Genomic DNA, 72,089 nt, shown 5'->3' on the forward strand with positions numbered 1-72,089 from the left:
CCATATTAGTCGTTGCAGTTGACTCTGTGTCGGTAACTTCACTTTGCAGTTCGAAATAGAAAAAAGATAGTCACAAAATTTAAGCGATGACGGTCCTTATCATTAAATTATGCTATTAAAAAGAATAATTATGTTTCGAATATTTGTAAAGCAAAAAACACGCAAAAATAAAACGGTAATAATGCATTTTAAATATTAAATTAAGATTTCAAAAGCAACTTTAAAAACAAAAAAAAAATGAAAATAAATATTGCTTGTTGCATATGAGCCCGCCCACGGTGGATGCTTGCTTTAGAGGACGATGAATTTCATGCTAACCAAATACTGAGCATAGTCTCAAGAGATATCTGTCTCAGGACCTATTATCTTAAGGGGCCTCAAAAAACATGATCTGTTATATATACATATATTTTATCTTAAGCTTTTGTGTTAAATGACATAGGAAAAAAGTATTCAGTCCTTCTATATATTTTCTTAATCAACCCACATATGTAATATTCTGTCAATGTAATTAACAAATTAAAATATGAAATTCTTTTCAGCTAGTCTTAAATTAAACGTTTCAACTTTCAACCATCTCGTCTCTCGCCTCTCAGTCTTCGAACATTGCAAATTTACAATCAGTGAATGCGATTATATTTTGCAAATTGTGGATGACCGTCGGACTCGGACAGCGAAGAACAGAACTCAAAAGGTCATAATAATTTGCAATCAATTAATATTTTGCTTTGTATTTTATAGGTATTAATGAAGAAGACTTTTGATTAAGAAAAATTAATCGCACAATATGAGGGAGCCCAATTTTGGAACTTCGACTCAGGCCTACGAAAACTCAGGTACGACCCTTGCCAAATATGGTCACTAGCATCAAGAGAGTAAGGTTCTACTCGATCCATGAGCCTTTTGGAACATGTTATATCCGAACGTTACAAATAGTATTGTTAGACGGTCGGCTAATTAAAACCTCATTGATACGATATGTTATGGATGATCCTGAAGGTAGTATGAGATCGATAATCAAAATAATATGATAGTCATAGTAAAAAAAGGGTGGCAATCAAATTTAAGATAAAGTGATAGTCAAATTCAATGAGACAATCAAGGTATATATAGTCAAATAGACCACTCACCTTTGGGGCTTAACTCCTTACTCTCTTGTGCAAATCTTTCAGCATACATCCACCCGACCGTAGAGTCGGTCGGACATACGGGAGTCAGATTCTCACTTCTCATGGATAAATATATCTCTCAACATACAACCGGTCGAACACATAGCCGGCCGAACATTTGGGACTTAGCTCCCCACTTTCATGGGCAAGTCTCTCAGCATACAATTGATCAGGCACATAGCCAGCCGGATATACGGGGCTCAACTCCCCACTCTCCTGTGCAAGTCTCTTAGAATACAGCCAGTCGAACACATAGTCGATCGGATATTCGGAACTTAGCTCCCCACTCTCATGGGCAAGTCTCTCAGCATACAGTCGGCCGGATATTCGAGACTTAGCTCAAGTCTCTCAGCATACATCCGTCCGGCCCTAGAGCCAACCGAACATATGGGCCTCAGCTCCCCACTTCTTATGGGCAGATCACTGAACGTATAGCCTGTCGGACACATAGTCGGCTGGAGATACTACGCTTAGCTCATCACTCTCATGAGTAAGTCTCTCAGCATATAGTCGATCGGATACATCTGACCAGATATACGGGGCTCAGCTCCCCACTCTCCTGTGCAAGTCTCTCAGCATATAACCGGTCGGACCCAAATCCAGTCGAACCTTTTGGACTTAGCACGACTCCTAGTTACATTTGCCCAGTCCTAGAGCCGGTCGGATCTCCTCTAAGAGATAGCATTGTCAGGGAATTGTAACAATTTGTCAGAGAATAATAGCTACTCATCAGAGAATATTCTCTTATGCTAGCATATATACGCAATGGAACCTTCCTTTGCCTAGAGGGAGACTGTTGTACATACTCCATCACCCGACATATTCTAACACCAAACATTCTCTGATGTCTCATTATTGCAGAGGTTATGAAGGTTAGTATAAAAAGGGGGATCTTCTCCGTTGGCCAAGTACATTTACATACGCATACTCACGCGTATACGTACATACACATTCAAATTTACTATTCTACTATTCATCTTCTCCTACATTTCACTCGGCTACTATTCTGAATTGAGCATCAGAGTGCATGCGCTAAGGACCCCCCTCCTTGAGCTAGTAACTAACGCTTTCTCCTCTCAATTCTAGTTTTTGCTGTGCAGGTTAGTCCGCACCACCGAGGTCTTCATCTTCTGGCGGTCAACATCGGAGCCACTTAGTTAACGCACCATCTTCCTCACTTTTAGACAGGATCAAATTTGGCGTTGTCTGTAGAACATTCACCTGAATCTGAAACACGAAGATGGATGAGGTTGGACGATTCACGACAATCACTTTTTCACAAGAAGATTTGGAGTTACTCGTAGCTACTTGAGCGACTAAATTGGTACAACAACAACAAGCAGCAACAGAGCGTCCTTAGTCAAACAACCTGACCTTATCAGTGATAAGCCCATGTTCTGAGCAAAGGACCCAGATGGAAGGGTCGACTGGGTTTCCACCGACTCCTCCTCCTCCTCCAGTCGACTTTATCCAAGCGTTTGCACAGTCGATTAGCTTGTTGCGCATGCCTCGTCTCCACTTGCATATCATCAGGCCTTGTTCCGTAAGTCGTTTGAGGGTGTGGGTCGAGCTGAGAGGCCCCAAGTATTATACTCTAGAGACGCATCTGCTCGGGATCTTAGAAAGGGGAAAGACCTGATGACCAGTGGCTCCCCTAAGCAGAATAATATGTCGTTCTCCTAAGAAATTTTAGAGGACAAACTGTCCAGCCACTTTCGACCTTTAATGATCGAAGAGTATAGAGAAGCAACTGATCCGAAGGATCATCTACTAAATTTGAAAATACAGCCATCCATCATCAATACACGGATGACGTCAAGTGCCGAGTATTCCTCACTACTCTCTCTCTGGCTAGGTACAAAGATGGTTCAATCGGCTCCCAGATGAGTTTATTTGTTGCTTTCAGGATTTCTACAAGGCATTCCTTCACCACTTTGCTAGTAGTCGTTGCTACTACAAGACCACATTGTGTCTATCTTTTCTCAAACAAAGACCCAAGGAGACACTTAGAGTGTACATCAAAAGGTTCAACCAAGTGGCCATGGATGCCCCTTTGGCCACCCCAGAAATTTTAGCGAGTGCCTTCTCCCAAGGGCTCACTGATAGGGACTTTTTGTAGTCCCTGATCAAGAATCCCCTTAGAGACTTTGACCATTTGCAAAGGAGGGAAACCAATTACATCAATGTAGAAGTGGCACAATCCGCTCGGAAGAAGGATGTTGCTATGTCGGTTCTTATCTCTGCCCCCAAGCATCAAGCCCCTCCACCTCCTCTCCTGCACAAAGGATCTCGAGTGGGACAACAGTCATACCATCTTAAGCCAAGGTTCCACGCAGTGTAGGATGTGAAAACCGATCGAATACAATTCCTTGAGCCCCGTCGATTGACCCCACCATTTTGTACATACCATCAGTCGAGGACCAACAATACCAAGGATTATTATTAGTATAACCAAGAGAAACACCGGGTGGCTAATCAAATGTTTCGCCAATGTTCACTATCTCCCATCACCAGCGTAATCATCGACCAAACAGTCCCCCAAGAAGAAGCCCCGAGGAAGTCGATCAGAATCAGTAGTGACCTCACCAATGAAATAACTAAGCCCCGATTCAAGCTCTTGTGGAGCCACCACAACTGGAAATCCATGATAATGTTACCCGAGGAGATATTGGTATGCTACCCAGCGAGCCAACTAATGGAAATGCTAATTGGGCTCGAAAGTCACATGTTCGCCGATTGGAAATCTATGATATCGGATGTAGTCAAGAGTAAGCACAAGGGCATGAAATCAACTTTGGTCTTAAAAACTCAGAGGGGGTAGAAGTACCCCATGACTATGCTCTAATCATTAAAGTTGTTATAGCTAATTATAACATACATTATAATTTTGTTGACACAGACAGCTCCGTCAATATTATTTTCAAGAAAGTGTTCGAACATTTACAAATAGAGAAGAATGAACTTCAGCCCATGATAATGCCCTTGTACAGATTCATGGACAATGAAGTTTAGCCACTCGGACAGATTAAGCTAGTCATATCCTTGGGGGAGAAGTCCCTAATGAGGATGCATCGATCGACCTTCATGATGGTTGACGCACCCTCAGCTTACAATGTAATCTTAGGTCAACCAACCTTAAATGTGTTCTGAGCAATCGTCTCGACTTTTGCTAGAAAATCAAATTTCTTGTAGACGATCAGGTAGGTGAAGTAAAAGGAAACTAGCTAGTAGCACATAAGTGCTATGTGGATGTCATCAAGACTAAGGCCTAAGCGGCGCTGAAGGTCCAGCGGACATGGGTAAATGCCATACAAGAAGCACCCTCGACTCTAGTTTACGAAGAAAAAGAGGAGATTTAGATCTACCCCGACATACCAGAGGCCACCATTCAGATAATGGCCGACTTGACGCCGAAGTTCAAAACAAGGCTAGTTGCGTGCCTAACACGTAACAATGATGTCTTCGCCTGAACACCTCGAGAAATCACTAGCATCTCTCCAACAATTATGGATCAAGTGTTTCATTTCCGTCAGGACGCTCGACTAGTGAAACAAAGGAAAAGAGACTTCGGAGCCAAACAGGATAATATCATCCAAGAGGAGGTGGATAAGCTACTGGAGGCTGGATACATTTGAGAGGTACAATTCTTGAGTTGATTAGCCAATATGGTCCTAGTATCCAAGCTTGAGAACAAATGACATATTTACATGGACTTCAGGGATCTGAACAAGGCATGTCCCGAGGACTCTTATCCCTTTCCATACATCGATCAAGTGGTAGACTCAACCTCTGTCTATAAGTTAATCTGCATAATAGATGCATACCAAGATTACCATCAAGTCCATTGGCCAAAGAAGACTAAGAAAAGAAGACTAAGAAAAGGTTAGTTTTGTCACCACTGAAAGAACTTAATGCTATAATGTTCTGTCATTCGAACTAAATAATGCAAGGGAAACTTACCAACTGCTCATGAACAAAGTGTTCCGGAAGCAGATCGAAAAGAACATGGAGGTGTATATAGACGATATTCTGATTAAGTCCCTTCGAGCGGCTGATCTGATTGTAGGCATCGATGAAACTTGCCCAACATTGAGATAATAAGGACTCAAGCTTAACTCCAACAAGTGCCTATTTGGGCCTAAAAGTGGGCGCTTCCTCAATTATATAGTAACAGAGCAGGGGATTGAGGATAATCCAAGCAAGGTGCAGGCTCTCCAGGATATAGCTCCTCCACGCAACCTAAGAGAGGCTTAGCATCTTAGCAGGTGAATCATAGCTCTGTCTCGCTCCATTTTAATATTAGCCAACCAAAGCTTACTATTCTTCAAGATACTCCGCCGAGTGAACAAATTCCAATGGGATGACGAGTGCAACAAAACTCTAGAAGAACTAAAGAATTACCTATCCACTTTGCATGTATTTGCTAAACCAATAGTGGGTGAGCCCTTACGGGTGTACTTGTCTCCTAATGAGAGTGTCGTCGGGTCTGTGTTAGTATGTCATGAGGGGAGGAAATAATAACCTGTGTATTTCTTGAGTTATTTATTGAAGGATGTTGAGTGTCGCTACACTACACTTGAGAGGTGAAGCGGAATACGAAGTGTTGATAGTTGGTCTACAAGCCGTGAAGCATGTGGGAGCCACCCGAGTACTAATCTATTCAGATTTTTAGTTGGCTGCTCAACAACTTTCAGACAATTTTGAGATTAACATTGAATGACTAAGGTTGTATGCGAGGGTATTTGAAGAGTTGAAGGTAGGGTTTCATTAATTTATCATACAAAAAATCATCCGAGTGGAAAACCACAAGGAAGATGAGTTAGCAAAGCTGGCCGGTTCTATAATCTCATGGACGCTAGATAGGCTAGCGGAACAAATATTGTTGGTTACTAACATTGAAAGGAGGGCCAAGTTAGAACTATAGAATGACTGTAGAGCACCGTTAATTTTGTTCTTCCAGCAAGGAGTTTTATCCTCAAATCGAGAACAAGCACGTGTGATTAAGGAAAGGGTCGGTTGATTTACAATAATTGGAGACCACTTGTATAAGAGGACTTCCATACTTAGTTCCTCATCTTTCCTGAGCACGACTCCCAATTACATCTACTCAGTCCTAGAGCTGGTTGGATCTCCTATAGGAGACAGCATTTATAGGGGCTCGTTACAACTTGTCGGAAAATGACAACTACTCACCAGAAAATATTCTCTTATTCTGGTATATACACATAATAGAACTTTTCTCTACCTAGAGGGAGACGGTTGAATATACTCTATTACTCGACATTTTCTGACACGAGACATTCTCTGATAACTCATTATTGCGGAGGTTATGAGGGTCAGTATAAAAAGCGGTTTTCTCCGTTGGTCATGTACGCTTACATATGTATATACTCATGCGTATATGTACATACACATCCATATTTACTGTTCTACTGTTCATCTTCTCCAACATTTCGCTCGACTACTATTCTGATTTGAGCGTTGGAGTATCTATGCTAGGGACCCCCTCCTTGGCCTAATAACTAACACTTTCTCCTCCCAGTTCCTGCTTTTGTTGTACAGGTTAGTTCGCGCCACCGAGGTCTTTGTCTTCTCACGGTCAATATCAGAGTCATGTAGCTAGTGCACAATCTTTCTCATTTTCAGATAGGATCACCCATCATCTGATGAGGTTGGTTGACTAATCTGTCATTTTAACAGGCTGAGAAATTTACAACCTATTCATACTTAAAATGGATTACAAATTAAAAAATAATAATAAATAATAAATAATCAAAACAATTCATTCAATTTGATAATTTGATGATAAACATTTCTTAAAAAAATCTACAATAAAATTATTAATGTTTGATTTCACACTTATCTAAAGAAATTGACATAAAAATTTACAACTTTCTAAAAAATACATATATCACTATAAATATGTACTCCATAATTTAATTTTGCTTTTTTTTTTCGTTCTCAACCGACAAGCCAACTCAAATTCATCACAGATCGACCCACTTGGATCCGCAACCTGTGTGAGCTGGTTCGTTTATATTAGGAATAACAATGAGTTGAGTTCGGATTAGATTCTATATCCTTCTTCTCTATACCCATTAGGGATAGAATATCCATCTTCATACATATTCAGTAAAGGATCAAATATCTTATATACTAATAATTTTTTCTTTTTATTTAACTATCATCGTTATTCAATAAAAGTATATTAGAATTAACCTCATATTTAAAAATATATATATATATATATATAATTTAAAAAATTGATTAAATATTTATATAACCGGCTCCTAATATTAAAAAAAATATAGTTAGTATGGTTTGAAAAAAAATCTATATAAATATATATATGAGAGCTTTGGGAAAAATGATCATCCCTAATTTATACCTACTTTTAAATAGTTGATAAAATTATTTGACTCCACATTGAAAAAATTCTATATAACTCATTTAAATTATTTGATAGGATGAATTAATCTATCAAATTCCATCTAAATAAATAGCTCCAGCTACAACATGTCCTTTTCTCTTCCTCTAAGGAATATATGGATCATAGAGTGGCTCGTTAAAGCAATTAAAGCTCACCATTGGGCATGCTAAAAAGGACAATATTATCAATTTCCTTTTCCCTTGGGACCACTCTAGACTGCAATTAAAAAAATATAGTAATTTGACTCCACTTTTTTTTTAGCCCACCACAAAAATATATATAAAATAAGATTAAAAAAAAATACCTGCGTTTCTACAAATTTAACGATACAGATTATTACAACTAGATCTCTTTCTTTCACTTTGCTTTTTCTTCACCTATTTATCTCTACTTTCCTCATCTCATCCTCCTTCCTCAACTTAATCTCTCTCTCTCTCTCTCTCTCTGCGCTACTGTTCTATTTATCACATGCAGATGGTTTAGTTTGTGCACCATGAGAGGCTGAAGCTGCCAGCATGATCTGATCTTCTGATCTCCTTGATCTCTGCTTGGATCATGTTCAAGCAGCTGGTCAGGTCATCTGGCAGTTTCAACTGCTGATGGGAGCACAGGAGAAAACCTAACCCTAACTCTGTATTGGTTTCTGAAGCACACCGCGAAGTGTATTGATCTCTACCAAATGCTGTTTTTTGTTTTTCTTTTGTTTGTTTGTCTGTTTCTTGTCTTCTTTTCAAGGTTATTATTGATGAGCAAGTTGAAGGATAGAACTGGAGGTTTTAGTTCGAGCTAAATTATATAATTTGGTGAGTGCTCTTTAATTAAATCTGAATTTGTGTTCTATATGCAACTTCAAGAAACTTTGATGAACTTCTGATTAACTTCTTTTCTTCCTTTTTATGTAATTTTTTTTTTTCAAGAATCGATTTTCCTTTCAAAATTCTTCAGAAACTGGATGATTGACTATGTTTTTTTTTAAAATAATAATAATAATAATAATTGTTGCTAAAAATTGTTAATTTGAACCTTCTTCCATCTCTTTCTATCTATATATTCATGTATATTTCTTTCCATGTTTTTCTAGCAATTAGCATGAAGATCTACATGCAATGATGCAGTAATAATTAATTAGATGGAAAGGAAAAAGAACTTCTGACCAAAGAACAGGGGGGAAATGAATGAACAGGTGAGTTTGATTGTTCTTCACTGAGGATGTATTGAAGCTTGCTTCTGTAGTATTACTAAGGAGTTAGTTTAGTGAACACAATAAATAGTCATCTGCAAGTTTACAAATGATTACTTTTGTAATTAAGCTCCAAAGAGTTAATTATAACAATGTTAATATATATATGTATAGATAGATCGATTTAATCATCTCGACCAGCTAAATGGAGTTGTTTAACTGCATCGTGATAGACTCAACTCAACCAATTAGATTAGACTGACTCGATTAGGTTGATCGATTTCTATCGTCTAGTTTGACTAAGGAACCAAGTTGATTTCACTTCTTAACTCCTATAGTGTGCAAGTTGATCAAGTTCTGATTGATTTAGCCATTAACACCAGTAGTATAATCGAATTACTTTTGCCTTGACAGATTAGATTGGCCAAATTAGCTAGGTTGATGATCGACTAAGTCTAAGCTAGTTGGATCAAGTTAACCTAGCTAGTTGTTGATCTACCAGACTAGACTAACTCAATTGCACCCTATTGGTTGAACAATTAACTTGTTAAACCCAACCGATGTATCAAATTGAACTAACTCGAACTTAATCAAACCGAGTGATAATTTGAGACACCCATGAAGTGGTTAGATCATGGCAACTTGTTCGTCCCTATCAGTCAGTAATCTGACCTTTGTAAACTATTGTCAGCCCAATCGTCTTGAATGGTGAGGTCAATCGATTCAATCAACCGAAACAATCAGAATGCTGCAATATATTCACAGGCTTGTCTTCTAAAATACTTTGCTACATTGCTACATTATTCACAGGTTTGACTTCAAAAATGCTTCGTCGTGAAGCTTCAGGAATGAAATGAATGAGTTGTGTCAACAAAAACTCAGATTCATATTGTTGAAGTCTATCAAAATCTTGTTTATATATGTATGCATACATATGCTAGTGCATATTGAAACACAACTAGGTACCCATGATTCGAATGAAGTGGGACAAGCAAAAACACAACTGGGCATCAATTTATGCAACTACCGGAGCAATCGAATCACTGTGCATCGACAAGTGGTTGGCAAACTGCCCGGAGTTGCACAGAGTTCTCCCAGCAGTGCTCAAAGCCATAATGGGGGTGTCTCTCGTACCATGTCTCCTGCTGCACATGTGTGTCCCAGTGCTCGCCGCTGCTGCTCTTGCCATACTTGTGCACCCATCCTGAGCCATTGTGCCCCTCGCCCCATGTGCGATTCCACCGCTCACCGTGCTGCCCTTCCCACCATGTTTCGCCCTGCTTTACGCCATGCCCATTTGCATCAAAGTGTTCATCCCATTTATCTCCCCATTTTGACCACCTACCATCGCCTTCTGATCTGTCGGCCCACTTGTCGGTGTATTTCACGCTGCCACCTTTACCATCAAACTTCTCCCCCCACCTGTAACAAAACAATTAATCATAAGAACATTAGTTTGGTAGTATCCATGCAGTGGAGTGGAGGTTTCAGTTCAAACTGTTATATTACTAGATAGACAAATACATGCGCCATGTGAAACTAAATACAGGACAAAATTTTAGATATTTTATATGCATAAAAGTTAATCACACTGGATTTTTTTTCTCATTTCTTCTTGTTTGATCCATCAAAGCACATCCCTACCTCATATTTGAACTTTGAAAGCATGCTAGAAACTGTAAATGCTTTAGTTTGGTAAAGGTCGTCAACGCTTATGATTAAATGTTCAATGATGCAAAATTTCTCAAACACATCAATCCTTATGGGTTTTACAATTGATCAATATGCCCAGCAGCCATATGAATTTACACATTATATCTCTTTTTTGGATGGCAATTGAGGGTACTTCATTTAATTTACCGACTCTCCTGCACAAAATTTGATAAATCATCTTTGTGCCCAAGTTATTATCTCAGAAGAAAAGCACAACCTACTGTTCCTCTATATTATTTGATTACTTAAAAACATATAATATAATCCTCCAACATTGTTGGTTTGAACAAGAAATATAGAGAGATCAAATAATAAAGCAACAGAAAGTCATAATAGAAGTTAATTAATACTACCAAGTTGCTCGCCTTGTAGCTGATTCATATAACAAATTGGTACATAAAAATGTAACATTTGTATGATAAGTTACTAACTCTCGGTTGTTTGCCTTTGTTATATATATATATATATATATATCAAATTATTTGTCCTATAAATCTGACTTCTAAAAACTTCATGATTGGAAGAAGTCAATGGTTTGCTGTTGAAGATGAATAGAATGAGTTGCTGCATTTCATAACTTTATGCTCATCTTTATGGTCCACTACTTAATTGGAAAAAAGAGAAACTCCATCCATGGAAATGAATTCGAATAAGCTCATAAAGGCAAAGACAAAAAAGTTAGGCCAGCACAATATACATCCTCAATATTTTAACACCAAAATTAGATAAAAACAAATTAAATGGGCTTAGCTAAGAAGTTTCAATGAATACTACTGTCACTTCTGGTTGCATCAGAAAACAATTTTTTTTAAAAAAAGAATAAACAGAATAGCATTTGAACCATACCTTTCATGCCAAACATGAGCATGGCCAGCATCTAATGGTGTTGTTGGATCTATACTGCACCATTTATGAGCCCATTTCTCTGTTTGCCCAGAAGTGTCATAGTGCTCCCACCACTTCTCATGCCATTCATCACCCTTCCCATTCTTTCCCCACTTGTCAGCAGTCTTCTCCATATGGATAAGCCCGCTCATCATGTCCTAGGACAATCAAAAACATTTATAGTACGACGTTTGCACCCAGTCATTCCAATATTGAAAAGACAATTAAGACACACCTGGCACATTGATTCCTTCCAATACTCGCGCCAAACATTACCAAATGCATCACGACCAGACTTCTCGGAGCCTAGCTCTTTATAATCGTATCGATCAGCTGCCTCCCAGAACTTATCTTCCCACTCGATTGTTTCATCAGCACTTACACCACGAGTCAGTGTCCATTTACAAACCACTCCATCAGGTCTTTGTTCTATGCCAGTTTCTCTCCACCATTTAGAGCCATCTGGATTGACACCAAATTCTGATGCTGCATTACTATTACTAAGAGCTTCAGCAGCCTCAGCAGCATGATTTGAGAATAAATTATCAAGCTTTTTCTCCTCTTCTGAAATTGTTATGCCTTCTGTGGTATCTGTTACCACTTTATCATCCATAACAAGGGATTGAAGAGGTGGAAGAGGAGGATTATGCAGGCCCTCTAGTAATGTGCTCTCTAGGGGGATTGCAAGAAAATCCATAGGCTTTTCTTTCTCAATCACTATGTTGGATGCATATGGTTTTGAGATTGCTTTCTTCGCATATTTCAAGTCTCTTATACTGTCTGGAGGTGACCATGACCAAAAATCTGGGCCAGGAGTTGCATTTTGTTTAATATCTGATTTGTTGAGAGATGAATATCCAGCCTGCAGCCCTGCCATACCAATGGGTTCCAGTAAAAACAACAAAATGGTTGTTATTGGATACAGATTAAGTGAAACACTTCAACAACTAACAAAGGGTAATTTGCTTGCATACTAAGATACTTCAACAACAACAACAACAACAAATTCTAAATACAAAAGTTTGGCTAAATGACTGAGGAATATGAAATGGATAGCCTAATGTACTGGGAAAGCATGGAGATTGTCCGAGGCTATGCTCTATGGTGAGTGGACTGTGTTTCAAGGAACCTGAAGTGTGTGCTATCAAAAATTACCAACCCAACAAATTTGAACTGCTCATTAATTTAGCAATGATTTGTGGCTTCAATATAAGCTATTCTGATATTTCAAGGTAACTACATGAGCCCAACAGGAACTGAACCCTTCAAAAGGATCACTTCAAATTGAAATTATATACATCTATGATACTGTAGAGATGCATCACCTAGATAAAATTAAGAAGACCCAAATGAAGAAAAAGCTTTGCACTCATCCATCATCCATTGAATCTAATGGACTTCCAAACAATTCCCACGCAACACAAATAAACGCCTGCAGCGCTCAAACCACTCATGATGTTGGGCCCTCCCCCGTGGCCCATTTGCGCTTCCCAGATTTACCTGATGGTGGGTGGGAAACTTCCATGGGGCCGGGCCGACCACCTCCAGGTAAATGAAGGATAGAAATACTTTTTTAATGGACTTCCAAACAATTGATCCACACTAAACCAATCAACAAATAACATCATTTGTCCTATGAATCACAACCACAGCCAATGGTACCACAATCAAATTTAATGTTCTGTTTTCTTTCATCAAATGAACAAAAATATTTTTTAAAAAAAAAAATTGAATTTTTCAAGTGTCATCTCATAAGAAAAAAGAGAAAGTATAACAGTGTCAATTAATTGCTACAAAATATTCATCTTTTAGGAGATAGTTCTGATTGATGAAATTGTAAGACCGATAGGTTCGATAAAGGGGAGGGTGAATATCGATTCGAAAATTTCGAGTATAAGCGCAGCGGAAAAGAAAAGTAGACACAGTTGTTTTTACTTCGTTCGGAGCCTGTGACGACTCCTACTCGAAGGCCCGTGGTCCTTGACCACTTTCGTTGGGCAATCACTAGCAATTAGAATATAATTACAAAATGAGTACAAGGAATGCTAATGAAACAAAGTAATACCGACAAGGAAATTAACCAAAAAGACGAAGAAGCACTTTGTCGGAGCTTTGTTAGCGTCGCAGGAACGTGGAGCAACAGGACCAGCAGTCGAAGAGTTCTCAGTAATGATTGGTTCTGAAGCTTCTGCCTGGGGCTTCTTTTATATGCTGTCCCGGGCGCCTGGATCCCTTCCGGGCGCCTGGAACGTGACGTAGCTGATGCCTTCCGGGCGCCCGGATCCCTTCCGGGCGCCCGGACCTCCGGGCGCCCGGATCCCCTCCGGGCGCCCGGACCACTCTTCTCCAGAAAGTCCTTCTCCTGCAAGAAAAGGTTAGTCTGAGGCAAATGTACCCTGCAGCAAAGAATGTTAGCACAGTTTTATAGATGAGCAAAGTATGACTTAGATTCCGTCTTTCCGAGACCGGAATCTAGTCACGATCTCGACTCAGATATCCGAAATGGATCTAAGCCGGATCGACGCCTAATGTTCCCTACCCGGAACGCGTCCTCTGATCACTCCCCACAGTGACTTACCTCACTTACCGCCAGAGGCGAGCCCGTCGACCCGTCTGACTTCTCGCCAAGCGTCCGGTCAGCCGTCGCCTTGACTTCTCGCCACTATCCGGTCGACCGTCGACCTAGTTGGACTTCTCGCCAACGTCAGCCCGTCGACCTAGTGGACTTCTCGCCAAGCGTCCGGCCCGCCCGTCGACCCGCCCAGTCAGCCGGTCGACCTAGCTGGACTTTTCCTGCACACTTGATAAAAGTGTCAGACAACAACAAACCTAACTTAACCTGATTTGTCATTCATCAAAACCTGAGTTAGACCGTTAGTGCTAACCGCACCAACAATCTCCCCCTTTTTGATGGAATGACAACCTGGTTAAGTTAGTGATAAAAAATATGCAAGAATCAAGCATGATTTTTAAGGTTTAAGTTAGTTTTTCAAGTTTGCATTAAGTTGCTCTAACTTAACCAACCTAACCCTCCCCCTTTGGCATTCATCAAAAAACAAGGGTAAAGATACACAGTGAGAAATACCGAAAACAATAATACCTTGAACAATAACTGTGTTTTTAAATCCAAGAGAAGATCAAATTGACTTGGGGGAGTATAAAGTTTTGAAATTTTGTTTAAAGCATTAGCTTTTAGTTTTTAAAAAAATGCTAAGTTTAGATAGGTTAATTTTCAAACATACGTCTATAAGGTCCAAAACAAGTTTCAACTTTGAAATGCTACTTAAACATAAGTTTTCAAAACCAAAATTCCAAAACTAAGTTTGAAAAGTCTAGTTTTCAAAACTAATTGAAATTTATTTTTCAACACTAAGTGTACAAGATTCAATTTTCAAAATCAAGGAAAATAATTTTGAGAAGCTTAGTTTGTAAACTAAACTTTGTAAAATTTATCTTTCAAATTAAATTGTCAAAATTAAGTAAAATCAAATTTTTAAGAAATAGACTCAGGACAATTTTTTAAGTAAGATTAAGTTTAAATCTTTACTTGAAAAGTTCAGTTTTCAAAGAATAGGTAAAAAGTTTGTGAGATTAAAAATTTCACAATTTTAAACAAATTATTTTTAAACTTTGATTTTAAAAATTAACTTGAAAATTCATTTTGGAAAACTAAAGTAGTTTATTTCTCCCCCTGAATTTGATATCTAACCAGTTGTCTAACCAATTAGGTACTAACTAACTATTAGAAAATAGTAGCTTTCACTTGGTTAGTCAGATTAAGTTAATTATAATCAGTCAGTGTTTGATTTGACTGATGAATTTTAATCTGATTAATATTTGAATTGTATTTAACGTCCAGACTGATACTGATGCACTGAAATAAGCATCTTAGGTCCAGACAGATGGCCTATGCATCTCACCCCTTCTATGTTTATCAACCACAAGCAAGGTAAACCTACGGTGTTGGTGAGATGCTCAAGAACTAAACCTATGGGTACATGCTTTCTAAGGATGTAAGACTAGTCTAAGGCCAAAACTGTTTTTGAAAGTCTAAAAATGGAAATTTGAAATCAAACAAGTTTAGCCTACAAGTTGATAAAATCATTTTTTGAAAGTTTTTTTTTTTTTTGTTTTTGTTTTTTTGTTTTTTTTTGTTTTTTTGTTTTTTTTTAAATTTCCTAGTCTATTGAGTAAGAACATATTCAATGTAAGTTTGAAATATCACTAGATAACTCCAAAAATATTTTACAAATAGTGTAGCTACAGAAGTAGGTCATCACTAAAGTAACTCGGCAACCTCTCACCGCATGTCCCGATGAAAATCGGAGTTCTCCTGCTGGAGACTCGCCATGGCTCTCTCTAGTCCGGTCATACGGTCGGCTAGAGTGCGGGAAGCGTGTCGTGGTGCTCGAGCTGGGGGTGGTGGTGGAGCCGGTGCGGCTTCCTCCGGAAATAGTGCAAGCATGAACTCGTCCATCTGTGCGTCTGGATCGGGCTGGTGCTGTGCCCCCCTCCGCCAAGTCATAGTCCCGTCATCTCTATCTACGTGAATGCCGGCTAAGGAGAAGTTCCGAGAGGATATAACATCGAACTCGGTCATATGGGCAACGCCTCCTCTAGTGACATCAATGTGCAGTGAGGACATATAGGCTGTCAGAATGTGACCAAATGGCATATGGACTCACGTATCCGACTGCGTAAGTGATGGTGGAGAAGATATGTAGGCTAATGTCAATCTCCAACCTATGAATCAGGGCGTAAAGTAGGAATGAATGGAATGGGCGATCACAGCGATGTCCCGAGTGGTCAGTGGTAAAATACAAAGAACTACAACCCTATAAAGAGCGTAGTCATGGACTCTAAGTTCTACTGACCAAACTGTGTTACATGGGATCTCTCTCTCCCCAAAAATACGAATACATCGTATCGAGAGTAATATGTGAGTAGGGATCGTCGAACGGTAGATCTCTCGGAGGATAGCACAAAAAGGGGCAAGTAGAAGGACGCAACTCTAAAAACTCTCTAATAGTCGTAGGGGAAAATACGATATCAGTGCCTGCTTCCCTAGTGGTATAGGTGAAGTCATCTATTTTTACTAAGTTATTGCAAAATTCGGCACATAGACTTATGTTTATTGGACTGGTACATTCTACAAGGTTCCTTAAATTGTAGTGGCCTATAACCTCTAAGGCAGAGGGACATGACCTTAGGAAGAAGGCTCTATCTATGCAGGTAGTCCTAATGGCCTTATAGATGGTGGACTCAAATTTAATCCTATGTTCGTCTGTGGGAAACCTAGGGTCTGTACTAGCATTGGAGGGTCCAGCACCAGTATTTGGTCGTTTCTTACTGTATATAAATAATAAAAAAAATTTAGAAGACAACAACAAAAAAGGGATTATTTTAGAGAGGGGAAGAATATGTTACCGAGGAGCCATCAAAAAACATAGATTTGACGACCTCGGTTGAATCGCAACAGCGCTGCCCCTTATTTATAGGGCACTCCGAGCGCCCGGACTCTTTCCGGGCGCCCGGGGTCGCTGGGGCGTGGCGCCCGGGACCCCTTCCGGGCGCCCCCGACGAGAATACCAGGGGCGCCCGCCCCTGGTTTTTGACCTCCTTTTTTTTTTTAAGTAAGATTTTGAAAACTTTAAGTTTCAAATTAAATTTTGAGATTAATTTAAGTTTCTTTTAAAATTAATTTTTAAGTTTAAAACTAAAATTTTTGAAATTAATTTTTAAGTTTAAAATTAAAATTTTTGAAATTAATTTTTAAGTTTAAAATTAAAATTTTTGAAATTAATTTTTAAGTTTAAAATTAAAATTTTTGAAATTAATTTTTAAGTTTAAAATTAAAATTAATTTTTAAGTTTAAAATTAAAATTTTTGAAATTAATTTTTAAGTTTAAAATTAAAATTTTTGAAATTAATTTTTAAGTTTAAAATTAAAATTTTTGAAATTAATTTTTAAAGTTTAAAATTAAGATAAGCCTAATTCATCTCACCCGATCTATGTTATCAATCAGGGAATCCTATGATTTTGTGAGATGAAATTGGTTTGATTACAGACTTTTGGTTTAACTTGTGTTAGATTCAGATTTAGTTTTGGTTTCATACATTATCTTCTGATAAACTTAAGCTTGAGGTGACATCATTAGAGTAACCAGACTTTCAAGTTTTCCGAATAGTCCTATCCACTGAACTTAGTACTAAATCTTGGTCTAACTGTTAGGATTCGTTTAAGGGTAGCTTGGTCGGTTCCACTTGGCCAAATGCACCGGATCGAAGCCGTATCTTTCTAGACACGCGATGCCCAAGCTTCCCTAACGTACTATCATCCAAAACTTCACCGATATGAGTCAAGTTAACCTCGGTCTCTTTTTAACTAATCCTAATTACCATGCCGGGTTTGTGGGTTACCCTGCCGGGTATGTTAGTTTTGGAGGTGCCATGATTCTGGAGCCTCCCCTGAATTATTAGCCATTAATTTAGATTTTGGGTTTGTGTCGATTCTTTTATAGTTATAATCAACTTGGTGATAGTCTAAATTTTGTTGAGTTTTGAATTTTGATTTCAAGTTAAATTTATTTTTTAGTTTTTGATCTGATTTATTCAAGTTTATATAATGTATTTTATCTTTAGGTATATAGAGTTGATTAGGTCCTACTTGCGTGGTTAAGCACGCTTTCGGGACCCAAGCTTGTTTAGTTACTTTGTGTTGGGTTAATAATGATTTAAAGGTTTTGTTTGATTTTGACTTATATCCAAGTCCGGTTTTATTATAGCATGCCTTTTGGTTATTTAGAATTAAATCTAAATTTTTAGATCTTGTTGTGAATTTTTCCAACAATTCTTTTAACTTATTAATTTCACTTTTTAATGATAAATTCTCCTCCTCAAGTGTTCGGTCTTGAGTTGGATTCGAATTTTTTAATTGTTCCTTGAGGTTTTGATTTTCTTCAAGAAGCGATTTATTTTCATTTTCCAATTTAACTAATTTTTTATTTAAACACGAGATAATTCTAAAGAATTTACGATTTAAGTTTAGGTATACCTCTTCGGAACCTTCGGAAACGAGTGCGGACTCGTGGCTTGATTCGGGTTCGGACCCGTCTTCCGATTCCTCTGATTCGTCTTCGCGAGCCATCAGCGCGAGGTGACTTTGGTGCTTTTGCCTTTCTCCCTCCGATTCGTCTGAGGAGGAATCGTCCCATGTTGCTTTGAGGGCTTTCTTCTTTGTTGACTTTGGTTTGTCAAGTTTCAATCTTGGGCATTCGTTCTTGTAGTGCCCCTTTTTGTTGCATCCGAAACATGTGACATTTCTTGAGTCGGTTGGCGAACTGATCTTCTGAAGATCTTCTGAAGTTTCTCTTTTCCTGGTGAACATTTTCCTTACCAGTTTCACTGGTGTTCTTCGTCTTGAGTCTTGATCGGAATCTTCTTGATTCGGGTTTGTTCTTCTTTTCTTTAGAGGAACTGCGAATAAAGCTACACCTTTCTCGACCCCGGTTAGTTTGGAAGTTCTAATTCACGGAAGAGTTCATCCAATTTTAATTTAGATAAATTTTTGAAATTTTGAGGCATCTTACATGCTACAAATTATGCGGAAAAGCATTTAACGCGTACCTTATTAAGTCTCGGTTCTCCATTGGTGTCCTATCGCGTGGAGACCGTTGAGGATATCTTTGACCTCGCGTGAGGCGACTTGCCGTTTCTCCTTCCCGCATTTTTATATTAAAATTTTATTTAACAAAGAATCTCTTTGTTACCTTCGTCGCTTGTTCCTTCGCACTCGATCGGTTTATCCCGAGCTCCTTAAGCGTTTCACGCGGTCCACCAGTTCGTTCTTCTCGTGTTAGTCCGCATGTAGAGTGTTGATGGCTTTGTTTTCAATTGATGCCTTTTCTTTAAATCATTTGTCCATTCTTTAGGTCTATTATTTTCCGGAGTTGTCTATTGGAATTTTATAAGCCTTTGTGACGCTCATCCATTGGTCGTACTGTCTTCATGTAGACCTCCATTCTTCTCTTCCAATACGAAAAGTCCGTTGAATAGGGAGGACGAACTGTGTTGAAGCCTTCTTGTTGAGACATCTTATCCTGCATACACTAAATTAACTGGAAAAAGAAATCCCAAGACTTCGTCTTGGATTAGCAGTGCGGAAAAAAAAAAAGAACTCTAAGTGTAACGAAAAAAATCTTCCAAAAAGATAATAATATCAGTTTGGAATTGAAAAATATTTCACCCCCTGTCTGATTGGTGGTTGCACCAAATCAGAGCGGAACTCGCTCCGATACCGATAGGTTCGATAGAGGGGTGAATATCGATTCGAAAATTTCGAGTATAAGCGCAGCGGAAAAGAAAAGTAGACACAGTTGTTTTACTTCGTTCGGAGCCTGTGACGACTCCTACTCGAAGGCCCGTGGTCCTTGACCACTTTCGTTGGGCAATCACTAGCAATTCGAATATAATTACAAAATGAGTACAAGGAATGCTAATGAAACAAAGTAATACCGACAAGGAAATTAACCAAAAAGACGAAGAAGCACTTTGTCGGAACTTTGTTAGCGTCGCAGAACGTGGAGCAGCAGGACCGGCAATCAAGAGTTCTGAGTTAATGATGAAGCTCCACCCCTGGGGCTTCTTTTATATCTTGTCCGGGCGCCTGGATCCCTTCCGAGCGCCCTGGAGCGACGTGGCAACCAACCATGATGCTCCACGTGGTGAGGCGACGCAGTGGATAAACTTGCCTCCGGGCGCCCGATCCACCTTTTCTCCAGAGAGTCCTTCTCCTGCAAGAAAAGGTTAGTCCGAGGTCAAATGTACCCTGCAAGAAAGAATGTTAGCACGATTTATAAAGTATGATTTAACAGTGAAAGTATGACTTAGATTCCGTCTTTCCGAGACCGGAATCTAGTCACGATCTCGACTTAGATATCCAAAATGGATCTAAGCCGGATCGACGCCTAATGTTCCCTTCCCAGGAACGCGTCCTCGCAGTCACTCCCCTCCAGTGACTTACCTCACTTACCTGCCAGACGTCCGGTCAGCCCGTTGACCCGTCTGGACTTCTCGCCAAGCGTCCGGTCAGCCCGTCGACCCGCTTGGACTTCTCGCCAACTATCCGGTCAGCCCGTCGACCTAGCTGGACTTCTCGCCAGCTATCCGGTCAGCCCGTCGACCTAGCTGGACTTCTCGCCAAGCGTCCGGTCAGCCCGTCGACCCGCTTGGACTTCTCGCCAGCTATCCGGTCAGCCCGTCGACCTAGCTGGACTTTTCCTGCACACTTGATAAAAGTGTCAGACAACAACAAACCTAACTTAACCTGATTTGTCATTCATCAAAACCTGAGTTAGACCGTTAGTGCTAACCGCACCAACAGAAATAAGAGCTGAGATCTATACGCCTGACAAATAAAATATTCTTGCACCTAGTATCCATTAGTCTCAAATCTATAATATATCCAAACAATGCAAGAGTAGATTAACTAATATATATATATTGGAGGATATTCCAGATATTCCTTGCTTGGGTAACACTTCTTAGTACAATAAATGAAAAACATGGAAAAACAAAGAAATGTATAGCATGTAAAGTAATGCAAGTGTTATTCAAAAGATGCTGAAATACGTTAGAATATATGCTGTCGCAAGGTTCTGAAAGGTCAAGCGGTAACAATGATAAAGGAACTAAGAATTTTGTATGCCATTGCTATGGAGAATGAATTCATGATAATTAAGACTAGCACAAACCGTAAAAGCTCAAAATAATGGATTTCCCTGGCATATGCCTGTGCATATACCTGCATCAACAGGCACATCCTGTTCACAGCATGTCAAAAACAGAAAGCTACAACAATGAGATGCTGGCAGGAAGCAAAATGATTATCAGAAAGCCAGAGATGAGTAGAAACAGAAATTACCATTTGGAATTCCTGGGTTCTTATTTTCATTTGCAGTACTAAAGATGCCTAGTTCCTAGCTAGATCAGAATAAATATTCTCCACGCTATGTATTCTTCATTTAGCCGACCCCACTTAGTGAGATAAACGTTTGGTTGTTATTGTTGTTGTATGTATTCTTCATTTAACTATGAGTGTGATGCTACTGTCTTGGATTACTAATACAACAATGTATAATAAAACGTCCACGGCTAAGATTATGTAAAAATAGGAAGTAAGCTATTCCACCTTATTTGACTAGAATAAATATTGCAATCAACAAAGCTGCATAACCAACAATGAAAGCGATTCCTATTAAGGGGCTACAAAAACTGCCAATGCTATTTCCAAGACTAAATGGAAAAAGTTGAGATTTGTGTTTGACCTCAGCAACTAGAATCAAAATTGTCTTAACCCCATGATCATAAATTTAAATCCTATTTTTTGAATGGCTAGGTGATCTCAATGATATAGCCTTGTAAATAGCTCGACAAATGGATAAAATTCATATATATGACACCAAACGATTGAGACACACATGGCTTGATTGTGAAAGTATTAAAATAGAACAAGGTTTGATGAATAACACATGTTTGGTGTTATAGAGATCCAGAAATACAGTGGATTGAAAAGTTTGGAGTGAAGAAAACTACCACCAAGCATTTTTACATGGACAGTATATAACTCCCTATCTAATCTTAAAACTAGTTCATCAATGCCATTTTATCATGACAGAATGGTAAAGGATAATGTAAAAGATGTCCAGTAATTCAATAATCAACACACGCTCCTTGATAACTCTGTAGCTCACACAAGTACTTGCATCAGAAAAAGTTATTTGATGCCAAGAACTAATGGCCATTATCAATATTGTGAGAGATCAGTTCATTATGGAGAAAATTATTCTTGGAACATCTTGGTGTTAAATTATTAAAGTTAATTTTTGGCAAACATTTAATTTTTAATTTTTTTTAGTCGTTAGCTATGTCAAAGGTTATGCCTCTTGATAGAGAGTCATCTCCATGTTTATTCTACAATCATGCCTTAGAGTCAAGGATCACCTTTTATCCATAAAATGGATGGTTAGGCCTGAAAATTTCTTCATGCGAGGTTAGAGAAATTTTTGTTTACAGTTATTCTTTTGATTATTATTCTTTTACAAAGGTTAGAGATCTTGGGCCATCCATATATTATTTACCACTGTTTAAGAAAAGATTGTATGTTAAGATGGCACTGTTTTTCTTCACAATCATATAAGCAAATTAAAAGAGCAGGGGTTCGAATCACCTTCTTGAGTCGACAGATCAGAAACGTCCGGTGTAGACCTTACTTCAGAAGCGCTTGGGGGAGGGACTTCCTTGATGAGTGCACGAGTAGCGGCAATGGCCGCGGCGGCGCGGTCGATGACCTGGAGGCGCTGGACCCGGTCCCGCTCCTCGGCGGGCACCTGGAGGAGCTCGTTAAAGAGTTTCGTCTTGTCCTCCAGAGAAGGAACCGGCTCCACTCTCTCGATTCCGTCGCGGCGGAGAACTTCAAGAGAATGCTCGACCTGGCGCTCGCGCTCCCGATCCATGGCCTTCTTCCACATGTCGAGGTAGGAGTCGCCGCCCACCTGGGCGAGGCACCGGAGCCTCCGGCATCGCCGCAGAGGATGGAGGAGTAGGGCGCCAAGGCTGGCCTGGGCGCGGGAGATGCTAAAGTGCACCGACATCTGCAAGATTGGGGACGATGAAGCGTCGAGAGAGAGGGAAGAAGTGGAGGTTCTTATGCTGCGAATAAAAAGCCATTTCTATTCTCTCTTTCTTTTTCTTTATTTTTAAGTAATTATCAAATTGCTCCTAAAGTTTAATAGTTCTTTCAAAACCCCCTCTCAAATTTCATGACTGCCAAAATACCTCATTAAAATATTCTTTATTATATTTTTAAATTATTTCTTATTTTTTTCATATTTAATATTCAAAAAATAATTTTAAAAAAATATTTTGATACTGAGAAGATTTTGAAAATTTGAAATTAATAGTAAATCTTGGGCTATGTTGGAAGTTACCCTTATTTTTGTAAAAGAGAGTTATTGCTTTATTTTACTTTTTTATTTCTTTTTTTTTTTTTAATAAAAAAAGGCGTTTGCTTCATATGGAATGCGTGGGCGATGCTTACTTCGTCGTCATTCACGCAAAGGATTTTTTTTTTTATTTTTTTTGGAAAATATAATTTTTTTTTCGAAAATAAATAAATATTATTCCCTTTTTCATTAGATAAATTTTTAAAATTACCAAACTAAGTATCTTAGTTTCAAAATCACCCAATGGCGTATCCATACTTTTTTTTTTTTTTTTTTGGCCCCTGTTAGTATTCCGAGTGTCTTTTTTTAAGTAGTCGGATCAATTTTTTTAATTAGTTTTGATCGATTCATATTAAAAAAACTATTTTCTTAATATATTAGATAAAATTAATATTTAAAAATATTTTTATAATTAAAAAAACTAAATGAATACATGAGAATTGATTTCGTCATTATAAAATATCTAAGTATATCATCCAATTTAGAGTCTAGTTTTTTTATTATAAAATATTCTTAAATATCATTTTTTTTTCAATATATTGATAGCACTTATTTTTTTTAATATGAATTATCAAAATAAAAAATCGGTTGATGGACCTATAGAGCTACATGAAACCAAGTCTTATGAATTCGTCTAATTCTTATGATTGTATACATGCCTTCATCCATCAATTTTATCTAATATAGTGAGAACAATGATTTTTTTAAATAAGAATTATTTTTTTAATACGTTATTTAAAAAATTACTACTCTCAATATATTGAGTAAAATTGATATTGAGAGCATTTTTATAAGAACTAGAAGAATATATAGAAACTAATTTCATATTATTCCGAAGTCCCTAGGTCCATTTGAAATCGACTGATTAAATTAAAGATCTCGAATCACACAACCAATTTTTATATGTTCGTCCAATTTTTATAATTATTAAAATATTCTTAAATATTAATTTGATATTAAGAGTAATAATTATTTTAATCGACTAACAAAATTCATGACTTTTTTTTGGGAAAAAAAATGGAACAAGATGAAAATGAAAATGAAAATAAATAAATAATTTAATTATTTTGAAATTAGTATACATAATTTTGAAAACTTATCTAGTTCAATAAAAAACAAAGTTGAATACATAATTTCGATTCTTCCAGGCCGGACGGCCGGGCCCGGCTTAGTTTGTTCCGGTCTGGTTGCGTCGGTTACGTTGTCCATTTTCCCGTCACACAAATTAAAATCCTGAAATAATTTCAACTCCGCTCCTCTGCAAGCCGACCAACAAGCAGCAACTTGTCCGCCAATGGCCGCTCCCGCGTCCGCCACTTCCTCACTCGCTCTCATCAACAATTTCTCCTCCTCCTCCTCCTCCTCCACCGCTTCCTCCTCTAAGCTGCCCTCCCTCTCTCCCAGAATCATCAGAGCTTTTGCCCCCAATTCCTCCTCCGTGCCCGCTCCTTCAAGGTTCGTCCTAAAGCGATCTCACAGGTTGATCGCTTCCCCCTCCCGAATCTTTCTCCTCCTGCGGAGGTTTCCCTCGGCCGCCTCCAGTGGGGGTGTCGTCTTGTCCTCCGCCTTTGACTGCCTCTTCGCCTTTCTCACCTCCGTCGCCCTCTCGGCCTCGCTTATCCTTACCGACGTAGCTCCCGCTTCCGCCTTTGTCATCACTTCCCCGAGGAAGCTCCAGTCCGACGAGCTCGCCACTGTCCGGCTCTTCCAGGAGAACACCCCCTCCGTCGTCTACATCACCAACCTCGCCGCGCGGTAGACACTCTCGTCTGTTCTTTTTCTTTCTCAAGATAAGTTGGGCATGGCGGTGGTTGATAAAAATCGATTCTTTTTTATTTAAGGCAAGATGCTTTCACGTTGGACGTGCTGGAGGTGCCTCAGGGCTCGGGCTCGGGGTTCGTATGGGACACCAAAGGCCACATCGTGACAAATTACCATGTCATCCGTGGCGCCTCCGACCTCAGGTTGGCGAGGAGAGCAGATTAGTCCTCTATTCATGTTCCTGCTACTAGGAAATACTTAATATGCAGTTCAGCTGTTAGTTCAACTCGAGCTTTCTCTTCAGAACATCTTTTGAATCATCTCTCGTGACCCGTATATGCTTTTCTTTTCTGATACTTTTTCTTCCTTCTTTTGCTCTGAATATTCTGTTTGGAAATTCAAGATTATGCTACACCTGTTTGGTATATACAGGGTGACACTGGCTGATCAGGCGACATATGAAGCACAAGTAGTGGGATTTGACCAAGACAAGGATGTTGCTGTTTTGAGCATTGATGCACCGAAGGAAAAGTTGAGACCGATACCAGTTGGCATATCGTCAGACCTGCTGGTGGGTCAGAAAGTTTATGCTATTGGAAATCCTGTAAGTGAGTCAACAATTTTATTGTTTCAAGTGTCTTCTTTTGCCATAGGCTTCTGTCATCATACTAGGCATTCAAATCAGTATGAACATATAAGTTTTTTGAGAAATGTTTCATTCTGCAGCAGAGGAGAACTATTCAACCTAAACTGTCATGTTATTGGAGGATCACCAGAACACTAAACGTCCATTCATTTTGTTCCATTCAAATTTTAAAAAACATATGCAAGCGGTGTGCAGTCTGTCCATTGCGTAGCGTGTATAGATTATGTAAGGGCATGCAAAAATATTGAAAATGCTAAAAAATACCTGCATTGATAGAAACGATTCCTGCATATATAATAAATATTGATCAAAGCATCTAATTGATACTTTCAATAGAAAAGAGTGTCAATCTTAAGATGCAAAACCCATGAAATTTAACAAATCCATACTAATTAACAATGTAGAATAGATGTGTGTGACTCTCTCTCTCTCTCTCTCTCTCTCTTTATATAACTAATACTGTTAGAATACATAACTAATATTTAGAATGTTCATTACTTGTAAGATAAATGTTACACGATATGAGATAGGGTACATTAGGGTTGTAAGTCTATTTGGTTAGCCTAACTCAGTTCAAATTTACCAAACACACTCACACTCACACTCACACTCACACTCACATTCACACACACACACAAGCACATATATTGAATGCATAGGGAGGTCATATATTTAATATGAAACCGGGCTGTGGTCCCTTCCAAATCCACCTAGGAAGCAAATATGCAGCCTTGGCAGCCTCTGTTCAAAATGATGGTTCCATGAACCAGGAAAGTCTATCATGTCTAACATGGAGGTTGTTGAATCTGAAGTTAATGAAACTAGTGTATTTTTGAGGAAAAGAGAGAAGTCAACCTATTTTTTTTTTTTTTAATAGAAAGAAGGATGATATTAGACAGCAAAAATCCCTATTATGCAGGTTTAATATTGTTATGTTGCTGAAGATTACAAGACTGAAGATGATGTGGATTTTCAAATTATTTTAAAAAAAATGCAGAAGCCTCATTTTCCTTTCATGTTAGAAGTCTCAAAACTCCATTAGTTAAAATATCATTTTCTCTAAATATTCATTTATCAGGAATGCTAGCTTACACTATGTCCTATTAGTAGAGATACGAACAATCATGATTTATTATAATTATAATAGCTAGGGTTCAATAACTTACCTTAGTGTTTATTATGTTTTTGTTTTTCATTGCAGTTTGGCCTCGATCACACACTTACTACGGGAGTTATCAGGTTAGTGATCTCTTTGCTGTTATAGATATTATGACCCTTGGCTACTGGAAACATTGAACTGCTTAATGCAGTAAAACAGTTGAATATCATGATAAATTAAAAGTCTCATTTTTTTAGCTATCAAGTGACTAATGTATGGTCTATGTGACACTCTTTTTTCTGTTTTGTTTTACTTTTTTGTTCCCATCCCTATTATATCTCTTCAGTGGACTGAGGAGAGAAATAAGCTCAGCAGCAACAGGACGTCCTATACAGGATGTAATACAGACTGATGCTGCTATAAACCCTGGTAACAGTGGTGGTCCACTGCTTGATAGCTCTGGAAGCTTGATAGGTATAAACACAGCTATATACTCCCCTTCTGGAGCATCCTCTGGTGTTGGATTTTCCATTCCAGTTGATACAGTAAGTTGATCATAGTTGTCTATTGCAAAATCAATTAATTATTGAAGCTCTTAACTTTTAGTGTTATTATAGGTTAGTGGTATAGTAGAGCAGATTGTAAAATTTGGTAGAGTGACAAGACCAATATTGGGCATAAAATTTGCACCAGATCAGTCAGTTGAACAGCTTGGAGTCAGTGGAGTGCTTGTCTTGGATGCTCCACCCAATGGCCCAGCTGGAAAAGCGGTATAGCATTGATACTTTTAGAATAATTTTTCTCTTAGCCTAACTTTTGTAATACTATTTCTTAGATGCACTTTATGAATCTTTGCTTTAATGCTCAATTTTATGTTGATATTGCATAAGCACACTGTGAATTCCAGGAGTCTAGTGATGAAGCTGAAATATTTAACATTAGCATTTGATGATCGAAAGAAAGACTATTAAGTGTCACCATTCATGCTGTCATTTTCCTGTTAATAACTAGTTGAGGCTTTTTGGGAATTGGCTTCTTTAAGTCACACTTGAAAAGCTGAACCATAAATACAGTCTTTGTTTCAGAAATTTGAATAGTAGCAGTCTTGAAATATTTGTCAAGGTTTGCATAAACTATCACTTAATGATAAGGTGTTTTTGTGTTCTTCTATTTCTGTAAAATCATATAACCATGAGCATGATAAATATACTCTTTAGAAGAATCTCAAGTTGGTTAAGTTCCCAAATATGGGCCTTGAGACGAGTTGAAAGAGTTTAAAGGTCAATCAAGATATCCAAGTGATGCTTCAATGGATAAGTTGCATAAATGCTTGTCTATGTTGCACCAGAATGTGCATGCTATATAAACTTTATGTTTTTCCCTAAATTTAAGCCACCTTTTTATATGATTACTAAAAAATATTTCTCATTGTTATGGACTATAGTATTCCTAAAAGAGTAAAGAAGTGTATCAGGCAAAGAAGTTTCTACGATTTGTTTTTTTTTTTGCTCATGTATGTCTAGATGGAGTATTTTATTGTGATTTTAGATGTTGGAATATGGTGTAATCCTGCATATGCTTCTAAATTTGCAGGGTCTGCAATCAACCAAGAGGGATGCATATGGTAGGCTTGTTTTGGGAGATATTATCACGTCAGTGAACGGGAAAAAAGTCACAAATGGAAGTGACTTGTATCGGATCTTGGATCAATGTAAAGTTGGTGAAACGGTAATTTTTATACCACATAGAGAATTGATGCTTTTTATTGGCTATTACACAGTTGCAAATTTCTCTATGATTTTGATGATGATTTTTTGCAAATCTATTGTTTTGTTGTCTGAAGTGCATACTCACTAAATTTAAAAAAAAATGGTCATGAAGCAGCTAACATGTGGAATTGACAATGCTGTGTTTCTTTAACATCTATGTTGATCAATCTCAAGGTTTAGGAAGAGCAGTCAAACATAATTTTATGCTTGCTTAAATAAATTTGGATGATTTCCTAGTCCTAATATGATCATGAGATGATTATTCACTGTACCCTCATTGTGCGACACAAATACTTTTTGTAGAGAGGTCATGATACAAAAATCCCCCAGCTTTATACAACATGATGCATCTGAAATATATAAATTTATGATACAAAGTGGAGTGGAGTGGAGTGGGATGTTAAATCCTCACCCAATGGTCGTGCCCTCAGCAGTTTTTTTGCAAATTCTAGTTGTCAGAACTACACTAGAGCAACATGTTGCACAATATTGAATGCTATTGCAGCAAGGGCGAAAACCCAAGGCATAAACTAGATCAATTGTGTCATTTTTTTTCAATCTAACTTTTGGAACAGCAATTACAAATCATCCTAAACCTTATATATCTGCCGACTTTTTCTGTTATTTCTGCATTGAATCTTAGTTCCCTTAGATCATTGTTGAGAGTTGCCCTTTTCCTATAACATCAATATATAATTAGATTATAGCCGAGTTCTCTGGAACTCAGAACCATTGAAATATTACCTTCTAACTATTTACTGTTTTGTTTGTCATCTTTTATCCCCCTTTTTGTTTCTTCTTTGGCAATATGTTTCCTTCAGTTGCGCTAATTTCTGCTGCCCTGATAATTTTATAGGTGACAGTGGAAGTTTTGCGAGGCGACCACAAAGAGAAACTTCCTGTAGTGCTTGAGCCAAAGCCTGATGAATCATAGGGGTCATCACCATAAACCTCATTTGGATTTTCATTCACGTCACTGCTTTGTATATGAAGTCTATTGGTTGCCATTGTATCATGTACTGTTAGGTTCATATCAAGGAAATTGCCCTTTTAAGCAGATAGTGATTATCCTATGGAAGAGAAGGAGGAATTCAAGCGAAGGCAAAAAGAGTAATCCGATAGGTATTATATAGACTCTAGATCCTAAAACTTAAAAAAAGAAAAGAAATTTTAAATTTTAGATTTCAATTCTAATCTGGTAAAGAATGAAAGAAATTTTACCAGAAAAAAAAGAAAATAGGATGCATAATCCATAATCCATAAATATTAAAAATACTAAAAAATACTTGAAATATTATAGAATAGAGATTACTAAAAATATTAAAAGGATTCTAAAAAGGGTTGTGAAATTTAAGTTCACAGTTATGAATTTCTATGTAATAAATATAGATTTTTAAATTCTATAATAAAATCTGATTCTGAATTCTGATTTAAAAATTATGGCAGACTGAATTCTCCTATTTTGATCCTGCATACAATACCAATATTTTTGTACTCATTTACCAATTGCTTGAAGTTTAGCCATACATAACCAAAGATCCATTGATCGAACAATACATTACAATTCTGCAGAATACTTAATTACAGCAAATCACTTAATTGCTACTAGGAGATCAGTTCCATTCGATCTCTGCCATTCCCACAAATTTTATTGGTAAATACACTTGTAAACTCCTAATTGGATAAGTCGTACAGCACGTCTAACAAGGTGCAGCAGCTCCTTTCTACTGGAACTTCAAGAACTTGCACCTGCAAGATTTTGCAATTTGATTAATTAACGAATATACAATTCAAGAGAGTAGAGACTGTGATCTCCTCTCCTCCTCTAAAGCTAAAAAGTTCCTTTTCGCACGTAATTTTTAAAATATAGAAATAATTCACTTTAAATTATATATATATATATTTTATTTTATTGCTTTAAAATTTTTGTATATGTATGTGAAGTATATATTGTACCGCTGATCCTGGCCGCCGGTGTCGTTGCGGCGGCGGCCGCCAGAGGCTGGCGGGTAGTTGTAGAAAGGCTCCTCGGCGGTATCGATGAGGTTGATGTCGCTGACGAGATGCTCGTAGTGGCGCTTGACATCGTCGACGGTCTTGCCGCCGCCGACGGCGCGGGCCACATTCTGCCACCGTTGGGGGTGGCTCTCCTCGTAGCGCGCCAGCGCCATCTCAAACCGCTCGTTCTCCTCTTCCGTCCACGCCTGCTCCGCCTTCCTCAACGAGATGATCTTGGAGCTGGACGCCATCCCTCCACCAGCAATCGCAGCTCAACGAGTGTTAATTGCATGGTGGCAGAGACGCATGAGGCAGCTCCTTATAAGGAGCGAGGTGGACGGAGAAGACTTGGGGAATAGCATATGCTAAAGGAGGAGGAGGAGGAGGAGGAGGAGGAGGAGGAAACGGTGGGTGGTGATGGGAATCAGCATCCGCCATTAATTCCTTCATGGTAACTTGTATACGTACCTCCTCCAGTACTCTCCTTGACAGTCTTTGACCTTACGCCTGCAGATTCATTAAATTTTGTCACTTAGCTCTGTTTTCCAAGTCTTTGACCTTACTGTTGCAAATAAATAAAGCTTTCGTGAATAGATTTTGTGTTCGGCTTGATAAGAATTTAACTTTTAAATTAAACAAATAAGTTTGAACACATATATTTAATTCGTTAATGTTCGTTAACAATATTCATGAATAATGTTCACGAATCATATTCGTTAATAAAACTATTTTCAATATGCTAAATAAATAATAAAATAAAATAAATAAATAAATTTAAATTATCAAACTCAATAATCAATTAAACAATTAAAGTTTTCAAATAAGTCAAGCTCAAGTTAAGTTTCAAACAATTTCAAACTCATAAAACATAAATCAAGTAAAACTTGAATAATTATTTCAAAATTTAGTTCATTTTAAGCTCAACTCGATTTGATTTAATTACTTTATCAAACAAGCTTGAATACATGAAGCTTTACTTAGCTCGGCTCGTTTACCACTCTAATCGTTTGGACGGAGTGGCACGCAAGACTCTTATCTGAAAAGGCATAATCTTTAATTTTTCATGTTCACGGATGGGATAGAGACGCCGGGGAACAGTAGATCCTTCTTAAAGGGAATCAAGGTTTAAGAGTTAAAAGAATGAGTTTATAGTGAAAGATGTAAAGGTGATCGTCTTTATGTAAAGCTGCGGTGGATGAAGGACGGAATTCATCCATCTCGGAATCTTGGTATCATCGACAAGTTGGGCGATCGAGAAGGCTGAGCTCTTTGGAATCTGCTGTTTTTCACGATCTTCACTGCACTGCTGAAAAATATTCCAAGAGCATGGGGAAAGTTAATTGCAGAGGGGGTGGGTGGTTTTGCAAGGAGAGGGACGACAACGGGAGCCAGCCCGTCGCCGGCCGGCGGAGGACAACTTGATCGATCACCTCCGGTCATGATCTAAAAGAGCGAAGAGTATTCGGTCCCTCGTTGTTTTCCAGTCATCCGGAAAGATGAATTCAGCTTTTGCTGATTCCTCCCCTCACCTTTTCCTTTACAGTAACAAGTTGGCGGGGGGATTCAACAATCGGCATCTAGCTTTTGCTGCATGAGACATGCAAATAAAGGGGAGAAAAGGAGAGAAATCTTTGATCTTCCTTTGACTCTGGAGCTGATTGATCAAAGCCTTCCGAATATGGTTCTTCGTCTGGAGGCGCACGTTTGGCTGAAGGTGTGGGGGGTTAAGCGCCATGGCCAACTTGCTCGAATGCTATTGGGGAATTTGTTAGTGGAATTAAAAGGCGCAGATTCTTGTTTTCTTAGCTGATACTATGTATCCATCCCTCAGATCGTCTAATCTATGATTGATTCGATCTTATAAAAATTTTCAAAAATACTTATAGTATGTCTAGATGGAGTATTTTCAAAAAAAAGGTCATGAAGCAGCTAACATGTGGAATTGACAATGCTGTGTTTCTTTAACATCTATGTTGATCAGTCTCAAGGTTTAGGAAGAGCAGTCAAACAGAATTTTATGCTTGCTTAAATAAATTTGGATGATTTCCTAGTCCTAATATGATCATGAGATGATTATTCACTGTACCCTCATTGTGCGACACAAATACTTTGTGTAGGGAGGTCATGATACAAAAATCCCCTAGCTTTATACAACATGATGCATCTGAAATATTTAAATTTATGATACAAAGTGGAGTGGAGTGGGTCGTTAAATCTTCACCCAATGGTCGTGCCCTCAGCCCTTTTTTAGCAAATTCCATAAGGAACATGGCAAATTGCCATTCTGGATACTCTTTTCAGAGAAGTTATTTGAATTCTATGCCTGAAACGGGCCTAGCATCATGTGAATTTACTGACTTAGTATGCAACATTGATCTAGTTGTCAGAACTACACTAGAGCAACATGTTGCACAATATTGAATGCTATTGCAGCAAGGGCGAAAACCCAAGGCATAAACTAGATCAATTCTGTCATTTTTTTTTTCAATCTAACTTTTGTAACAGCAATTACAAATCATCCTAAAGCTTATATATCTGCCAACTTTTTCTGTTAAAAATACTAATAGTGGATAATCCATGATATAGTATGTTATGAGTAGATCTAGTAGTGAGGTAAAAGTTAAAGTCAAGGTGAGATGGTGGTCAATATCAGGATAACGTGACAATTAGGTCAAGGCTAGAGTATAAACAGACGATCAAGTCACTCTCACTGAGACTTAGCTCCTCACTCCTTAATGTTAAGACATTCAGTATGGAGTCGGTTGGCCTTAGGTCGGACTTAAGGGCATCAACGCTCCACGCCTCAGTGATACACGGAATAAACCTGGTCAACTCCTGCAACAATCAGGTATACGGGGCACATCTCTCTGCTTCTATGATACAACTTTCAGCATATGGCTAGTCAGCCCAAAGGTCGGTCGGGTATACAGGACATAGTTCCCTCGCAGTAGTACGCCAACTCCCCACATATGTCCAGTCAGCCCAAGGGTCAGTCGGGCTTACAAGGCATAGCTCATATGTCTCAACATTAATACAACTCTTAGTATAGTCCAATCGGCCCAAGGGCCAATTGGGAATACAAGGTATAGTTCCCTCGCAGCAGTATGCCAACCCTCCGCATATGTCTGGTCGGCCCAAGGGTCGGTCGGGCTTATAGGGCATAGCTCCGTATCTCTCAGCATTAAGGCAACTCTTAGGATACAGTCGGTCGGATTTAAGAGACTTAGTTCTCCATTTCTATTCCTAGCCTCCCATCATACAACCGGTCGGCTATTAGGTCGGTTGGACTACCTTTAGAGGATAATATTGTTAGAGAATCGTAACAACCTAGTAAAGAATAACAACTATTTGTCAAGGAATATTCCACTATACCTACAATGGAACCTTCCTATGAACGTGGCTATACATCTTTTAGTACATGATAGCAAACATTCTCAACCACTTCATGTACCGCGGAGGTTATAAAAGACTGTTCATATACATATTACGGAAGATTCCTCGGAGGATGGCTACACATCCTCCAAATTGTACATCTTCCATTGCTCAACATATTATGATAATCAATATTCTATGTTACCTTATTATTGCGGATGTTATGGGAGACAACATAAAAGAGGTTCTCTCAATTAGCCAAGTACGCAAAAAACGTCCTCACGCCTTACATTACGTGCACACATCTACTGTTCACTTTCTTCTCCACTTTTCGCTCGGCCACCGTATTGACTTGAACATCGGAGTACCTTTGCCAGCGGCCCCCTCCCTAGTTCTCGTTCTAACGCTTAGCTTTGCTCTCTTTGCGGTGTGCATAGAAAGGAGTGCTTTGGTGTACATGGATTCCATCTCGGATCTCATGGCCTCTAGCCATTTCTCGGGATCTGGTCTCATCACAGCTTCCTGATAGGTGGTAGGCTCATCCTCTATGAGCATAACGTCATCATGGTCAGACAAGAGAAATGAGTATCTCTCAGGCTGACGGCGTACCCTATCAGACCTGCGAAGAGGTATGTCTACTTGAACTGGTTGTTGTTCCTCAACTCCTTGTGGAACAACATCATCCACAACACTTTGTGGTTCCAGTTCAACTTCCACCGAGGCTTCAGTGCTAGGATCCGCATCTTGAACTTCTTCAAGATCGAATGTACTCCCACTAGTCTTTCTAGAAACAAAGTCCCTTTCTAGAAAGACCCCAGTCTTTGCCACAACTACCTTGTGCTGACTGGGAATGTAGAAGTAATATCCCTTAGTTTCCTTGGGATATCCTATAAAATAGCACTTATCAGATTTGGGTCCTAACTTGTCTGAGACTTGACGTCGAACGTAAGCCTCACAACCCCAAATCCTCATGAAAGACACCTGGGCATCTCTCCCAGTCCATATCCTATATGGTGTCTTTATCACGGCCTTGGATGGAACTCGGTTGAGTATAAAAGTTGTCGTGTCTTTATCCCAGTCATTCTTGAATTCTTTGAACTTTTCAAAGGATTCAGACTTATGTGTCATCAAGTACACATAACCATATCTACTGAAGTCATCAGTAAATGTGATGAAGTACCTATAACCGCCTCTAGCAGCGACATTGAAAGGGCCACATACATCACTATGTATGAGTCCTAACAAATCAGTCGCTCTTTCGCTGTGCCCACTAAAGGGAGTCTTGGTCATCTTGCCTCGTAGGCATGACTCGCATATCTCATATGATTCAAAATCAAATGAGTCCAACAAGCCATCCTTATGGAGCTGGGATAAGCGCTTGTCATTTATATGACCTAAGCGACAGTGCCAGAGGTAGGTTTGGTTCATGTCATTTGACTTGAACCTCTTGGTATTTACGTTATAGATAGGGCTCTCAAGGTCTAGAATATAGAGTCCGTTTATCAGAGGTGCACTACAATAGAACATATCATTTAAATAGACGGAACAACATTTGTTCTTTATAGTAAACGAGAAACCTTTCTTGTCCAAACAAGAAACTGATATAATGTTCTTAGTTAATGCAGGCACATAACAACAATCGACTAACTCTAGTATAAGCCCAGAGGGCAGAGATAGAAAGTAAGTCCCTATAGCAACAGCAGCAACCCGTGCTCCATTGCCTACTCGTAGGTCCACCTCGCCCTTTGTCAATGCCCTGCTATTTCTCAGCGCCTGCAAATGTGAGAAGCACATCCAGTATCTAATACCCATGATGTAGAAATAGATAGATTGACTTCTATAACATATATACCTGAAGTGGAAGTCTCACTCCGCTTCTTCTTAAGATCCTCCAAGTATACCTTGCAGTTCCTCTTCCAGTGCCCGGTGGAAGCAGGTAGCATCCTTGGCGACCCCTCCTTTAGGCTTCAGTGTCTTGCCTTTGCCCTTGGCTTGGGACTTTCCCTTGCCTTTGGGCTTGCTCTTGCCCTTATGTTTCTGAACCATCAGAACAGTGTTGGGCTTAGCCTTCTTAAGGTTTAGCTCAGCAGTTCTCAACATGCTAAGCAGCTCAGGCAGTGGCTTGTCAATCTCGTTCATATTGTAGTTTAGAATGAATTGACTGTAGCTATCCGGCAAGGATTGCAAGATTAGGTCAGTAGCCAGCTCTTGGCCAAGTGGGAACCCCAACCTTTGTAGGTTCTCTATGTACCCAATCATTTTGAGTACATATGGGCCTACAGGAGCCCCGTCTGACATCTTGCACTGAAACAGTGCCCTTGAGATCTCAAATCTCTCATGCCTCGCTTGACCTTGATACAGTTGACGAAGATGTTCAACCATATCGTAAGCGTCCATTAACTCATGTTGCTTCTGAAGCTCAGAGTTCATGGTCGCGAGCATTAGACAAGACACATCTAATGCGTCATCTTGATACTTCTTGAAAGCATCTCGGTCAGCTCGCGGGGCAGTGGCAGGAGGAGCCTCCGGAATGGGTCTTGGGTGAGAACTATTCTCAGGTTCCTGTACCAGTCCAGGAAGTTTGCTCCGTTGAGCTTGTCCTTCTCGAGGACAGATCGTAGGGAGAAGGTGTTCGTATTCGACGTCATGGTAATCTACAACAGAAATAAAAGCAGAAATAAATACCATATTCTTAATCATTTAATTAGGCCTTTAACTAAATGATGCTCCCACTAAATTCTATAATTCATGTGGGACAAGATCCACATCATACTAACCCTTGAGTTAGCTTTGGCTAATACGCCCAAGACTTAGTATGATCGGTAGGTAACGATTACCAATTACATCTCTATGCAACTCTTGTTTATAGAATTAAAATCCGCATTTATATTAAAACTCGAGTAAGCTTTGGCTAATACGCCCGAGAGTTAATATATATGTGATTTTGACCTAACTTTCCAACCGTTGGAAGAATGCCTATAGTTATACTCGATCCAACCGAGTTAACTAGGAATACTCAATCTAATTGAGTTGTACTCACCCATGCGTTGATAGGCGGGACCAAGATTGTCCCTCCGTACCCTACCAAGATAGTATATGTTGCTCTGCTTTGGCAGATTCAACAACTACATGCGATCGAGGTAGTGGTAGGTATCACGACATGGCAGGCATTACGAGTTAACGTGATTTAGATCTAATCTAAACGATGATGCGTATCATATACTCGATAGATCTAATCTAATCGAAGGGTGCATCATGTGCACGACTTAGATCTAATCTAATCGTTAGGCACTAATTAATTACTTAATTAACTAGCATGCATCACATACACACAAAAGCAATTAATTAAATTAATTTGTGATTTAGTCATGGTCCTACTACGATCTTCTCAAGCCAATGAGAAGATCGGATGGTCAACCTAAGGTCAACAGCTTCTCAAGCTCCTTCCGTTGACCACCACATGTTGCTCGTGTCCTCCTCGTAACTCCGTCTCGTGTGGACCTTCCACCGCTTCAAAATTTACATTACAATTTTGAAACTCGAGTTACATTCGAGTATAAATCTAATTTACAACCAGAATATAAGAGAAAGGCACGACGCGCAGGTCGTGAAAATAAAAATAAAAACAAATACAGCACGCACATCACAAATAATGGCGCGCAGGCCGTAATATGAATTACAACACAATTCCAATCTTATTGGGTCTTTTTGGGCCATGACTATCACAAAATTGATATATAATTCAAAATTATATATTTCTATGATTTTCTATAATTTTTTTTAATAATTTTACAGATTTTATGAGTAAATTTTTTCCGGCGGTCCCGATTAGCAATTTCGGGCGCAATCGCGGAGCAAATCCCCTTGCGGGGTTAGGGCCAGTACCCCTACCCGCGATCTAACCATTGCGAGTTGTTCCTAAGCGATCCAAGAGCGCCTTAGCCCGCTGCCCCAAAAAATTTTGGGGCGAAACTTTGCTGTTTTGGAAAATTCTTCTCGGTAGTCGAAGTATACAAGTGCCGAAACACTTGTGTTTCGCTTCTACGAGAAAAATACCCATAAAAACTCTAAAAATCATAAAATTACAGAATATCACAGAACTGAATTTTTGTCATAAAAACAAAAATGAAACTCGTACAAGCTTCGCACGTGGCTCTGATACCACTGTTGGGTTTTTCGGGCTGCGAAAATCGCGTTTTCGCGTCGCGAAAACACCGAATCACCCATGCTATTGAATCTCGTGCGAAGAATAGATTACAAAATAATTTCTTGTACGAGTTTCTACTTAGATCTACTCCTAGATCTTCATGGATAAAGGGTTATACTTTTGAAGCGTGCCTTTCGCGTATCCCGCTCGTCCAAAATGCCGGATCTCGAGAGTATCAAGATAGATACTCCTCTAGAAGTATCAACACGGACACGTAGGTGGAGAAAAACACACAAAGAGGTGTGCTAGCACCTATGTGTGGTTCGACCAAGTTGAGGAGGAGAGGGAGAGCTAGAGGAAGAAGAAGGAATAATGAGGCTTGAATGAAAAAATCAAATTCTCTACCACACTAAAGTGGCCGGCCACATTAGAATGTGTAACCCCCATTCTCATTAAATGTAGCCATTAAAGAGAATGACTTTGTAACCCCCATGAGGTGGAACACTTTGATGATGTGGAGCATTATCATTGGTCCACATCTTGCCATCTCACTAATGATGTGGCAATTAGTCAAGTCAAACTTGACTCTTCCTCTTCCTCTCAAGTCAAGTCAAACTTGACCAAATCTCTTCCATGGTTGATCTAATCTAACCATTTGATTCAAGCCAACTTAATATAATGAATCTAATTCATTAAATTAAGTTGATTTAATGAGTCATAATCTAAATTAGACTCATTGAATACTTGAGTCCAACTCAATTAGCCCAATTTGGATTACTCTTAATTCAATTTGATTCATCAAATGAATCTAATCCTCTTGGTTCATCATATGAACCTAATCTCCATCTAATTGTCCTTAGTGTGTGACCCTATAGGTTCTTGTAACATTGGCAATGCCCCTAAACTCATTTAGGAGCATAAGTAATGAGCGGTATCTAGCAACACATCATTACTACCCAATGTTACAAGAATGTTGAGATCCAACATCACCTTGTGACTACTAATTGTGACTCCTCACAATATATGACAAGTGTCCTTCTATCCTAGACATCTAGATTGATCAATGTGAGGCATAGACCGTGTCATCCTCTGACCAATCTAAATCTTGAACTCCAAGTAGACTCACTCAATTAAATGAGCTCAATATCCTATATTGACTCATTTGGGCATGGCCATGCACTTCGTGGTCTCACTCTATCAAGAATATCGATGTCTCTCCCGTCATATAGGAGGGATAGATCACATCTACATCACTCACATTCTTCTGCATAATTCGTTACATACCCAATAATCACCTTTATAGTCCACCCAGTTACGGGTGACGTTTGACGAAACCAAAGTACATAACTCCTTATGTAGGGATCCATGGTGACTTTAGGTCTAAGGACTAGTAGTCATACTAATAGCCACATGAGAAAGTATATGACACTCATATAACGATCCATGATACTTTTGTTAGTGTGTGCACTTATGTGCCAAGACACTCCTTATGTATTTTGTGGATAATTATTTAATAAATGCAAGAATTTATCATTAATTATTTACTTTTCTGTACGTATATGATTAATGATAAAGTCCCACGGATTAATGGGTATATTAATCTGAAAACAGTCCTTGATTGGATAGATATCTAGAGGGGACATTGATATCTAGATCAACGCTGAGTATGACTAGGTCGAGATAGACCGGAGGGATGGATATCCAAGTTGTACTTGGGGGTGCCTTGAGTTTAGAGGTACACTGGACACGACCCGCTTAAAAGGAGACCACATATTAAGCATCATTGGTCTTTCCTCTTATGAACGAGTGTAACTAATCTTTTGACTTGAGACCTTCATTTATTCTATGCGTGGAGTTATGTGCTTTGACGCCGTTAAAAGCAGTCTTTAATCGGATTGTGATTAATACAGTAGTTGGGTGTATGACAAAACGTAGAGAGAATAGTGTCGAGTCAATAGAGGATTCATCGCTCTCTTGGATTAGGAGTTAACATCCTGGCCGCTTGATAGAGATATTAGTGACACAAAATCCATGGCCATGGGAGGAATGATTTATCATTCAAGAGGAGTCTATTATATCTTGGAAATCAAGTAAAACAATTAATTTGGTAATGATGCATAATGTATCGAATTAATTGGGATGTAGGCTTTAGATGAAGAGATTGAATTACACAGTAATCGGTTCATAGTGGTTTACAGTTTATGACTGATATTAATTTTATCGCGTTGGGTGGCTAAAAACTGTTGCTAGACGGTTACCTTAGTCTGTGTATGGATTTACACTGCCTTCGTGTATAAAACATAGAGGGTCGCACGCATAGCACGTAGACATGAACAAGAGTATCGGAAGCTAGTCGAGATCAAGATCAAATATGGATTTATTTGATACAAAGAAGAGAGAATTCGAATAGCCATAATCATGATGATTAATGGAGAATTCGAATAGTCATCATAATGATAATTAATGAAGAATTTGAAGAGTTATCATAATGAAGGTCATAAATGAAGAATTTATGGAGCCTATAACTCTTCATCTTCCTTATTAATGAAGATCATAAATGATGAATTAATTGAAGGCTTAACTCTTCGTATTCCTTGGAAGATATAAATAGCCATCCTCGGAAAGATTCAAAGTAAGGATTTCATTCTCTCCATTTCTCCTTCGTCAACTTCGTCCTCCACCGGAAGAGATCGGTAGTGCTTCCAAGACTTTGTCGATCCAAGTGGCTAGCACCTAACGGATCGTATCAAGTTCGTGATCTAGTGCGCATGGATACCGCTAGAGGAGTCACACGTGGGGCTCTTATTTGTCTATCTGTCTGTGATATCATTCATACCTATCGAGGACTCAAGGTATGTTTTATATTATTTTGTGTAAAACTATATGTACCACGAAAGATCCATGATTCAATATATGTCTTCCGCTGCGCTCCGAACCCAACAACTTTCTCATGGCGGGTCATTCAGTATACATTCTCTAATATATACCCATGTGTCAACTTGATATCTCTATATCCATGACTTGTGAGATCAAGTCATCGAGTTGACATACATGCTAATCTTATTGCATTAACATTGTCCCTGAATGTTAATACTCGACTAGGAATGATTTAGAGTAGTGTTCCCTATATCATTTCACTATCGATTCAACCAATCGATTGATATAGGTAAGAACCTTCTACTCAAGGACGTTATTATACTTAGTTTATTTGACACCAATACAAGTAAGTATAATAACCAAACAAATGCCTTTATTAATATAAAAATATGATACAATAAGTCCATAATATAATCATCAAATGATTGGCTCTAGGGCTCTAGCTAACATAAACTGTACAGTGTATCTCCGAGGTTACATCGTATTAATGTGATATGACCTACAACAGGGAAGACTAAGCGTCATTCGAAGTGCAATGATTACTCAGATTTGATTTAATCGTTGCACTCGATTGAATGGCTAAAAATTCATCCCATCTTTGTAATGGCAGAGATCCTATGGCCATAGTCTCACGAGTGAAAATATATTAGGTTGCGGAGAGATGCCATTGCATTCTATCGTGCAATCCTTGTTTTTGTGTTCGTCATTATTCGTCTTCTTCATCTATGAGTGTTCCACGTTTCATCTCTCAGTAAGCTGCTTGGTTCTTCACTGTCTTCCTCTATTCCAATCAACTATTGATCATCTATCCTCTGGTCATAGCCTCTGTGATCATGTATTGTCCTAAAAATGGTTGTGAAGTCTTCTTTTGCTCCACGGTATAAGTCCATCGAGTCAAGTTTCACCAGCGATGGGTGGGATCAGCTGAGGACAACATGTAGGATCCTGCCCTATCATCAGATAATGCTTCCAAATGGTAATGACCGTCCAGATCATCCCCCCCCTCCCCCAATTTTGTGTCCTTCGTTAGAAGTTATTTATTTGTTGAGTGGACTATGCTTTTCCATTCAGGCCTTCTTTATCGAAGTATCTTAATATTTTCGCATTTCATTGTCTCAACTAGGTCCAAATTCGTTTTAGATTCTAACTGGCATAGTCATCCTATTTTGATTGTATTGAATTCCCCTTTTTCTTTGCATCTTCCATTTTTTACTTTTATCCAAAGAAGATGGAGGATTGGTCATCTAGAGTCAGGCTCAGTCTTATAAAAAGCTTCCCATCTTCGTACAAGGGGTGGAAGCCCTAATATTTCTTTGTGAAGCCCCCAACCCCATGTCGTGGCCAACTCGATGACAAGTCGAGTTACCCTCGACACCAACCTTGAAGCATTATCTGTTAGGACCCTTGGCGGCCGGCTAGAGGAGGGTGAATAGCCCCTGCACAAAAATAAACAAAAGTACATTCCTCGGCTTATAACTTAAACAAACACTTGCATAAGAATAAATAAAAGATAAACTAAAAAGACGATGCTCACAGATTTACTTGGTTACAACCGGAGACGTTGTTAATCCAAGGCAGTTAAATCGCACTAAGAATCTCCTTCAGGCGGAAAAGCCTCTTACAACAATGAATGCACAGAAAAAGAAAGCTAAACAAAACAAAAAAGCGTCTACAAGTGTTGTTGCACTATTTCTTGTTGTTTTGAAGCTTTTGGAGCAAGATTGCTTATATAGCCTTGCTTGGGGCCCCTGGAAGGGTTTCAGGCACCTGGAGTGGGATAGAATTCTATCCCCGACGCGTCAGTCAAAGTCCACATTGATCTTGATAAAATTTAGGTTTCGAGCGCCCAGACTACTCCGGGCGTCCGGAATGGTTCCGGGCGCCCTGAAGGGGAAAGTCAACAATTTGTTGACTTTCTCTCCGGGCCTCCAGCTTCTGCTCCGCTTGCTTCAGTCTAGGTCTTCTGCTCTGTTTCTACTCGATTGGGTAATTTCTGCCATCTGGAATAGGCCTCACTCGAACCCAACTTCCGACCTTCTCAAGTAAGCTTCCGCTCCTAGCTTCTCGTCTCTCAGAAATGTCGCGCGCCTCCTTCTCGTCTACTCGCGTACTCTTTCGCAATTCCTCGTCCCTCGGACGCACCGAGCCCGTGGGCTCTCTCCCATGTCGTCCTTCTCGCTAGTTGCATTTTTTGCCCGACACCCTATGCTCTTAAGTTCCTGTACACTTAGACACAAGGTTAAACACAACAGAATCTAACCTAACTTATTTAATCACATCAAAACAATCTTGGGTACCAACAATCTTTCCCTTTTTGATGTGAGCAATCCAAGTTAAGTTAGGGTAAACTAACATAAAGTGAAAGAAATAAATTTACAATTAGAGTGTAAATATTTTTTTTAAAAAAAAGGTTAACCAACCTCCCCCTAGACTTAATCTTCCCTTCTTCTCTTTTGATCATATAAAAAATGGGGGGGAAATCTAAGGGTAATTTTAAAAAAAATGTAGTAAAGTTTTTAGTTAAAAAAAATTTGAAAAACTTATCAAGTTTTTGAAAATTTTTAAAAATAATTTTGATAGCACTAAAAAAATTGTAATAATTTTAGAAAAACTTTTCTAAGTAAAAAAAATATTTTTGATATCACCCAAAAAAATATCAATAATTTCCTAAGTTTGCAAAAACTAATTTTGTAGAAATAATTTTGGTAAATTTTTTTCTTTTAAAAAAACTTTTAAGTTAATTACAATTAAATGCTTTATCAGTTAGTCAATTAAATATTTTATTTCATTAATTGGCTTCCAGACTGTGGCGAGATACTAGGCCTTCTTAGTTATTGGAGCAACAACCACTTTCTAGACAACGCGTCTTAAAAAAAATTCAAACATTTAATTTTCTCGTTGAAAGTGCTAAATCTAATTAAAGTTCAAGTTAGACAAGACTTTGAAACCCAATATAGGTTCAGCCAACTGAATTAATTAAGAATTTTTTAGGAACATATTTCTTTAAAATTTTTCTAATTTGTCCCTTATGGAATCTAAGATGCCAGCTTAATCTATTATAATTTTGAGTTCTAACATTCAAGCATGCATGATTTTTCAAGTTCTTTATTTTATTTTGTAAATTGTCATTTTTCAATTTTATTTTATCAAATTCTTCTAATGGACAAGATTTTGCTAGAATTAATTTTAACTCTTTAATTTATTTTTCTACCTTGCAACAATTCTTTGATAAATATTTTATAAAGTTAAATGATTTATTAGGAGGAAGATATCATACCTGACTTACCTTGTCGATCCTGTTATCTGTAGCTACCCTTGAAGTGTTGCTTTCTTCTGATGTCGCTCCTCCTTCATCGATGCTCTCGATGCTCATTTCGGATGAGCTTGCTTCGTTTTCGTCGTCTTGATAACTTGACATCAACGCAAGTCCAAAGAAAGCCTCAATCTCTGATTCAGACTACGTTTCGTCCCACGTCGCCTTCATGTTTTTGTGCTTGTTCGTTTGGACGAGCTTCTTGTTCTTACCTTTGTCCTTGTTCTTCAATTTAGGACAGATGTCTTTAATGTGCCCTTTTTCATCGCAGTGGTAGCATATGATTTTTCTTCTCTTTCTACCCTGCAGATGGTTAGATTTTTTAGATTTAAATAACTTTTGAAATTGATTTACCATCATCGTCATTTCCTCATCGTCGAAAGAAGATTCTGACTCTTGTTCATCCATCTTCGCCTTGAGGGCAATATTATGCTTCGACTCCTTCTTTAAATTTGCACATCTCGATTTATGGACTTCAAAAGTTGAAAATAACTCTTCTAAGGTAATAGATTCTAAATCCTTAGAGATATAGTACGCATCTACTAATGATGTCCATTTCGTATTTCTAGGGAAATCATTAAAAGCGTACCTTAGCGAATATCGGTTGCTTACATTTTCTCCGAGATTCGAAAGTCCGGTTATGAGCTCCTTAATCCTCGAGTGAAGTTGTGCAATGGTTTTGTATTCTTCAAATCGAAGGTTGGTGAGTTTGTTGCGAAGTAAGTCCCATCTTACGAGCTTGGCTTCGGACGCCCCTTTGTGTAGCTCAAGGAACTTCTCCCAAAGCTCTTTTGTTGAGTCGTAGGCGCCGATCCAGTTAACTTCTTATTGCGGAAGGACGCTTAGCAGATGGAACTCTGCTTTACCGTTTGCCACGTAGTCGGCCTGCTCTTTCTTCATCCACTGGTATTCTTCCTTTCCTTTGGACGCTACAAAACCAAATTTCATTATTAAAAGCAATTCAAAATCGATTTTGAAGAATATCTGCATTCTCTTTTTCCAGCTCGTAAACTTCCCCTCGAATTTCGGTGGGTATATGCTCGGTCCGGCCATCGATACGGTGCTTTGATTGATGGTTAGTCCTCCTGAAGCATCCTTGCTCTGATACCACTTGTTAGTACCTTTGGCGGCTGGCTAAAGGAGGGGTGAATAACCCCTGCACAAAAACAAACAAAAGTACCTTCCTCGGCTTGTAACTTAAACAAACACTTGCATAAGAATAAATAAAAGATAAACTAAAAAGACGAGGATCACATATTTACTTGGTTACAATTGGGAAGGTTGTTAATCCAAGGCAGTTGAATCAAACTAAGAATCTCTTTCAAGTGGAGAAGCCTCTTACAACAATGAACTCACCGAAAAAGAAAGCTAAAAAAATAGAAAGTGTCTACAAGTATTGTTGCACTATTTCTTGTTGTTTTGAAGCTTTAGGAGCAAGGATGCTTATATAGCCTTGCTCGAGGCGCCTGGAAGGGTTCCAGGTGCCTGGAGTGGGATATAATTCTATCCTAGATGCGTCGATCAAAGTCCACGTCGATCTTAATAAAATTTGGGTTCCAGGCGCCCGGAAGGATTCCGGGCACCCCGAATGGGAAAGCCAACATTTTGTTGACTTGCTATCCGGGCCTCCAGCTTCGGCTCCATTTTTTTCAGTCCGGGTCTTCCGCTTCAGATCCGCTCACTTGGGTGATTTCTGCCATCCGGAATAGGGCTCACCCGAACCCAACTTCCGGCCTTCTCGAGCAAGCTTCCACACCTAGCTTCTCATCCCTCAAAAACACCACGCGTCTCCTTCTCGTCCTCCCAAGACTCTTCCGCAGCTCCTTATCCCTCGAATGCACCGAGCCTGTCGGCTCTCTCCCGTGTCATCCTTCTCGCTAGCCGTGTCTTTTGCCTAACGCCCTATGCTCCTAGTTCCTGTACACTTAGACACAAGGTTAGACACAACAAGACCTAACCTAACTTATTTGATCACATCAAAATAACCTTGGGATACCAACATTATCATCTGGAGCAGGACTACTTCACTACTTCCTAGAAACTGCAAGATCTAAAGTTCAACAGCAACCTTATTCTTGAGGAGGGTTTGCTTTACAAATTCAGGCTAAGTCCCCTCCCGACCCCTCTAAAAGCTTCATTCGGTAAGATTTTTTGGGTCACGCCAATTTTAATATCTAACTGAATGTTTGTTAATTTGTGTAGCCAACATCATGCTAAATGCCTTGATAAACAAGATGGTGAAGATGACCAAGACTGAACTAGAGGCGTAGGGTGCGTAGCTTGTTGATCTCATGATGGATGAGGCGGTGCCTAGTGGGGAACACCATTAGCTCTACTTGTGGCTCTCACAAAAGTTACTCCCCCGGTAGCAGCTCAAGAACTGACTCCACACAGGGTATCGAGTGTTAGATCATAGAGCTCGCTAGAGGGAGGTGGGGGTGAATAGTGATTTAAAATATATTATCAAGTTAGAGTAAGCAGCAGAATAATAAAAGCAAAACACAACGTTAACATAGATTCTTTTTACTTGGTTCAGAGCCTTCGTCGACTCTTACTCCAAGGCCCGCACTCGTCGAGTGCTTTCGTTGGTAAATTCACTAGCAATTCGAAAAAATAATTACAGATGTAAGTACAATAATGCTTAAAATGAAATACCGACAACAATTGAAAAAGAAGACTTTAGCCGCAAGTTGTCGGAGAGGCTTCGCAGCCTCGCAGGAGTACAACACAATAGAGCAGTCATTGGAAGACATTCTTGTTATTCTTTGATGCTCCGTGGAGGCCTTCTTTTATAGGCATGCTCCGGGCGCTCGGACCCCTTCCAGGTGCTCGGATCGTGACGTAGGTCCGGCCAATCAGCAAGCTCCAAATCTGCGACGAGATAGATTTGGCCTTCCGAGCACCCGGACCAACTCCGGGTGCCCGAGCCACCTTTCTCCAGAAGGTCCTTTTCCTGTAAGAAAGTGTTAGTCCGAGGTAAAATAAAAGCTAAATTACCCTGCAAAACAGAAATTAGCACAATTATAGTAAAAGAGTAGTAATTAGATTTCGTCTCACCGAGACCAGAATCTAGTCACGATCTCAACTTAGATTCCCGAAATGGTTCTAAGTTGGATCGACGTCTACTGCTCCCTCAAACGGGGAATGTGTCCTCACTAAGTCACTTCCCTCTAGTGACTTCCCTTAACTTACCTGCCAGACGCCCGGTCAACCTGTCGACCCATCTGGATTTCATGCCAACTATCAAGTTAGCCCTTCAACCTAGCTGGACTTCGTGCCAGACGTCCGGTCACCCCGTCGACCCGTCTGGACTTCGTGCCTGCTATCCAGTCGGTCCGTCGACCTAGCTGTGCTTTGTGCCAGCTATCCGGCCGGCCCGTCGACCTAGCTGGGCTTCGTGCCAAATATCCGATTGGTCTGTCGACCTAGATGGGCTTCGTGCCAGCTATCTGGTCGGCCCGTCGACCTAGCTGGGCTTCGTGCTAGCTATCCGGTCAACCCGTCGACCTAGTTGGGATTCTCCTGCTCACTTCGTCAAAGTGTTAGATCACATTGAAACTAACTTAGCCTTATTTTGTCATTCATCAAAACCTGAGTTAAACTGTCAGTGCTAACCACACCAACAATATCGCCCTTTTTAATGCAATGACAACCTGGGTTAAGTTAGGGAAAATAAATATGCAAAAACATAAGCAAGTATAAGACATGGTTTTTAAGTTAGCCTTGTTTTATGTTTGGTATTTTGTTGCTAACTAACTTAAATCACCTAATCCTCCCCCTTTGGCATTCATCTAAAAAATGGCAAGCATAGATAATCTTTAGGTTGACAACATAAAATAAGTTAACTTTTTTCTACAAGAAAAACGTCATTCAACAACACTCAAACGACAATGGTTTTATACCAAACCGTTGTCTTTTTGCCTTTTAACAATGGCTTTAACAAAAACTGTTGTCTTTTAGTAATTTTTTTGGCCTATGACAACGGTTTTTAAAAACTGTTGTCTATTTATGTTTTTTCGGGGATACAACAACGGTTTTTAAAGGGTACGACAACAGTTTTTTAAAACTGTTGTCTATGTGCGAATTTTTTGGGATTACGACAACGGTTTTTAAAAACCGTTGTCTATTAAGTGTTGTTAAATGCAATTGTTTTTTCTTTCGCCACTTTTTCTCCTTCGTCATTTGTCTGTTTTACGCCTTGTTTTTTTCTGTCTCTTTCCCAAAACCCTACTCTTCGCCGACTCCTCCTCACCGCCCTCTTCTTTTGATAATGTGCGTCAACCAAAGGATGTCAATATCATAACGCAAGTCTTAAGCTCACAGTCTCGTTATGTGAAGGGTTTAGGTCTATTAACTAAACTATCTGTAATAGGTGGTTCTAGAGCTACAAACATCAGTTCAAAGCATCATGGTGAATATGAAAAAATTTTAACTATGCAAAAAATTATCAATGAATAGAATCAGACTATATGTGAGCAGCATCAAAAATTTGAAGCATTATTGCACTAGCTTCAACATGTCATTCCTGGCTTCTCATTCCAGCCTCCACCAACATGCTCTTCAATTCGATCTCCTCCACCACCTCCCCCGCCTCCATCATCAACTATGTAGTTTTTTTTGTTTTGCAACATTATGTAATGCATATTTCACTATTTATGTTCTTTTGGACAATATTTGACTAGTTGTGTTCATGTTTTAAAAATATTTGACTAATTCATAGTAAATTTCAATTTTCTGATGCATTTTAGACACATTATAAAGTTATCACTAAATGAGCAATATATTTTGTAATGCATAGAATGCGTCACAAATAATTAAAGAAAAAATGTAGCAAAAATACATTTCGCGATGCATTTCTTGCATCATGACATGTTAGAACCTTTTGGCGATGAGTAAAAAAAGGTGTCACCAATATTAGTGTTGCGAAATGAAAACACCTTTCGCGATGCATAATAGAAGGTGTCGCCAATACTTGTGTCGCGAAATGTTGTAAACTTTAGTGACGCGTACCTTATTGCGTCGCCAAAGATCATATTGACATTTGCATATGAACCAGTTGCAATGCACACCGATGATGCCTCTTTGCATCGCAAAATGTTCCATGACGTGTTTTATGTACATATGGCGACACGTTTTACGTACATATGGCGACGCTAAAATGCGTCACTAAAAGTCAGAATTCTTATAGTGAGGTGAAACGCTTGTAACGTCCTTGGAGGATCAGGTGAAGATATCATAATTGCACAAAAGACATGGAATTAGTTTTTGTTTTAGCTCTAAAGGAAGATTAGCAACTACTTAAGTGATCCTGTCTGGCCGGTCAAGATGAATTCGTACATTCTCATGATTCTCGTCTGGTAATTAGGATATTGGTGTCTTTTGGATGGCTTAGACATCATTTTCTTGAGTTCAAAGGATTTTACGTGAATTAGTTTGGATTATATCCGCATAGTACTTCTTTGTTGTTAACCGGTTACCTTTACTTCCCCGACTTGACTACCCATCGTAAATTTAATCTTCTAGTGAAAAGTACAAACAACCACTTGGAAGGTACTTGATGTCGGCCTTCCAAGTATAATATTGTAAGTCGAGGTGCTATTTATGAGGATAAAAGATGTTTGTCAAGTTCGTACTAATGGATCCTCTCCTAAGGAAAGGAAAAGAGTTAATTTGACTAATAGGTTATACCTCATATCTTGTGAAACCATATAAGGGAGTGTGTATAGGATGAAGATGTTGTTGATAGAAATACCAGTGTCAATGAATACTCTTTTTGCTTTATAATTAGCGATGAATGCTTCAATTACTAAAGTATCATCATAGGGGCCTCAACTCCTACCAGAACCTCGGCTCCAAAATTTATGGAAGGATCTTTCTCTCTTTATCGACTAGTGCTAACAATATAACTTTCTAGCATGCAACCATGGGCCCTTCGAGCTCGAGTAGAATCTCCATCTATAGGTCCATCTGAGATTATGTTTATTGTTCCCTGAGTGTTAACCCTATCTTTGCTAGTATCTTTTGTTGGAACCCCAAGGTAGTTTTGATGTGATCAAACAAGTTAGGTTAGATCTTGTTGGGTTTAACCTTGTGTCTAAATGTACAGGAACTTATAAGTACAGGAAGTCGAGCAAAAGACACAGCTAGCGAGAAGGAAGGAACGGGAGAGAGTCGACGGGCTCGGTGCATCTGAGGGACGAGGTGCTGCGGAAGAGTATATGGGTGGACCAAAAAGGAGGCGCACGATGTTTCTGAGGGACAATAAGCCAGAGCATAAGGTTACTCGAGAAGGCTAGAAGTTGAGTTCGGGTAATCCCTATTTCAGATGTCCAAAATCACCCAAGCGAGCGGAAGACCCAGATCGAGGTAAGCGGAACCTGAGTGGAAGACCCGAATGAAAAAATTCAACTATGTTGACTTTCCTGGTCTGAGCGCCCGGACCTGGTCGGGGTGCCCGGAACTAGTCCTAGGCGCTCAAACCCTTCCGGGTGCCCAGAACCCAAACTTTACCCAAATCAACATGGCATTTAACCGTTACATCAGGGATAGAATTCTATCCCATTCCAGGTATCTGGAACCCTTCTAGGCACCCCGACCAGGGCTATAAATATAGCCCTGGTCCAATAGGTTCGAAAAAATACTTGTGATTCATTCTAGTTTTGTTTTGTTCTGTAATTGAGTATTTCAACTGCTGTAAGAGGCTTTTCTGCCAGAAGGAGATTGTATAATGTGCTCCAACTTCTTTGGATTAACAACCTCTCCGATTGTAACCAAATAACCCTTTTGTGCCTCTTTTCTTTTAGTCATTTATTTTATTTATGCAAGTGTTAGATTAATTAAGTTGTAAATTCGAGAAAGGTTCCTTTTATTTGTCAGGACTATTCACCTCCCTCTAGCTGACTGCCAACGATCTTATAAGTGGTATCAAAGCGGGTTCGCTTCAGGAGGACTAACTGCCGAACGAAGCACACGAGATGGCCAGATCGAGCATCCATCCACCAAATTTCGAGGGGGAATTCACAAACTGGAAAAAGAAGATAAAGGTATTTTTTAAATAGATTTTGAATTATTAATAATTATAAAATATGGGTTCGTAGCCCTGATAGACAAAGAAGAATATCAGTGGACGAAGAAGGAGCAAGCTGACTTCGTGGCAAATGGCAAAGTAGAATTTCATTTGCTTAGTGTTTTACCACCTCAAGAAGTCAACCGTATCGGAGCCTACAAGTTAGCTAAGGAGCTCTTGGAGAAATTCCTGGAACCACACGAAGGGACCTTGGAGGTAAAACTAGCAAGACGGGACCTACTCCGGAATCAGATCAGCAACCTTTGGTTAGAAGAAGGCGAACCCATCGCACACCTCCACTCAAGAATCAAGGAGCTAATCACCAGACTCACGAATCTCGGAGACAAGGTATCCAACCAAGATTCTCTAAGGCACGTGCTTAACGCATTTTCTAGGACTCCAGAATGGTCGACCTTAGTATAGGCGTATTCCATCTTTAAGGATTTAGAGGTAAGCACCTTAGAAGAATGTTTTTCAACTTTTTAAATTCATGAGTCAAGATGTGCAGGTCTAAAGAAAGAATCAAGGCAAAATGTTGCTTTAAAAGCAAAAGTGGATGAACTAGATTTCGAGACATCACTTGACGATGATGAAACGGCTTTAATGGTAAGGAGATTTAAAAAATTGTTTAAATCCAATAAGTTTAATCAAGTGTGGGGTAAGAGACGAAAAAGAAAGGTAAAATGCTACCACTACAATGAAGGACACGTAAAAAATAACTGTCCAAAATTGAAAAGCAAGGACACAAGCACAGAATGGAGACCAACCCAGAAAAAGCACAATAACCTAAAAGCAACATGGGATAAAACCTCATCAGAATCAGAAATCGAGGCCTATGCCGGAATCACACTAATGACAAATCATCAAGACAAAGAGGACAAAGAAAGCACTTCCACAATGAGCATCGAGAGCATTGATGAAGGGGGAGCAACATCAGAAGAAAGCAACTCTACAGGGGGAGTCTCAGATGATGAAATCGACAAGGTAAGTTAGGTACGATCCTTATCACCTGATAAGCTATTTAAATTTATAAAGTTTCTGACTAAAACATCTTATAAATTAGAAGTAGAAAATAAAGAGTTAAAATCAACATTAGCTATTTCTTGTCGATTAGAAGATTTTGAAAAAGTGAAATTGGAAAATGAAAAATTGAAAACAGAAATAGAAGAGCTGAAAAATTGTACATGCACACATATTAAAAGATATAATGATTTAAATTGACACATTAGATTTCATAGGGGCAAAATCAGAAAACTGTCAAGAAAATATGTACCTAAGAAATTTCTGATTAACTCAGTTGGAAGGAACCTATATTGAGTTTCAAAATCGTATTTGAATTAAATATTTAAATTTAGGGCTTTCAGAAAGTAGATTAAATGTTTGATTTCCTTAAGAGGCTTTGTCTAGAAAGTGATTGTTGCTCCAATAACCAAGAAAGTCTACTACCTCGCCATAGCCTGGAAGTCAATTAATGAAATAAAATATTTAATTGGCAAACAGATAAAGTATTTACTTGTGATTAATAATGCTTTAAATAGTTGTCAAAATTACTGAAACATTCTTTTCTTACAATTTTTTAACTGAGAAATTTTTTTATTACAAAACTTAAAGTTTTTAAAAAATTATCTATCTCGAAGTTTTAAAAAAAAAAACTTTATCAACTCAATTTTTTTCCCCTTAGACTTTCGAGGTACCCCATTTTTTTGTGATCAAAGGGGAGAAGGAAAAATTAAGTCTAGGGGGAGGTAGCTTAAAATTAATAGCAAATTTATTACTTTTACCTTATATTGGTTTACCCTAACTTAACTTGGGTTGCTCACATTAAAAAGGGGGAGATTGTTGGAACCCCAAGGTAGTTTTGATATGATCAAACAAGTTAGGTTAGGTCCTATTGGGTTTAACCTTGTGTCTAAGTGTGCAGGAACTTAGGAGCACAGGAAGTAAAGCAAAAGATGCAGCTAACGAGAAGGATGGCACGGGAGAGAGCCGACGGGCTCGATGCGTTTGAGGGACGAGGTGCTGCGAAAAAGTAGATGGGCGGATGAGAAGGAGGCGTGCAGCATTTTCAAGGGAGGAGAAGCCGGAGCGGAAGGTTGCTCGAGAAGGACGAAAGTTGGGTTCGGGTGAGCTCTATTTTGGATGGCCAAAATCACCCAAGCAAGCGGAGCCGAAGCGGAAGACCCAGACCGAGGCGAGCGGAACTAGAGCGGAAGACCCTGATGAAAAAAGTCAACTATGTTGACTTTCTTGGTCCTGGCGCCCGGACCAGGTCGGGGCGCCCTGACCATCTGGGCGCCCACAACCCTTTCCGGCGCTCGGAACCCTTCCGAGCGCTCGGAATACAAACTTTACCCAAATCGACATGACGTTTAACCATTGCGTTAGGGATAGAATTCTATCTCATTCTAGGCGCTCATAACCCTTCTAGGCACCCCGACCAGGGCTATAAATACATCCCTGGTCCAAGAGGTTCGAAAAAAAATACTTGTGATTCATTCTAGTTTTGTTTTATTCTATAATTGAGTACTTTAACGGCTGTAAGAGGCTTCTCTGCCTGAAAGGGATTATTTACTGAGCTCCAACTTTCTTAGATTAACAACATTCCCGGTTGTAACCAAGTAACCCTTTTGTGCCTCTTTTCTTTCAGTCATTTATTTTATTTATGCAAGTGTTAGATTAATTAAGCCGTAAATTTGAGAAATGTTCCTTTTATTTGTCAGGGTTATTCACCTCCCTCTAGCTGGCTACCAACGGTCTTACATCTTTTTCTTTGACCTTTTGTTGAAACCAAGAAGATCCTCGAGGTTCTTTTGAAGGAGAATGGGATTGCTGACTTGTAGGTTGGTCGGCATTGTTGTGATGACGACGCTTTTGGGGTTCAGGAGATTTCCTCTTGCTCGATTCACTTTGCTTAGCATTCTGCTAGTCAGCTATTTTTTTCAACTCCCTCACATACTGTAGGATCGTTACGCTAGAGGGGGTGAATAGAGCTCGTGGCTTTCACATTCATTTAGAAACATTTGAGTAAAAACACAGCGGAAATAAAGAAATAAAACAAATCAATCGCTAACACGTTTCTTTCACTTGGTTCGGAGCCTGTGACGACTCCTACTCCAAGGCCCGCAATCGTTGATCACTTTCATTGGCCAATTCACTATCAATTCCGAATAAGTACAAGTATGGAGTTACAATATTATGACAACTGTAAAAAATAAAAATACCGACAACCATAGGTCTGAAGTTTCTTATTCTCGGTCATCGGATCAGCATTTAGGCATCAAGGAGGCATTTTTTGAGTAGCGCGCAAGAGAAAAAGTCGTTCTGAGTGTTGTTGTAAAGCTCCTAGTCGAATGCTACTTATATAGGCTATTTCGGGCGCCTAGACCATGTGTCTAGGCTAATCGATGAGCTCCACGTCAGCTTGTGGATGACTTTTCGAGTCCGAGTGCCCGGACCTCCTAGGCGCCCCCTCATTCACCCGGGACGAGCCTGGTCCGGGCGCCCGAACCAACTCCGGGCGCTTGGACCCCTTTCGGGTGCCTGGATCGACTTTTTCTAGCTTTTTGTTATCTGCAAAATAAAGTTAGTCTAGGTAGAATAAATATATATAAAATATGAATTTGACAGCCTCAGACTGTCCGGTCCTGACTTTGAGTTTCGCTGAAACTCTACGTTGAATCGACTCCTATTGTTCCCTCTTCGGGGAACGCGTCCTCACCTACTCCTCTCAGGAGAGTTTACATTTTGGTAGATCGATCCTCCAGACCGTCTGGACTTCTGGTCAGCGTCCAAGACTTCAGGTCTTCATGCTGAACGTCCGCTCCACGACCCGTCCAAACTTTCACCTGGTCCGCGACCACCAGTATTTTCACCTCGAGTCTCCAACTTTAGGATTTCACCCAAAATGCTATACCCGCCAAGACTTCACCTTGCCTAACCATAATTAGGGTTTTCCAAAACCTAGGGTTACCACCCCTAGGACCTAGGGTTACCTCTCTCTAGGGTATTCCACTTGCCTAGAATCCAATAGGACTTTTGCCTAAGAACACTTAGGACTTTCCTGTAAGCTCATTCAACCTTGTTAGACAACAAGTAACCTTAACTTTAGACCCTTTGTCATAATCAAAACTTAGGTTCGATCGTTGGTGCTCCCTGCACCAACACATACTATTGGCAATCTTGAATGGAGTAAGTGTTTGATTGATGGTAAGTATAATATTGAGTCTCCTCAGGAGATTGTTGGCCGGATTTGAGAGTAGGAGTCGGGACTACCTCCATGGTCTGTACCACTTTTTTCCCCCTTCGACTTGTGAATTCTTGATTTTGCAAGGGTGGAGGAGGAGCTCTCCACTCTTGATAAGTGGGGACAAAATTCAAAGTAGGGCCTTCTTTTCTTTTTGCCGACTCGGCTTTCTCGACTTGAATATATTTAAGGGCTCAAACTTATAACCCTTCGATTAGCTAGAGGCTTTTTTACAAAGGACCTGGAAAAATCTCCATAAACCAAATCTTGAGAAAAGCACTAACCTATACTTCTAGGGTAACCGAGGGAGCATCCATGGCTACTCGATTAAACCATTACAAGTATTCTTAAAGAGGTTCTATGAATTTCTGTCGAAGAGCAAATAAATCATGTGAAGTTTTCTGATATCTTCAACTGGATACAAAGTATTATATGAAGATAGTTTTAGATTACTGAAAGGTTCAAATAGAAGATGCAGGGAGTCGACTAAACTATCTCTGCACCAAACATGAGAGAGTGGTTAAGAAAACTCGATACTTGACACCATCAATATATTTGTGTAATAAAGAAGTATTTTCAAACTTGCAGATGTGATCTTCTGAATCTGTAGCACCATTATATTCCTCAATTTATAATACCCAAAAGTGCTTTGGTAATGCATCTTGGAGGATGTCTTTTGAGAATATAGAACCTCGATGAGCTTTCGAGCCACAAAGTTCAGAGTCTTTTTCCCTTAGAAAACCTTGATGTAGGCAATGGCGTAGCCAGCTTGAACAACTGCCCTGGGCTAAAAATGTTGAGCCCAGTAAAACTTAGCCCAGCATAGCAAGGTTGAAGCCTAAAATTACTGGACATTGCTAGGCTGAACAACTGGCCTGGGCTAAAACTGCTGAGCCCAGTAAAACTTAGCCCAACATAGCAAGGTTGAAGCCTAAAATTACTGGACATTGCTTGCTGGGTGAGGCCTAAAATTGCTAGGCATTGCTAGGCTTCACTGGGCTAGAGCCCAGCAAAGCCCAGCCCTAACTACGCCTTTGGATGTAGGGTTTTACCAGAAGATTCTACAGAAGGTTCACTAGGGGTGGACTTACCAATCGGTATAGGAGAAGTAGTTCACATCATTCTTGTAAGCCAAGGCACCTTATGATGCACCGGTGTGGCTTCAATCGACTAGGCAGTGGTTCAGCTAAATAATTGATTGTTGTAGGATGCGAGGACTGCCCATTTAACGTCGCTTGCACCATCGCTACTATTAATTTGTCAAAATCCTCTGTTGTCATAGTGATGACATTAGGTCTTATGGCATCATCCATCTTCATGTTTTAGTTCAAGTCTTAATTCAGTATTCCCAAAAGACGATGCCAATTTAATCCTACCCACAATGTGGACGTGTAATTCATCGGTGAGTAAGCTCAGTTGCCAACTTAATCATCAATCGCCAAGTAACAACAGAGATGATGAAGTGGTGAGGAGCCTAGCTGAAAGTAAATAAGAAGAAGAGGGTTAGAATGACAGTCGGAGGTTCTCTGACGCAGCCTCTCCGATGCTCAAATTAGAGGATGAAAAAGATGAGTATTAGGATTTTGATGTATGTAAGTGTGTATATGTACGGATGTCAGAAAGGATTGCCTTTTATAGAGAGAGTAGACATTTTCCATCTGTCCCTATCCTCGTGTTGTCATTATTTAATTCCTTAAATAATCTCTAATTTATTCATGTCGATGCCTTCTTCCTAAAATAACCGAGATTAATAGACTTTTTTCCTTTTGTTTTGATCCTCACGTTGTCATTGTTTAATTCCTTAAATAATGTAAGATTTATTCACTCTGTTATCTTTTTCCTATAATAATCTGAGATTTGTATGATAGTTATTATTTTACTGAAATGGTCCTTCATCTTACATCATTTAGGAATCAGGAATTTCGAGAGGCTAGAAGGCTAAGGGAATAGGAGGTCTTTAGAAGTTGAGAGGACAAGAGACTTAAGAGTTGGGGGCCCAAGAGGCCAGGAGGTAGTGGAGCCGAGAGGTCCGAGGAGGTTATGGAGCCGAGAGGCCCGAGAGGCTAGGAGGATCTGGAGCCAAGAGCCCCAAAGAGGCTATGGAGCTAGTAGGCTCGAGAGTTTCATGTGTGGAACCACTTCAGTAGTTTTCACCAATCCTCTCTTATCTACGCGGTACCTACTGATCACTGTTAGTGCAGAGAGCACCAGACAATCGAACATATATTTTGATAATGGCAAAGGGGTTCAAAGTTAAGCTGTTTTATTGCCTAACAAGTTGACTAAGTGTGTAGGAAAATCGTAAGTGATCTTAGGCAAAGAAAAATCCTAGCTGCGGTTAGGCAGGTGGAAAGTCATAGCTGCGGTCTGGTATGGGGGATTAGCTAAGTCTTGGCGGGTCGAGGACTTTGGGTGAAATCCTAGAGTCAAGGACTCTAGGTGAAAATCCTGGGGGTCGCGAACACTAGGTGGATGACTAGACCGGTCATGAATTGAACATTCAGTATGAAGTCCTAAAGTCTCAGACGCTAAGCAAAAGTCCAGACAATCTGGAAGATTGTTCTAGCAAAAGGTAATTTCTCCTGAGAGTAATACGTGAGGATGTGCTCCCCGAAGAGGGAATAGTAAGCATCAATCTGACCTAGAGATTCAGCAAAACTCAAAGTCAGGACCGGATAGTCTGAAGGCTGTCAAATCTTGTCATTCTTTACATATTATTTGCCTGGACTAACTCCTTTTTACAGGAAAGAGAAGTACGAAAAAGGGAAGTCAGGCTCCTGGAAGGGATTCAGGGACCCAGAGCTGGTCCAAGCTCCCGGAAGGGATTTGGGCCCCCGAAGCTGGTTCGGGCGCTTGGACCAGTGTCGCCCGAGCGGTCCGGGTGCCTAGATCAGAAAAGTTATCTCGAAACTGAGTTGGAGAGCGATGACTGGCCAAACCCGCGTCAATGATCCAAGTGCCCGGAGGGCTTCCAGGTGCCCAAAATGGGCTATAAAAAATGCTTCGACCAATGACTTAATAACATCAATCCAAAAACGTTCTTCTCTTGTTCACTACTCAAAAAAAGCTTCCACATGCTTGAAAGTTGCTGCGACGATGACTACACTGAAGATTTCATTCTCTAAAGGCATCGGTATTCTTATTATTCAAATTACATGTAATCATTCGAAACTGTACTTGTACTCTTTACAATTGATTAGTGATTGTCCATCGAAAGCACTCTCATGTGCGGACCATGGAGTAGTTGTCATAGGCTATGAACCAAGTAAATCTTGGATTTGTTAGCATTAACTTTTCATCTCTTTATTTATTCCGCTGTGTTCTCTCCGAAGTTTTAAAAATAAACGTGAAAGTCACAAACGCTATTCACCTGATCAATTGACTTACAAAATCAATAGAATCTATGAGATATAGTCATTCATGTTCCAAGTTGCAAGTGTGTTCGCTAGCTAGTTTGGTTAGCTTATCAGCCTTTTGATTCTCAACTCAGAGAATCTTTTGCTGAGTAACCTCTTGGAAATTAGACTTTAATTTCTCAAATATATCCGCATAGTAGTGCAATCGATCACTTTTGATCTCTAATCTTCCCTCTAGTTGTTGTTTTACAATTGAGAGCCCGAGTAGATGATAACTTGGGAAGCCCCGACTTGCTTGGCTTTTAGTGAGGAAGTCTGGCAAGGGTTGACCTTTGATGGTCGTCCTTGGTTGAATTAGATATCATACTCATTCAACTTGGTCGTCGACTTAATCAATCTTTTGGAGGCTTCCGAATTCATCAGCACTCAACCCAAGTGCTATTAGTAAGAACTGTGATGGGATGAGCCAGGAAATATGACCTCAATCGTCAAGCAATAAGGGCAAAACTAAGAGCCAATTTCTCAAGATTGGTATACCTACTCTCAGCGTCCTTGTTGCTTGGCGATTGAGGTCATATTTTTTGGCGGAGAAAGACCATGGTGACTGCTCCCTCTGATGCTGACAAATAAACTCATAGCAATACTCTTGCTACTAGCTTGGAGAGTGGCGGTAAACGGATATTCTCCTTCAACTCGGCAAAAGTCTCATGGCACTTTGCGACCCACTCAAATTTAGAAGCTCTCTTCAACACCTTAAAAAGGGATAAATTCTGATCGGTCGAGTGGGAGATGAATTGGGAGAGCACTGTGATGCAACCGACGAGCTATTGTGCTTCTCTGAGATTACGTTGATGCGACATATTTTGTATCTCCTAGACCTTCTTGGAGTTGACTTCAATCCTCTGCTTGGTGACGATGTACCTGAGAAATTTTCTAGTTTTGACTCCAAAGAGGCACTTATATTGGGATTAAGCTTGAGTTTATATTATCTCAACGTATGGCATGTCTCCTCGATATCCGAGATTAGAGTCTCAGATCGGGCATTTTTTATTAGGATGTCGTCTATGTACACCTCAATATTTCTCTCAATTTGATGCTTAAAGATCTGATCCATAAGTCATTGATAAATTACTCTTGCATTCTTTAAACAAAATGATATTACTGTATAACAAAATGTCCCGTTAGCATGATGAAATTGTCCTTTTTGATCCTCAGAAGCCATAGGAATCTGATAATAGCCTTGGTAGACGTCCAGCATGCATATGAGTTTATAGTCATAGGTTGAATCTACTAGCTGAATGATGCCATGGAGAGGATAGCAATCCTTCGGGAAGGTCTTGTTGAGCTATCAGAAATCGATGCAGACCCTTCACTTAGCTTGGACACCAGTACATTGTTGGGGAATCATGTCAGGAATTGAACCTCCTATACATGCCCAGCTTCCATTAACTTGCTAATTTCTATCTGAATTACCTAGTTCTATTATTTGCATGAAATTTTACTTTTTCTGTCAGACAGGTCACACATCTGGAAGCGTGTTTATCCGATGAACGATCATGCTCGGGGAAATGCTTGTAACATCTTTTGATGACCTGAAGATGTTGTGGTTGCGTGAGAGTCGTGTAATTAATATTTGTTTGAGCTCTGAGGGGAGATCTGTGACTACTCAGGTGACTTTGTCTAGCCAGTCGGGATGAATTCGCACATTTCCATGGTCCTCCATCGGTCGAGATTTCTGCACCTCCTGGACGACTTGGACTGTAGTATCCTGAGTATGACAATTCTTACATGAGTTAGTCTAGATTACATCAATGTAGAATTTTCTTACCACTAACTAGTCACCTTTCACCGCTTCGACCCGACTTTCCACTAGAAATTTGATTTTCTGATAGAAAGTAGAGATTGCCACCTGAAAGGCACTTAGCGTTGGTCTCCCCAATATGACATTATAAACAGAAGTTGTGTTAACGATAATGAACGGCGTATGTCAAATCTGCATCAGTGACTCCTCCCCCAGGGAAAGTGAGAGGTCAATCTGGCCGAGTGACTATACCTCATGTCCTGTGAACCCATACAAGGGGTGTGTATAGGATGGAGTTTCTTTCCATCCAACTACATTTGGTTAAAAATCATTTTAAAGATGATGTTGACAGAACTACCTATATCTATGAACACTCTCTTCACTCAGTAGTTGGCGATGAAAGCTTCAATCAATAGAGCATCATCATGAGAAGCTTCTATTCTTACCAGATCCTCGAGCCCAAAACTAATTGAAGGGTCTTTTCCTTTTCCCTGACTTATATTGACTACATATCTCTCTAGCCTTCTACCATAAGCCTTTCAGTCGCGACTAGAGTCTCCATTTGTTGGGCCTTTTGAAATCATGCTTATATTTCCTCGGGGATCAATCTTACCTTTATCCTTTATGTCTTTATCCTTCCATTCATCCGCCTTCCGATGAGATCAGGAGGAATTTCGGGGCATCCTAGGAGGAGAGAGAGATCACAAATCTAATTATCAATTAGTATCAGTATCTCAGTCAAGATGGCAACGAGGCTTGTATGACTCTAGGGATCTTCTCTAATTGGGTTGACTCTAACTGCTTTCCTTTGATCAACCACTCGTCTTAATTCCGTCACATACTAGTGGAAGTTTCCAGTGGAGTGAGTATTTGACTGATGATAGACACAATAATGATTTCCCTCATGGAGCCCTTAACCATATTTCAGAATAGAAGTCGAGGTCATATCCTCCATTTGCGCAACCTTTTTACCTTTTCGATGTGCGACCTCCAGATTCCGTAAAGGAAGATGGGGAGCTCTATGGTCTGGTTGAGTAGGAGCAAGGGCTAGAGTCGATACTTCATTTATTTTTGCTGACTAGGCTTTCTTCACCTAAAGATATTTGAGTACTCGAGCCTGCAACCCATCAAAGTTGATTGGGGGCTTTTTTTACCAAAGACCTAAAAAAATCCCCATCTGTCAAGCCTTGCAAGAAGGCATTGACCTACACCTCCAGGGTAACTAGGGAGCATCCATGAAAACTCGATTGAACCGTTGAGATTCCTCAATTTAGACTTTTGTTTGAGGGCAAATAGGTCATGTGGAGTCTTCTGGTACCTTTGACTAGTGGTGAAATGCTGCATGAACACGATATTGAAGTCCTCGATTGTCCAAATGGATGAGATAGGAAGATGATTGAACCATCTTTGTGTCGAGCCCAATAGGGTCGTTAGAAAGACTTACATTTGACACCATATGTATACTAATATAATAGAGAGGCACATTTGAATTTGCATAGGTGGTCCTTGCCACTATATTTCCCAATCTGTAATGCTTGAAAATGTTGCGATAATTCATCTTGAAGGATGCTATTCGAAAATGGAGGGCCTTCATTTTACTTGATGCGGAGGCTTTTTTCCTTCGACTGATTCTAATGTAAGGTCTCTCCTGAGTATTCCAAGGAACATTGCATGGGGCATAATTGTAAGTCGAGCAATTTTTGATGAGACACTTGGGGTGCTTCAACCGATTGGACAGCATCTCCTTTGAGGGATTGGGCATAGGGTATGTTAGCTGCTGGGGTTGTCCCTACAACACCGTTTGCACCGTGGGCCTAGGCCCTCATGGCTTTGCTCTTGGGCTCTCCCCAAAAGGCCTCATGCCAATGGAGATATCTTTCTCTTATAAACCCATATCTTTTCCATGTGTTTTCAATATGGGACTATGTTTGCAACCTTGCAACCCCAACAATCCCCCCCCTCAAACAAAGGACCATGAGCTTCCCACGTCCGATCCTTGACCCACCAGGTCTTTCTGCCCCTCGGTCTACTCGACCTACTAGGACTTCCTGCCCCTCGGTCCACCCGACCTACTAGGACTTCCTTGCCTAGCCGCAACTAGGACTTCCTGCCTGGTGTCTAGTCCTCTTGATCCGAACATAGGAGCCCCCACTTTCTTTGTTCGAGGTCAATATTGTACTCACATGGTTCAATCAGACCATAGCTCTTGTGCACAGTTGGCGGTTAAACCTTATGGCAGTCCGGGCTCTGATACCAATTGTAGGATCGAAAAGAATTTAGATATCTCCACAATGGCATGATATTGTCCACTTTGGGCCTAGGCCCTCATGGCTTTGCTCTTGGGCTCTCCCCAAAAGGTCTCATGCCAATGGAGATATCTTTCTCTTATAAACCCATGATCTTTTCCATGTGTTTTCAATATGGGACTATGTTTGCAACCTTGCAACCCCAACAGTTTGCATCGTGGCAACAACTAGCTTGTTGAAATTGTCCTTTGTTGTGTCATGGTGATGACGTTAGATATTCTGGTGTCATCCATCTTAATATCTCAATTTGGTTCTTAACTCAAAGTTCTCACAGCATGCCGATTTGATCCCTCCTGAGAACACTGACAAACGAGCCATCGGTGAGTAAGCGTCGATGCTGACTGCAGGGTTGTTGAGCGCCAAGCAACCATGAGGACTTGTGGAGAGGTCCATTGGGGACTAGGGGATAAAATAGGGAGAGAATGTTAGAATGGCCATCGAAAGTTCCCATCCTAGCCACTCTGATGCCTAAGTCAGTTTCTAATAGGGTTGAGGAAGGCGAACGAAGAACAGTAGTTAGGATTTCGAATGCGTATATATGCTTGTACCTTTGCCCGTAGTAGTGGGCTATCTTTTATAGAGTGACGGCTATATTCTCATGTTCTCCACATATTTCGAGATTCCCACTAATGTTATCCACATATCCTAAAATAAATGAAGACATTACCCACGACTTCCAGACTAAATGGCGGTGTTACCTGCATCTTACGCGAGCAATGGTCGTTCGCCTTTTAGTGGATTTTCTTTGGAGTTTGGGAATCTTTCAGGAAGTCTAGGACCCATTCGGAGTCAGGGATCTCTTCGGAGTCAGGACACTGTGGAATCAAGAAATGACTTTGTATTGACTTTGACTATCACGTCAACAGGACTATTGATCTCTAGTACCACATGGTCACCTCTAATTACCTCTTGCATCATACTCTATAGTGTGTCGTAGTTAAAAATCGAATCATGAGTGTTTGGGGAACTATATGACCCTTGTTGTTGCACCATAGCCCAAGAGCGCGTAGATTTTTGTCTCATGCGGTAAAGGTAACTCGCTCATCCAAGCTTCTTTAACTATCGGCTCTACAGTAAGATGAAGTGAGTAAATTATGATGACTGACCGAACAACCTTTCTAGATGGAGAAATTATTCTTCAGGGATTCATTCTCATATAACAATCTACCATATAAATGTCAATTTAGCTATTCTTATAAGGGCATGTAGATTCATGTCTATATTGTAAAAAGGTAAAATCATCACCTTGTAGCTCATCTAGGATGACCCCACATTTCCTGAAAAGAAATAAATCATGGAGATTTCGTCCAATAATAATAACATATACAGGGATAAGTCACACATGCAGAATCGATCAAAGACTTATACAATCCGTCTATATGAACAATTTCATCAGCCCACGTAGATTCGTGTATCGCAAATAGAACCAATTGTTTTTTTAGAATAATTTTCGTTAATTTTTTTTATAGTGACGTCCACCTCCAATTGCTTGATGTTGTTTCCTTCCATAAGGACCATAGGGAGAAAGTGACCCGTATGGCTCACTTTCTGTGATCCAATTTATTTAATTAATTAATTAATCCATCTTTAGGAGAAAAAAAAAGTAATTTTATAAAAAAATAAGAAAATTATTAAATTTGATTTATAAACAACTGAATTATAAATTTAAATTTACTTATTAAAAACTATTAAATATATAAAGTTTTTAAAAATATTATTTTGCTTCGTAAAAACAATGAAATATATGTGGCAAAACATAAAAGAATTAATTGATTTGCAAGTCAAATTTGGCTGGGTCTGGGAATATTACCAAGCTGTCGCCCTGCAGTTTGTCATTTATTATTTTTTTATTGCCAAAAACAATTACTTCAGAATTTTATAAAGAGAATATTTGTACCTGATCTCCTGTATCATATTAGATGACTTAAAATTGCAAGTCGTGTCTATTTTAGATTACTTCATATATTATATAAAGGTTCATACGCGGATGTTATAAGTAACTAGAGATGACGTAGTAGTTAAAGTCAAAATGAAGTGGTGGTCAAAATCAAGATGAAATGATAGTGAGAGCATCACCTTCATCATGGCTTAGCTCCTCACCCAGTGCGAAGACCTTCGGTATATAGCCAGTCAGCTCAAAGGTCGATCGGACTTATCTAAGCTTAGTATTCACTAGTCTCTCAATATATGGTCGAACAACCCCTAAGCCAGTCAAACATATGAGATATAGCTCCCCACTACTACAGCACATTCTCTCAGTATATTACTAGTTGACTCAATAACCGGTCAAACCTATAGATCTCAATTCACTCCTCATGTACCAATCCTCTTTGTTCATGAATTCGGTCGGGTTTACAGGGATCAGCATCTCTATCTCCTACACAAACCAGTCAGTTACAATGTCGATCCGAATAAACTCGTTCAATCTTAATGCACCGATCGAGCATACAAGCTAAGGTTCAACTGTCCACTTCTGCAATATTACTCAAAGTACAAATACAGTCTTATGATATTATACCTTTAGGATAAAGTTGGTCAGCCCCAGAGTCAGTTGGATTTACGAAGCTAAACTCCATGCTCTTTGAGTCTCCCTTCATATTACCGGTCGATCATAGAACCGACCGAATCAACGAAACTTAGCTCCCCATTGCTTTAACATCATATCCTCAGCACCATGGCGTAGGGTATATAGCTAATCGTCCTTATGGCCAGTCGGATTTACAGGACCTTCCTCCTCGTTCTTCAAGGATATAAATCTCCTAGTATATATAGCTGGCCAAACATAAAGCTGGTCAGATTTCCTCCATAAGACAACAGTGTCAAAGAATCACAACAACTCGTCAGAGAGTAACAACTATTTGTCAGATAATATTTTTCTATTACAATATATGTATTCAATGGAACCTTCTTTGAAGATGACTGTACACCTTCCATCAGTCAACACACTATGATAGCATCTCTTAACTGCCTCATTAATGGTATAAGTTATAAAGATGGTTCAGGCATGAGTAACAGAAGATTCCTTAGAGAATGATTGTTACTCGACAACTTCTGATGCCGAACATTCTCTATTACCTCATTATTAATATGAGGGGTCCTCTCCGTTAGCTAGGTACGTAAGACGATATATTTTTTACATACTGCACGCATCTTCGATTGATCTTCTCCACTTTTGGCTCAACCACTATATTGACTTGAGGGTCGGAGTATCTACTTCGGGAACCTCTTTTCTAGTTCTCGCTCTAATGTTTTGTGGACTCTTTCTTTCATGTGCACAGAGGAGGCATTGGAATTCCTTTTTACTCTAGCTCACAACCTTTCCTCTTGTTTGGAGTCTTCTTTCAATAATAACAATGTCACATGTCTAGCGCGTCATCTCTATAGCTTTTAGACAAGATAAAAGCTGAATGTTGAGCGAGCACCATAACAAAAGATAAGAGTCGTAAAAACTAATCTTATAAAGTTTCGTGATCAAGTTACTTTATAAGAAGAGTTGTAATTAAAGAAGAAGTCATTAAATAAACGGTGGTCGAACGACGTAGTTGAATCTTTTTCACGTGCATGGATGAGATAGAGATGCCATGCAAGAGGTAGCTAGCTACCAAATCCTGAACAGGAAGGCTCAGCCTGTGGCCGGATTAAAGAATGGAAGAGATCAGTGATGATGAGTGGGATCGAGAACAAAATATGGTATAATTTGTGAGAAAATCCCTGGCTCGAACGCTTTTCAAAAGAACGGATCAACTTACTGCGAACTTGTCCCCAGAATATGTCATTATTGCCATTGCTGCTGCTGTATTTGGGCCTAGCTCGGGCTGGCCTAAACGAAGCCCGTGCTATTATATTGCTGTTGGCAGTTACTGCAGTAACTTCACGTAGTGCCCCATGACTGCACCGAAAAGTATAGTTTTGAAACGGCACAATAGCATATGAATAAGGCTTGCGTCCAAGGAAACAAAGTGGAGATGATCGGTTCATCAAAAACAAAGAACAAGGAATTTGATTCAGGGCTCTTCTATCTTGTAAGTGATCTTTTGACAATAAGGCACAGAGATTTCAAGATCTGTCATCGTCGATCACTGTTTACTGTTTACATATTTGCATATTTGTATTTGATGCGTTCAATCAACAATTGCTACAGTGGTGCTATTGCATTTTGATAATCGTTTTCAACAGTCAGGATAAATTCGGAAAGCACATTTTGCATTTCACTGTTACATGAAGTGCAAGAGTCATCGTCGCACTTAACTATAGAAACGCATCTAATATTTCATATGTGTTTTTATTGGAAAATTAATGAAAAGAAAAAAGTGGATGGAAATAATCTCCTTTGTATTTGGGAGTTTAGTTTCACATTGGAAAATGAGTGACTTTTAGGTTGCTTTATATTGAATTATAACAATAAAATTGTGAATTTGTACCGGAAGAGGCTCGTTTTTCACATGTAGGTTTGTATCTGAATTCATTCCTCAACCACTATCGGAGAGAGATCTATTTTAAAACAAACTGTATCTAACACAAGCCTTGACAGTGACCTTCCTAACTCAGCACTCGGCATCACAACTTGATACTCTTCCCACTCGAGCTCGGGAGGGCTTGGTATTCATCCAACGACATATAATTTAAACTAACTTTGGACAGTCCGCTATTCGGCCAACTAAACACTTAGTACTCGGATGACAAGGCTAGCCTCCGATCTCCTCAGTCGAGCACAGGGACGTAGTGAAGTGGGGACCGAGTGGTGCGACTGCCCCGTGACATTTAGAAAAAAATAATACTATATCTTGTCTCCACTTTACCTATCGATTCACCACCGTTCATCATTAGAAAATTAAAATTGGCCACATTTTTAAAAAGTTGTCGACCTAAGTTATCCATTAGTATCATTTTGACGAGGAAATATCACAACTTAGAATATTAAGTATTAAATTTTAACGGATGAACTAAATCGTAGAACACGAAATGAAAATGCTAAATTAAAATTAGATTGGGTTCAAACTAAATCCAACAGGTATGCACGGATATAAGAATTATGTTGGTTTAAATCAGGATTAATTTAGAGTTAATTTGGTCAAAGAATACCTGAACTAATTAAGTTTAAGATCTACACAAGTGAATTAGGGCATTTTTAAAAAACCTTTTTTTTCTTTTTTTTTTTCTCCCTCACCGTGTCATACACACTGGCGGAGCCAGAACATCGAATCCATCCGGGATAATATTGACCTACTGTCATCTACTCGGGCTAATCATTCATGTGGGACCCGATTACTCGTGATTTGATTGCTACTTTTGGGATAACATGTTAAAAAAAAGAAAAATCTGCCCGAGCTAAAGCCTGGGTAAAAGAAAGCTTGGCTCCGCCCTTAGTCGTAGGGATGTTCATTATTTGGATCAGTTCATTAATCTGTTTGATCCAAATAACATTTGGATTATTTGGTTTGATTAAATAAAATTCGGATTGGTTGAATGAGCTGACCCGAATATTAATTGGATTAATGATTTGGTTTTAGATATAACTTCCCGTCCAAATAATCCGCCCAAAACTCAAATAAGAAATTAATATATATTTTATAATATTTTTTAGTATAATCTTTGAATCTTTAAGATGTATATTTTAATGAAATTATTTTATGAAATTTGGAGTTTATTTATTTGTAATTATTGAAATTTATTTATTTGAAGAACATTGAAAATTTAAAATGAAAAAAAAAAATTGAATTAATTGGTACCCAAATCGAATAATCCGAATTAGTTTCAGATAATTCAATTCTTAATTGAATTTAAAAAATTATAAAATCTAAATAACCTGAACTAAATAATCCAAATAATCATGTCTTCTCCCATCCTTCTCTTGTTTTTTATTTTTCTCTTTCCCTTTTCCCATTAGCTTTTACTTCTTTTTTTGGTGCCCATGCATTGTCTGTCATATAGAAAGCAATCCTCCTTTCATCGACCACCATTAGCCAAAAGATATACATCAAAACGAGCACCTTCCTTCAGTAACACTCACTTGACAGATAATCCAGTAAACATTCCTTTAAACGAAATTTCGTAGAGAGAAATGTCGAGAGGAACGCAATACCGTTCCAACTTCTCTTTTAGTTTTTTAAAATGCTCAATAATTCAAAAAATAATCACATCAGCGTCGAGATCAGCAATGCTGGTCGTCCACCATTAAATTAGCACCATTAATTCATTGAATGATGTATTGCGCAGCGTTGACTTGTGAGAAGAAAGACAATTAATTGAGTTGGCTCTTTTTCAACTTTGTTGCGTTTTATTATTAGAGAAAGTTTCACTTTGCCTCTCGTAATTTATCTTTTTTGAATCCTAGTCCAAGTAATTTAGAATATCGTATTTTATCCGTCATAATTTATAAAATAAAACATTTCCTCCTCGGTCATTGACAACTGACTAAGTTGACAATTTAATGCGGCATGCGCGACTCGTCAACCAAACTATTTTATGAGTGGGAGAATAAAAATAAAATAAAATATGTAGGGTAAAATATAATATTTTAAATTATACGGGACAAAATGAAAAATTCTCTAATTATTATAATTAAAAGTAATGATATGCTCAAGAAAAAAATTTAAGAAAAACTTAAGGATAAACACATAAAGTCATGATCTATCATTTCGTTTTTTGTGAGCTCCATCATTTTATATGTATTTTTCATATCATTTTTCTATAATTAATTAGATTTTGAGAACCTCATATTGCCACCGAGTGAGCCCTCGAGGTGCGTGCCTAAGGGACACGGTCTACTTGGTGTGGGTAAATTTCACCCTGCCTGTACAGGCAGTGTCCCAACCTCTCACAATGAGAGGGTGGGATCTACTACTTAAGGGTGCGTTTGGTTCAAGTCATCATGTATAACCTTGGTTATGTGATTATCTAGTAATCACATAACCAAGGTTATAGGGAATAAAACATAACCAAATGTTGTTTGATTCAACTTAGGTAATGTAACAAAAACTTGTTTGTTTGAAGGTTTTAATGAATACCTTAGTTTAATATTTTATCGTATTACCCTCAATTACAAAACCAACTATACATATTATTATTATTATTTATTTATTTATTTATTATTATTATTTATTTATTTAGTTTTTAATATTTTTTTACTTTTCTTTTTCCGGTATATTTTTTTACTTTTTTATATGTTTTTTTATTTTTTAATGTTTTTATATTTTTATATTATTTATATTTATATTTATATTTTTTTTATTTTTTTACATTTTTTAAATTTTAATTTTAATTTTTTTATTTTTTTTATTTTTAATTTTTTAAAATTTTTTTAAATTTTTAAAATTTTTAAAAATATTTAAATTTTAAAATTTTTATAAATTTTTTAAAAAAAAATTTAAAATTTTTTTAACATTTTTAAAATTTTTATTTTTAAAATTTTTATTTTTAAAATTTTTATTTTTAAAATTTTTATTTTTAAAATTTTTATTTTTTAAAATTATTTATTTTTTTTAAAATAAATTTTAAAATTTTTTAAAACATTTTTTTTATTTTTTTAAATTTTTTAATATTTTTTTACATTTTTTCTCTTTTTTCATGTTTTTTCTTATCGGAGGGTATTTTTGGTAAAAAAAATCATTAACCCCGGAATCAACAAAAACCTTAGTTTTATGAGGTTTTCCGATTCCGGGCTGCATGACCCTTTTGCTGACGTGTCGGGCATGAAACATTACTTGGGAATCATCGAATACCTAAACCAAATAAGGTTTTTGTTGATAATCTTGGATGGATAACCAAGGTTATCCAGAATAACTCCGAACCAAACGCACCCTAAGTATGATTCTCACCATCCCAATATAAGAAGTTGGGGCACTGCCTGATGTGGACCTCATAGGTCGTGCCCTATGAGAAATACACCCCCCGGTGTACCCTGGGGTGTTCTTAGACTTTGCTTCCTAACATTGTGAAACGTTAATCCAACTGTGTATCCTCTCGCCCAGCAAATTACAGTGTAAATGGTGAATTTAATATTTAGTCTAATATGATATTTTCTTTGAAGTCATTTACCTCCTTTAATTTATAATAGAAACTACGAAAGATCTAATCTATCCAGTTAGATCTATTGTTTGAGCGTATCGTTATCACATAAATCCCTCGACTCCATGTCCGAAGAAAAGCAAATGCTAATAAGTTATAACGAATCAATTAATTCATGGTCAAATCTCCACATGATGTATATTGTTTATATTATAGATCTGGCGAGGGATTAAATGGTATAATAAAATTGTTGGTAGTTTGGAGAATTACATACATGACTATTACTTTTCAATTAGCGATTTTTACATTAATTGTGACTTCATTTGTTTTACTGGTTAGTGTATCCGTTATATTTACTTCTTCTAATAGTTGGTCAAGTAAGAAAAAGATTGTATTTTTTGATTCATCATTTCTTTTCTTCGATCCTAGGAGAAAAATGAATTATCTTTTAGAAACCTTTTGGATACTTTCGTCTTCTGATTTTCGTCGTTCTGGATTTCAGAATTGGCTCTTACTAAACTTCATCCCTATTTGTATCGGTTTGGAGGAGATAAATTATAAATAGCTATTAGTACTGGTGCATATATATTATACCAAGATTTGAATACTAAAATTTATAGTGACAGTACCTTATGCGCTATCCACTGGATCATCTCGAAAGATAATAAGTACTTTTATAAATATTTAATATAATAAATTTTAAAATTAATTTTCTGTAAATATAAATATACATATAGAAATATTTTCTAAATATCTGATTTTTATAAAGAATTACTGTGTTAAAATAAATATCTTTAAAATTTATCCTACTATCTTAGAGAGATCACTAAGTCGTTCATGAGCTATTCGAAGTTCGATTCGATAAAAGTTCGTTTAATGAGACTCGTTAAGATAAACAAACCAAGCTCAAATTTTACAATATTCAGCTCGTTAGCTCGTGAACATGTTC

At 38.8% G+C, this 72,089-nt stretch overlaps 3 protein-coding genes across 3 annotated transcripts; 1 reads left to right on the forward strand and 2 right to left on the reverse strand.

Annotated features, from left to right (window-relative positions):
• Positions 1–9,641: 9,641 nt before the first annotated feature.
• Positions 9,642–23,092, reverse strand: LOC121979351. Its single transcript, XM_042531333.1, has 4 exons — positions 22,605–23,092; positions 11,613–12,247; positions 11,339–11,535; positions 9,642–10,201 (listed from the first exon to the last, which is right to left on the reverse strand). The coding sequence occupies exons 1-4, from the start codon at positions 23,026–23,028 to the stop codon at positions 9,820–9,822; spliced, it is 1,638 nt and encodes a 545-aa protein (XP_042387267.1). The 5' UTR covers positions 23,029–23,092; the 3' UTR covers positions 9,642–9,819.
• A 1,526-nt stretch (positions 23,093–24,618) lies between these two features.
• LOC121979352 (protease Do-like 1, chloroplastic) lies at positions 24,619–29,711 on the forward strand. Its single transcript, XM_042531334.1, has 8 exons — positions 24,619–25,134; positions 25,221–25,343; positions 25,573–25,744; positions 26,988–27,025; positions 27,232–27,430; positions 27,503–27,655; positions 28,479–28,613; positions 29,511–29,711. The coding sequence occupies exons 1-8, from the start codon at positions 24,674–24,676 to the stop codon at positions 29,586–29,588; spliced, it is 1,359 nt and encodes a 452-aa protein (XP_042387268.1). The 5' UTR covers positions 24,619–24,673; the 3' UTR covers positions 29,589–29,711.
• Positions 29,712–30,226: 515 nt separating this feature from the next.
• LOC121982593 (protein RADIALIS-like 4) lies at positions 30,227–30,965 on the reverse strand. Its single transcript, XM_042535735.1, has 2 exons — positions 30,611–30,965; positions 30,227–30,403 (listed from the first exon to the last, which is right to left on the reverse strand). The coding sequence occupies exons 1-2, from the start codon at positions 30,901–30,903 to the stop codon at positions 30,379–30,381; spliced, it is 318 nt and encodes a 105-aa protein (XP_042391669.1). The 5' UTR covers positions 30,904–30,965; the 3' UTR covers positions 30,227–30,378.
• Between the last annotated feature and the right edge of the window lie 41,124 nt (positions 30,966–72,089).

This window comes from Zingiber officinale, chromosome 5A, assembly GCF_018446385.1.
Source record: "Zingiber officinale cultivar Zhangliang chromosome 5A, Zo_v1.1, whole genome shotgun sequence".
Classification (NCBI taxonomy): domain Eukaryota; kingdom Viridiplantae; phylum Streptophyta; class Magnoliopsida; order Zingiberales; family Zingiberaceae; genus Zingiber; species Zingiber officinale.

Excerpts from the sequence above, each read along its gene's own strand:
- LOC121979351 (XM_042531333.1), bottom strand. The coding sequence starts at position 23,028 with ATGTCGGTGCACTTTAGCATCTCCCGCGCCCAGGCCAGCCTTGGCGCC. Across the intron at positions 12,248-22,604 it reads TGATCTGTCGACTCAAGAAG|GGCTGCAGGCTGGATATTCA; the intron begins GTGATTCGAACC and ends TTGGTATGGCAG. Across the intron at positions 10,202-11,338 it reads GCTCATGTTTGGCATGAAAG|GTGGGGGGAGAAGTTTGATG; the intron begins GTATGGTTCAAA and ends GTTTTGTTACAG.
- LOC121982593 (XM_042535735.1), bottom strand. The coding sequence starts at position 30,903 with ATGGCGTCCAGCTCCAAGATCATCTCGTTGAGGAAGGCGGAGCAGGCG. Across the intron at positions 30,404-30,610 it reads ACCGGCGGCCAGGATCAGCG|GTGCAAGTTCTTGAAGTTCC; the intron begins GTACAATATATA and ends AAAATCTTGCAG.
- LOC121979352 (XM_042531334.1), top strand. The coding sequence starts at position 24,674 with ATGGCCGCTCCCGCGTCCGCCACTTCCTCACTCGCTCTCATCAACAAT. Across the intron at positions 27,431-27,502 it reads TTTCCATTCCAGTTGATACA|GTTAGTGGTATAGTAGAGCA; the intron begins GTAAGTTGATCA and ends GTGTTATTATAG. Across the intron at positions 27,656-28,478 it reads ATGGCCCAGCTGGAAAAGCG|GGTCTGCAATCAACCAAGAG; the intron begins GTATAGCATTGA and ends CTAAATTTGCAG.